General features: G+C 40.4%; 3 protein-coding genes and 1 long non-coding RNA gene across 7 annotated transcripts in view; 2 read left to right on the top strand and 2 right to left on the bottom strand.

Annotated features, from left to right (window-relative positions):
- Positions 1-3,706: 3,706 nt before the first annotated feature.
- LOC126995478 (transmembrane protein 62-like) lies at positions 3,707-22,096 on the bottom strand. Its single transcript, XM_050855058.1, has 7 exons — positions 21,948-22,096; positions 21,298-21,426; positions 15,953-16,071; positions 14,726-14,781; positions 6,164-6,251; positions 5,430-5,563; positions 3,707-4,206 (listed from the first exon to the last, which is right to left on the bottom strand). Exons 1-7 carry the CDS (start codon positions 22,006-22,008, stop codon positions 4,113-4,115), a joined length of 681 nt encoding a protein of 226 aa, XP_050711015.1. The 5' UTR covers positions 22,009-22,096; the 3' UTR covers positions 3,707-4,112.
- On the bottom strand, positions 21,948-34,594 carry LOC126995476 (transmembrane protein 62-like). Of its 2 annotated transcripts, XM_050855056.1 has the most exons (10): positions 34,547-34,592; positions 33,521-33,720; positions 32,520-32,631; positions 31,899-32,036; positions 30,928-31,107; positions 30,067-30,328; positions 27,851-28,006; positions 24,790-24,943; positions 23,717-23,839; positions 21,948-23,340 (listed from the first exon to the last, which is right to left on the bottom strand). In XM_050855056.1, exons 1-10 carry the CDS (start codon positions 34,548-34,550, stop codon positions 23,302-23,304), a joined length of 1,368 nt encoding a protein of 455 aa, XP_050711013.1. In that variant the 5' UTR covers positions 34,551-34,592; the 3' UTR covers positions 21,948-23,301. The 2 variants fall into 2 exon arrangements, with proteins under 2 accessions (XP_050711013.1, XP_050711014.1); XM_050855057.1 differs by lacking the exons at positions 21,948-23,340; positions 23,717-23,839; positions 24,790-24,943 and adding an exon at positions 25,915-26,056 and having other exon boundaries at positions 34,547-34,594.
- A 2,011-nt stretch (positions 34,595-36,605) lies between these two features.
- LOC126995479 (zinc finger protein 625-like) lies at positions 36,606-53,688 on the top strand. Its single transcript, XM_050855059.1, has 3 exons — positions 36,606-36,876; positions 38,320-38,505; positions 48,219-53,688. The coding sequence occupies exons 2-3, from the start codon at positions 38,331-38,333 to the stop codon at positions 49,535-49,537; spliced, it is 1,494 nt and encodes a 497-aa protein (XP_050711016.1). The 5' UTR covers positions 36,606-36,876; positions 38,320-38,330; the 3' UTR covers positions 49,538-53,688.
- Positions 53,689-64,699: 11,011 nt separating this feature from the next.
- Positions 64,700-72,089, top strand: part of LOC126995480 (uncharacterized) — an 8,852-nt gene continuing 1,462 nt past the window's right edge. Inside the window, exons 1-2 of one of the 3 annotated variants that reach the window (XR_007750338.1) lie at positions 64,700-64,714; positions 71,786-71,971. This is a non-coding gene — a long non-coding RNA (uncharacterized LOC126995480). Of the gene's footprint in view, positions 64,715-67,671; positions 67,687-71,524; positions 71,540-71,785; positions 71,972-72,089 lie in introns of those variants that run through there. The other 2 variants (XR_007750336.1, XR_007750337.1) reach the window with 2 other exon arrangements.

Here is a 72,089-nt window from a genome sequence, read left to right on the forward strand (position 1 = left end):
CAGGGGCTGAAGTGCAGGATGTTGGAAAAGGCACTGTCCTTCAGTGGACTATAATAGTAATGACTCAAGATGATGATGGAAGAGTACAAGCACATTAAGTAGACCTTCATCATAATATCTGGCTTAAGTCTGTGATGCCTATTCATATTTCAATGGAATGTAAGTGTCAGCTTAAAAAAAAAAAAAAAAAAATGAGTGCACACACACATGGACAAATTCAAATTGTTTATGATCAAGGACACATCTCAAACAAGAAATAATGGCACAAAACGTCAGTGTAAACAAATTAATTCAGACTGCACCAAATTTTTCTTCACCAATGTTGTAGCACAAGAATGGAATAAACTCCCACCTTCAGTGGTTCAGTGCAGTATGAGTGACTCACTTAGAAACTACCTTGACTGCCACTTCCTTCACCATAATATTCACAAAGGCAGAAAGGAAGTCTTGTTGGCCAATAGATGTAGTTTCAATTTGGCTTAAGTACAGACCACACAGTCTGGACCATAGGGTCTGTGTGGTTTGATCATATATGTACTGGATCTTTGTAAATCTCTCTAACCCATCCTCACTATCATGCCTACTCACACTCCCCCCACCAACCCACCCACCAAAAAATGGCTCAGGTGATACTCAAACAACAACCTCCTGTGCAAACTCCAGTCTAAAGCACATGGTATCATTCATATTTCAGCAATGCTTTATGTGTATCAGTTTTGAAGACTGAAATCTGAGCTTGTATTACAGCAATGAAATTTTAATGAGATCATATTTTTGGCAAACAATAAATCGTAAATCGCATACCATAACATTCAACTCGCAGACGCAGAAGCTTCAGTATATTAAGTGATTCATACATATATGATAACTGGACAAATCTCAAGCCATTGACCCTCAGCTTCAGATTCTTGACACCAGTTTCAGATTCTAGAGACCAGTTCTTGCAGGTTATTAAAAAACTAACTTTACAAAGACCCACCTGATGCAGCTTCTACTAAAATTATATAAACTTAATTTTACATTTCCTAACAGATATACATACTCAAACATTCAAGTTTTCCTACTTGCAGTAACAAAATAGTTTTCTAACATTCAGTATATCATGCATATTGTTTTGTGGAAATCATAGTCTTTTTCAACTTCCTGTAATGCCTACATAAACATATATTTAGGAAATCAATACAACTGTACATAATTAATAAGTTAATAATCACAAGTAACTGATGGAAATAACAAAAAGTATAAACTAACTGAGAAATATGAAGTGGTAAAAAAAAAAAGTATAAGCTACTATTGAAAAATCACATGTTACAGCTGCCTACTATGATGACTGCAGTTTTGTTTTTCACACTTGAGATGAGTGACAATAAGACTCATTAGAGGAGTTGTCATATATAAGTTTCTATTCATGCTTGGAATTCAGTAACAATCAAAGAAGTAGTTTGTAAACATGGCATAATAATGGCAGACTAGTCATGAAAGATTATATTGCACATAATGTATGGAGTTGTCTTTATGCAGTGATCATATACAAGTTTCTACTCATGCTTGGACTTCAGTTAGACAGTGAAGATCTGAAGAACATATGCGAGTTTGTGAGATGGGAGGACTTCCCTGTGCAGCTCTGGCTATGCAGAGAAACATATATAAAAAAAAAAAAAAAAAAGTAAACTAGGGAAGAAAATATACACAAAGGGTTACAAGATTTCAAACACAGAGCAACCATTAGGGTAGATAAGGATGCTGCTCTGGTTGCCTCACATTTCCATGACTTCATTTCAATCCTTTTTTCCATCTCACTGATCCATTACAGACATCTACTGGTGTGTGTGTGTGTGTGTGTGTAATTCGCCACAGCCTGATCGCGAGTTGGACTCATAACCAGCAGGTACCCTCCCGACAGAGCAAGTGCTCATTTAGTCGATCTCTGGGTACTGCCAGGACCTCACATGCCACACACCCCATCCCCCTTGCTCAAGGGGGACAGTAACCTCTCCTGTGTGTGTGTGTGTGTGTGTATATATATATATATATATATATATATATATATATATATATATATATATATATATATATATATATATATATATATATATATATATATATATATATATATATATATATATATATATATATATATATACACACACACACACACACACACACACACACACACACACACTTGAGCAAGGGGGATGGGGTGTGTAGCATGTGAGGTCCTGGCAGTACCCAGAGATCAACTAAATGAGCACTTGCTCTGTCGGGAGGGTACCTGCTGGTTACGAGTCCAACTCGCGATCAGGCTGTGGTGAGTTACACACACACACACACACACACACATACACACCAGTAGATGTCAGTACATATATACACAGTGGTACCTCGTGATTCGAACTTAATTGGTTCATTTGGGCTGTTCGTATTGGGAATGTTCAAATTAGGAAGCAATTTATCCCATTGAAATTAATGTAGAAAAAATAATCCGTTCCAGGCCCCAAAATCCTCATATTTTTTAACATTTTTATGGGTTTATGTTCTGCCCTGTGGCCAGATCACTCAAATAAATACATTTAAAACACTTAATATTTACTGGGACCTACCAGAATTGGTTTGTCTTATAGACTCGGCAGCACTGCTTCGAGATGTAAACAAACATGGCAGAGACATCAACATTCAGGAAGTGTGACATTTCAAACTTGAATGTGCTTCAGTGTTTGTTGAACTCGTATGTAAAGTAAGAATGTTAAAAGATCATTGCAAAATGGAAAAACAGGCACTTGTAAATATAGAATTATAGCCAATCTCTTCAATATCTCTTCAGTATTATCCATAAATTGTTTGTGTTTATCAATCAAACAAAGTTAAACAGTTTTATGAAGAAGGTCTGTCTTACCTCAATGATCCCTGTCTACTAAGGAAACATAGCATGTCTTGCACGTGTTGTCAGGTTTGATGTACAACCATCCACTAGTTTGTTTAGGTACAGGCATTAAGTCACTTAATTTTCTTCCTGACAAGTGTCATTTTACATGAAGTAGTGGTACGTACTACTGTTATACACATTGTTATCCCGCGCAATTGGGCAATTTTTCAACGAAGCATGCGGGAAAAAATGGCAGTTGCAGGTGGGCAGTTTTTGAGGCTGGAGACCGCGGTATCACATTCACCAACCTTCGTCTGCAGCCGTTAGTTTGTGTTCGAATTGTGACGCACATTCGAAATGGAGGACAAAATTTGTTCGATAAATGTGTTTGAATTGGGAATTGTTCGAACTGGAAGGCGTTTGAATCGCGAGGTACCACTGTATGTGTGTGTGTGTGTGTGTGTGTGTGTGTGTGTGTGTATATATATATATATATATATATATATATATATATATATATATATATATATATATATATATATATATATATATATATATATATATATATATATATATATATATATATATATATATATATATATATATATATATATATATATAATGTTCGATACACTTTCACCACTTTTCAGACAATTTTTTGAGGGGTTGTATTTCACTCTAAAATTAATTCCTTTCACTTTATAAACCTACCAGACTAAATTTTCTATCCATTTCACACAGTTCTGTATATAAATTTAGCATTAAAGCAAATTCCCTTCACTTATTCTGAGGTGGCATTCTTCAGTCATGCATTTTTCTTATCACTAAAATTCAAGATTCAGCTTTAAATAGTTCATAAGACTTTATTTATATTTTGACCCCAAAAAGAAGTCAAGGGTTTTCTTAGTATTAAGCAGCACATTTCTCACAATGAGTTTTGTGAATAGTAACTACTACTGTACAACCTGATAATCTCTTTGGCATAAAATGGTATAAATAAGAATAAAATGCTGGGCACTGGCCTAAGTAAGCAATAGTTTATAGTTTATACTCTCTTGACCTAGAGTATATATAGCTTTCATTAGCATCTTGATTATTAATATTAATATTGATATAAATATTAATATAGGAAAGGGAAGATATCTTAGCTTTATACATTTGTGCTTTCTTACCCAAGAGGTAAGACAAATAAATATGAAGTAATGGTATAATATATTTACCCCATACTATGTATGGAATACTGATAGCCTCACAGGGAGCTCTGAGACATGTGTGCCTGACTCTCATTTTTGTCTTCCTCCTCCCAGTCTAGAGCTTGAGGTGCCCACACCTGAGCAGCCTCCCTGTAAAGAAAATACAATCATGGCCTAACAATAAGTTAATGAATAAATTCTTACATTTATGGATGGCAAGTGTTAGTTAATGCATACTGCAGGCAATGATATGAAACTATTGAATAGAGGTCAGCAAAATACTTATATATATAAATCAATAAATAAGGGCTTTTGCCAGGAGCACATCGTCTTTCCCACCCTATGACTCCAGCACCGAGGGTCCCTCCCAGCAAGTCTGGCCCCCATCCCGTCCTAAGTACCCACTGACTTGCTCAAGCTACATGCTTTTTGGGCATTCTATTACCCTCCTCCCTTCAAGGCTGCCTCTTACAGAAACTATCCAGTGAGCAGGGTCAATTTCTGGGTAGAGTGCCACATGCACATGGCCAAAGTTGGCATTCACAGACTAAGCTAGTAAAAGCCCCCAATTCAGCCATACAGAGCAATCATTGATTTGACAAAGTCACTCCTGCGATATCTCACTATTCTGCGTAGATACTTATTACCAAAGGCACCACTTTGCCTCTACAAGTGACAATTTAGTGTCCATGTTTCAGAGCCATAGAATAAGACAAGTATCGACAATACCACATGCTCATGCTGAGCATTACATGGGCAAAGTCAATCCACCGTAAGACCTCTTGACCTGCCAATATTCTGTATTACAATACCAAGGTACATTTGAAAATCTTCAAGACCTCAATATCCTTGACACACACATGAACTAAGTGTACAGTTTCCTCTAGTAAGCCTCCAAACACCTAGACAAGGAAACCTTAGGCTTCCCCTCCTCATGCTTTGCTTTGAGACCCACCACCAGAACCTCCTGTGACTCAGCTAGAGAGTGTTACAGTGTGGTTTGGGTATTTCCCATCTTAAATATATTAATTACACATCATTTCAGTGTCTCAATATCCACAAGAAATTGATATAATCTGGAGAGTAGGAAATATATTTCTGATGCTGGGGACTGACCCCACAACCTGCCAGACAGAAAGCCACCTCTTTAGCCAGACGGCTAGAGAGGTACCCCATGACTAAGTAGGTTTTGAGAGGCTTTCCATGTCTGGCAGGTCACTACACTAGTCTATGATCTTAGAAACAGATCTTTTACTTAGTGCTTCTTTAACTTGATCTTTGTCTAACATACTATTAGTATGACATGCCTGGTAACTACACAAGAAAAAAAAGATATGTGTAATGACTAATTAAACTGCAAGCCAGATTCTTACCTTAATATATCTTTATGAGCTGTTGTGGCCTGATACCACAATATAACCCCCAATATTGCTGACCAAGTGCGCAATGGACCCAAAAAGAGAGCCATGGTTCCGTATGCTAGCCAGAAGAAGTAAGCAGTGATCATCTGGTGGTAGATGAACAATTCTATTATAATCATTATCATTATTATTATCAATATTTTTATTATTATTATTATTATTATTATTATTATTATTATTATTATTATTATTATTATTATTATTATTAATAATAAACACAGTGCAATGAGTAGAGAAGGAAGAGTACAATTACTTAAGTTGCAAAGTCTGTAACCCCAACACACCTAAGATAAAAAATATTAAGGATAGAGGGAATAAAGGAGAAGAAGCATTTTATAGATTTAAATCACTATGTGTGGGTGAGAGCAATATGGATTGAGAGTTCATTACTGTTGCAGTGAAAAAGGATTCACTTTCCATTAAAATATGTTCACCTCTACAGTGCATACTTCGAGAAGCAGAGAATTCATGACACAAACAGCTCTTGGTAAAAAAAAATACCTTTTGCTTTGCAATACAATAAGAATTACCTTAGAGCATATGTTGCAAAAAGACGACTTGAAAATTAATGTACATAAGCCAAAGAAATGAGAAAATACCTTATTTTCAAATATTATTGTCTCCAAATAACCAAAATAAAATAATACTGTTAATACCATTAAGGAGCCCGTGAGTTCACCACCTACCTGCATGGTAACAATGAGCAGTGGGCACACATGGCGGCAGAGGTAGCGAGGAAAACTGCACAGCGGGTCAACGTACAGCGACCAAAACCTAAAATCAGATGACTTATTAGTGACTCTAGTATTCACTCTTACCATTATTATATTCATATGCTGACAACATGTATTCTGAAGGTGAACACTTTCACACACAGTACTGTAGATTGTGTGTATGACATGAGGGATGACGGAAACACACAAGTCTCTTAAGTAGGTTCTATTCTAGTGAAAATGAGTACAGGCAGCTATGGGTACATGTAGAGCACCTTGACAGAGTGGAGGGACGCGCCTAACTGACTCAGTTGCGCGACGAACAAAGGGAACCCACGGTCGGATCTTCAACTTGTATAAACAGTCACCACTTGTAAACCAAGGCATATTTAGCGAATTAATTTTGCTTGTAAATCAAAACACTTGTAAAGTAAGACACTTGTAAACTGAGGTATTACTATATATATATATATATATATATATATATATATATATATATATATATACATACATACATACATACATACATACATATAAAAATATATATACAGTCAAGTCGAGTATGACGCGGATTCGTAAGGCGCGGTTTCCTATGACGCAATATGGTTTCAGAACCATATTTTCAGATCACGCGGGTAAAACCATCTATGACGCAGTTCATGGTCTCCCTTCCCCGGATCGCTCAGGGTCCTCTCAAATGCATGACGCCGCAGCCCGAGTTGCCAACTCGGACTGCCCGCTGCAGCTCGGTTTGGAGAGGTGGAGCGCCTCCATGCTGTGATGATGTCATCAGCAAATATGGTGGCCCAAACAAACACATATAAGTGCTTCCATTGCATTTCACCTCTCTGTGCCCCGATAACCACTGCAGCTTCCTTTTCATTCTCTGTTGCAAGGAGCTCGTTGCCCAGAACTGCTTGTGATGCATGTTTAAACGTCATCAGGAATATCAGTGGATGCCAATTTGCTGCCAGAACAGCTAGTAAACGTTGTCACTTACTAGAAGCAAAATGGCGTCCGCTGATCTTCCTAATGACGTTTACGGGAGGCCCTGTTCGCAGCTGACTCCGGACTTCAGGTTCAAGTTCAAGAGGGGGTTGAAGCAACGGAGCAATCACAGACGCGCTGGCTCACGGGCCAATCAGAGACCTTGGATGCAAAGTTGGGCTCAGCTGCGAGCAGGGCCTCCCAACATTTACTAGCTGCTCTGGCAGCAAAATGGCGTCCACTGATATTCCTGATGACGTTTAACCCCAAAAGGATTGAGGGTGGCTGTATTTTTGGTACCGCTAGGATCGGCCTCCCGCGCTAAGCCACCGAAAATTGCCCATATTCACACACTCTCTACGCTTAACCTGCATTGCACCAGTGAATAAGACAGATTTTGTCCTAACCATCAAGTCTTCCTCTTTCTAATGACGCCATCCAGAAGTCTCTACGTGCCGTGCCGTGGAGAAACAGCGAGATGAATTGGAAAGACTTTTGGGGTGAGCGTGCCGGTTATAACCGCCTCCAACCCTTCCCCGGCAAAGCAGCTATAGCCGCCTCCGGTCCTTTAATGGTTAAACATGCATAACAAGCTGTTCTGGGCGACGAGCTCCTTGCAACAGAGGATGAAAAGGAAGCTGAGGCGTCACGCGTTTGAGAGGGCCTGGGACAGTCCGGACGGCCCGAGTCGCTCCCTCAAACGCTAGCAGCTGCCCCCCATGCATGGCGCCTCATCTTGCCTCATCCCCACGGACTCATCTCGGACTAAACAACATCAAAAGGCAGATAATGCCTACCGGTGCACTTGGGCTAGAACGAACCAAAAAAAAAGAAAAAAAAAGGTGTGGGTTTGGAAAAATGGCAAGGGCCAGAACCAAATTGTATTTTCCCCATAGGTTTAGTTATTCCTATGACGCGGTTTCCTATGACACAGCCGTTGCTCAGAACCAATTAACTGCGCCATACATGACTTGACTGAATATATATATATATATATATATATATATATATATATATATATATATATATATATATATATATATATATATATACAGGTAACTCTCGATTTACGCGAGTATTGCGTTCTTGGAGAGGTCGCGTAAATCAAAACAATGTAAATCAAACAAGAGGTAGTTTTTTGTCGAAAAATAAAAACCGTATTTTTCAGCGTATAGCGCGCACCTTTTTCACATAAAAAATGCCTGAAAGTTTAGCCCTGCGCCTTGTACGCCGAATGTACAAATTTTTAATGATTTTTTTTCTTCTTTGGGGTGTTTTCAAGGGTCTGTTTTTTGTCTTATCCAATAACGACAAACTTTCCTTTATCATTGTATATAATCCTTCATAGTCAGTGGCTGTCTCATAATATGTTACCATAGAATACAGGGCGATCTAATAACTACTATACAAAATTGAAATCGATGGAGGATTGCCCATGCCTTGTTATCCCGTTTTTCCGTCGGGCGCCATTTGTATGATCTTGATCTTGATGTCACAAGTGGCTTGATTGTATGACTAAGGAGCAGTACAAGCTACATAAAAAATCATATTGGAAAAAAATATCCATTTGTTCATTATTAATTATTAATATTAGTGAGAATAATGGGGTAAATATGATATCAGAAAATGTACATCATGAGTCTTGTACGAGGAGATATTTCGAGCAATACCAGCCAGGCCGCCATTTGCATTGTTTACAAACCACACAACCACACCCATACAACAAACAGCTGCATGGCGTGTGTCACCAGAAACGTGTGAATTGTGTCTTGCCTAGTTCTCTGTCATAACCTACCAGTGATGGTGGGAATAATATGCTTATTCACTTCATTCAGTGGAGAGAGAGAGAGAGAGAGAGAGAGAGAGAGAGAGAGAGAGAGAGAGAGAGAGAGAGAATATTCATATCACCGAGATATCCACTCAGGCATTCAGTCTCAGCCTCACTCGTGTGAGGAAGAAATGAGGGACACCATGAGTGGCTAGCTAGTATTGGTACCGGTACCGAGCAGTCTGGTACCGGTACTGTACCATATAGCTAGTACCGTTAGTACCGGTACCTGCCCACCCCTATTGTTCAGTAGCGTGGCAGCGTGGGTACTGTATTGTTGTTCAAGTAGCGCGCGGGAAGAACTGAGCTCTGCTGTGTGGCCGCGGCGCTATGTGAGTCCAGTTGCGTGAGACATCTGGTGGCCACTCCATAAAATATCGCGTATAAGTGGAAAAAACGTGTAAATAATATTTTTTTTTTTTTTTGGACCCCGCGTTATTTAAAAAACGCGTAAACCAAACTCGCGTAAGTCGAGTTACCTGTATATATATATATATATATATATATATATATATATATATATATATATATATATATATATATATATATATATATATACAGTAATCCCTCGCCATATCGCGGTTCACTTATCGCGGTCTCGCGGATTTTTAAATTGTACCGTATCGCGGATTTTTCGCTATATCGCGGGATTTTGCGGTAAAATAAGCAATTTCTAGCCTAAAAAATGAAAACGATATATATCAACATAAGTAGGAACACACCTAAATAAGCACCTACGTCACCCACCTATTTTTATATTTTTCCATCGCGGCCTATTGCACTGTTAGTCTTTTCCCTGGTTCACTCCTCCCCCACTGCCTTTCTTTCTTCTCCCTCTCCGTCCCCATATTTTTCTCATTTTTTCTCATTTCTTTCTTCTTTTCCTTTCACCTCCCTCCCAGTTTTTCTCTTTTAAAATCTTTCCCTCCCACTCACACCCTTTCTCTCCCCCTCTTTCTTCACCTTTACCTGACCCTCCCTACCTCTTTCTTTTAATCTCTTTCCCTCCCACTCACACCTTTTCTCTCCCCCTCTTTCTTCACCTTTATCTGACCCTCCCTACCTCTTTCTTTTAATCTCTTTCCCTCCCACTCACACCTTTTCTCTCCCCCTCTTTCCTCACCTTTACCTGACCCTCACTACCTCTCTCTTTTAATCTCTTTCCCTCCTACTCCCACATTTTCTCTCCCCCTATTTCCTCACCTTTACCTGACCCTCCCTACCTCTCTCTCTTAATCTCTTTCCCTCCCACTCACACCCTTTCTCTCCCCCTCTTTCCTCACCTTTACCTGACCCTCCCTACCTCTCTCTTTTAATCTCTTTCCCTCACACTCACACCTTTTCTCTCCCCCTCTTTCCTCACCTTTACCTGACCCTCCCTACCTCTCTCTTCTTTTCCCATCCCATTTCCTCCACCCATTTCCCTTGTTTCCTCCTTTCTCACACCCTCTTATCTTTAGTCTTATCTCTCACTCTATCACTCTTCCTCCCTTTCTCCTTCCCCATTAGATTATATGAACACACACACACACACACACACACACTACATCAGATCAGATGACAAGGAGACTGTGTGTGCAAAAATGATTCATGAATTTAAAGCCAAACTGGATAATAAGCGTTATGGAGACGGGACAGCACGAGCCTAGTATGGCTCTTTTCCTGTATTTCACAACTAGGCAACTAGGTAAATACACACTCACTCACTCACTCACTCGTTCACACACACACACACACACACACACACACACACACACACAGAAGGGAAAATGGGACGGGTGTGTGGAGGGAGGGGCAGAAGTGAGTCAGGTCATGTCCTGACCAAAGCCCTGACCTGAGTCTTCCTTCTGCCACACCCTCCCCACACTCTTTTCATTTCCCCTTCTGTATGTGTGTGTGTGTGTGTTTACAACTAGGTAAACACACACACAGAAGGTGAAATGGAAAGGGTGTGGGGAGGGAGGGGCAAAAGTGAGAGTCAGATCATGTCCTGACTGAAGCCCTTACCTGACTTTCCCTCAGGACCTCACCTGACTCTACCTCAGGACCTGACATGACTCTCCCCACTGTCATTCCCTCCCCACACCCTTCTCCTTGTTTTCATCCTCTTTATCTCTCTCTGTTTCCTCCACTACTTTTCCTTGTTCTCCCTTCTTACATCCTCTATCGGTATTTTTTTCATTACTCACTCTGTCCTGCTCCTCCCTTTCCCCTTCCGTATTTACCTAATTGTGATATAAAAGAAGTGAGCTACACTCATATTGTCCTTTCTCTGAGTATTCTTCCGCCCCGCCAAACTAATTCCTGCGCGAATTTCGTATTTACGAAGCGAACGTCGAAAGTCGAAACAAGAATTATAGAATCATTTATTGGGACCGCGTCGTAACAACGAAACGTCGTAGGAAGTGTTTATAAGAGTGTGGGAAAGGTCAATAAGAGTGTGGGAAAGATTTGTAAGAGTGTGGGGAGGGTTTATAAAACCTTAAAATATATATAAATAATAAAAAAAATATAAGATCACTACTTCGCGGATTTTCGTCTATCGCGGGGGGTTCTGGAACCTAACCCCCGCAATAGACGAGGGATTACTGCACACACATATATATATATATATATATATATATATATATATATATATATATATATATATATATATATATATATATATATATATATATATATATATCATCATTTCATCGACGCCTGCTCCTAGGAGCTCCCACCAGGGGATGGCCACGGCAGAAGAGTTTCCAACTTTCTCTATCCAGACACTCCCTCCTTGCCTGCTCAAAGTTTCTCAAAGATCTTTCCCCCCTCTCCCTAACGTACTCTTGCACCCTATCCCTCCATTTCACTGGAGGTTGTCCTCTAGCATTCCCTCCCTCAATCTCACTAACATACACCCTTCTGGTCATCTTACTCTCCTCCAATCGTTCCATGTGGCCAAACCACTTTAAAGCCTGTCGCTTCACTTCTTCCACCACTCCACACTTCTTCCCTTCACCCCTGTGACACATTCCAAAATGCTCGAACATACTTTCATTACTCATTACATCCATTCTACTCACACCACAAGCACTCCTCAAATAACTCATTTCCACTGCCTGCACTCTAGACCTCTGACTTTAATTCCAGGCCCACGTTCCATTTGCGTATATGTGGGTTGGTACTATTATTGTATTTCTCAAATCCTTCTTTACCTCCATGCTCACACTTCTGCCATTCATGATTCGTCCCAAAGACCCTACCACCCTTCTTCCTTGCAATGCCCTTTCTCTTATCTCTCCCTCCGTACCACCATGCTTACACATAACTGATCCAAGGTACTTAAATTCATTGACCTCCTCCATTTCTTCACCATTCAAAATTATTTTGCATTCTTTTTCACATTCAATTCCCACTCTATATGGGTATACAAAATCTACACTCTCACTTCTATTTCGCTCACAAACCATCACTTTACTTTTGTTGACATTTACTTTCAGCTTTCTCCTGTTACAGACACTATCAAAACACTGACCAAATTTTGTAGGTAACTTTCATTTTCTGCAACGAGCACTGTGTCATCAGCAAACAGTATCAAATTCAGTACCCACTTCCATCCCTCATCGAACATTCTTACTCCAACTTCTCCAACTTTGCCCTTCACTTTTCTAATAACACCATCCATATAAATATTGAACAGCCAAGGTGACATGACACACCCTTGTCTTAAGCCCACTTTTATCTCAAAATGTTCACTTGTTTCTTCAGTAATTTTGACACATGCAGATGCATCCTCATAGAAAGACTTTATTGCACTAAGCAGTTTTCCTCCCACACCATAAATCTTAAAAACATCCCACAATGCAATCCAATCGACTCTGTTATAAGCTTTTTCCAAATCCATGAAGGCAGCATATAGTTTCTTTCCTTTTGCTATTATTTTTTCTACTACCATCCTGAAGGAAAATATCTGATCCACACATCCCCTTCCCTTCCTGAAGCCTCCTTGTTCTTCACTAATTTTCTCTTCTGTAAGTCTTTGCTCCCTCTCTATTATTACTTTTCCATATACCTTTCCGGGTATACTCAGAAGACTTATACCTCTATAGCTCCCACATTCCCCTCTCCTGCCCTTCCCCTTGTAAACTGGGACAATGATGGCTTTTGTCCAGTTTGCTGGCATGGGAGGGGGGGGGCCCTCCCATGCTACTTCACATATCTTGACCATCCATTTAACAACTACATCTCCTCCACACTTCAACATTTCTGCTGTGATTCCATCAATTCCTGCTGCCTTTCCATTTTTTAATCTTTTTATTGCCTAATTTACTTCTTCATATGTTGTACTTCTTTCTTTATATACTCCTCCTCTACCTCTACTCAAAACTGCTGCTGTTACAGCTGTTCTCTTTTACTATCCTCCTTATCTCTTCTGTCCACCATGAATTTCCTTTTCTTTTTCCATCTCTCACCACTTTCATCCCTAATACTTTTTTTGTTGTAGTTACCATTATTCCTTTAAATGTTCCAAAAATGTTTTCAATATTTGTATTATCTTTTACACTTTCCCAGTTTTCACTTAAGGACTCTGCCATTTCACTGTTATACTCATCTTTTATTTCTTTTTCCTGTACCTTTTCTATCTTCAGTATTTCCTTTTTTTACTTCACCTTTCTTTTTAGTATATATATATATATATATATATATATATATATATATATATATATATATATATATATATATATATATATATATATATATATATATATATATATATATATATATATATATATATATATATATATATATATATATATATATATATATATATATATATATATATATATATATATATATATATATATATATATATATATATATATATATATATATATATATATATATATATATATATATATATATATATATATATATATATATATATATATATATACCCCCATAGATTCATAGTCTCACCATCATGATTATATATATTCATGATTATATATATATATATATATATATATATATATATATATATATATATATATATATATATATATATATATATATATATATATATATATATATATATATATATATATATATATATATATATATATATATATATATATATATATATATATATATATATATATATATATATATATATATATATATATATATATATATATATATATATATATATATATATATATATACAAAACAGTAAATTTATTGGACATGTCACATAAAATTAATTTTTATTGGCCAACAATACTAAACGTGACCTAAAAGACAAAAAGTGTCTGAGCATCTGTGTCTAATTTTGACCATTAGATCTGACTCAAAGATTCACAACCATTTATATATATCTCCCATATTGTACACATACATCAAGTGTATGCGATAACATGAGTCATATTACTGTGTCTCCTAAAGACCTGCACAATGCATCATTCCACAGGAAGTCTCTGCAAGCTTGCACAATCATTGAACTCTCCCACTCACAAGAACGTCACAATTCAGGAACACACAGACAAACATACACTAATTACATCTACATGTTTTGGGATAAAGTACAGTACGGTACTGACAAAGGGATGAGTACTTATGAATTCTAAATGCAGTCTTCCTAGAGCACAAAAACTGTTCATCATTGCCAAAAGAAAGTATATTTAGTTGAATCTAAAATAAAATGACCAGCATCTAATTACAGAAAAGTTATGACTTACCTAAAATCAACACAGTGTGCAACGGCCAAGATAAGCGGGAACTGAAAGGTCAACATCTGTAGAAGAAATCAGCAATTTTATATTTGTACCACACTGTGTATAGTAGTTACCAGACTCAGCCTACAACTATAAAGCTAAGATTTGATTGCCTAGTCAAGTAGTCAGAGTATGAGTGGATCTCCTTGCACACTGTATGCAAAAAGAATAATATATCACTAATGAACAATGGTGAAACCTTTTCAAGTTCACAATTTGGGCAGATGCTTTGCTGACTTGAAAGAGCTGGCAACTTATGGGAGTGGCCTCTCCTCCTCAAAAGTACATGAAATTGAAAATACAAGCCCTTCTCATGTTTGTAAACAGGAATAAGGTGTGATTCAAGCACAGGGAGGGCCTTTATGTAAAATATAGAGGTATTAAGGGTATTTACAATTTGTCAGGTCAAGGCAGTTAAGGTAGTGCTCTGCTACTGGTAACATGTAACCCAGTACAACCAGCCGCATGGTTGGATAGTCGGCGACTAAACCGGCGACCCCACTGGTTTTGTCTTGGACCAGTGAGGAGGGTGTGCTGGACCCCCAGGTGGATTAAAAACAAGACCATTCTAAGGGCAGATGAACTCATGTTTATCAGAGTCAATGGCCATCCAGTCCCAGCTATGGGTGAAATAGTGGGTGGTAAACCTCATAGCCCCCTGCTGCCTTGTAGGGTTTGCCTTTTTCGTTCAGGCAAAGGAAAGGGCCACCACTTAAAATAGGTGGTTGGGTTAGCAAGGCCATGCACCTGGAAAATCTTGCACCAAAAACTGAAAATGGCTTGATTTTAGCATCCAACCGCTCAGGAAGTGAAAACGAACGTTAAACAAAATGATGATGATTAGGGGTATTTACACAAAATTTTTGCCCTCCTCAGTCATCAGGAGTGTGAACTACTCTGCCCAAGTCCATTGCCTGAATCCTTGGCCGAATTTATTCCAGAAAAATCAGAAGCAACTTTGTGATCTGAGACACTCTGGAGTGCATACATATAGCAACATAAGCCTTCCCAGCTGGAGGAGTGGTGAACATGCTGCTCCGGTGTCACCAGTGCTTGTAAACAAGAGACAGAGGGCACAGCTGCCTCCAGTAATATATCATGCAGTAAATTTTCAAGGAACACAACCAATGTGCTCCTAGAAAAATATGAAATAAAAAGATTTGTAGCTACTTTCTTTCATATTTTCCTTACCTGGAAAAAGCCATATGCATATGTTAATGAACCTGGTAGGTAACTTCTGTTGACAAAGATGCCCCAGGCAAACACAACTCCAATGTGATTCTCTATAACTTCCCCTACAAACCAAGGCCCTGAAAAGAAAAGAAGGTATTAAAAAATGTCAAACTCAATGGCCTAACCAAAATAATGAAATACATGTTACGAACTGAATTCTACTTTCCTACACATGGACAGAGAATTTTTTTCTGATGTACAACAGAGGAAGAACAAGAAGACATGAATTGAAGCTGAAAAAGTGTAGAAGTTAAACATTTTCAAGAAAGCCAGCTTCCCATATATAACTACTAAAAAGTGGAATGGTTTAAGCCCAAGGGTGGTTCAAGCAAGATTCATAAGTTAAAAAATAAAGTGGATATATATGGATATGAAGACATGAAAGTATTCATGCATAACTAGGGTTGCAAAGGGTGGGAAAGTTTCCAGAAAATAGAAACTTTCCAAGGAAAGTTTCCAGGAATTTTCAGGACCCGGGAATTTTGTGAATTTTCAGGAATTTTCTAATTTTTCACATAAGTGTATTTGTATTAATAAACAAACCAAATTTGGTCAATACAACTATTGATTAAAAGTTTTAAACAACAAAAATTGTATTTCCAATAGGTTAGGTTAAGTTTAAGGAACTTTCAAAAACATGATATCTATACACCTATAGTATATGTTACCAAATAAAGCGTTCACTGTGTTACATAGAAAGTCTCATTTAGTAAAGAAGAATAGATGACTTTTCTGAGTCAAGAAGTATGGTAGCTTTGTAATTTTGTTGGGTTAAGTTTGGGATATCTTCAAATATGTGATAGCCAGTAACTTATGGTATAAATCAACAAAGAATGACCTCACTTTGTTATATGCAAAGACTCATTAGTAAGGATGCATATATGAATTTTCTAAGTCAAGACCTATAGTAACTGTTTGGGATTTTGTTAGGTTAGGTTAGATTAAGTTTAGGGTATCTTCAAACACATGATTGCCAACAACTTATGGTATAAATCATCAAAGAATAACCTCACTTTGTTGTATAGAAAGTCTCATTAGTAAGGAAGCATATATGAATTTTCCGAGTTAAGACCAATATGGCAGTAACTGTTTGGGATTTTGTTAGGTTAAGTTTAGGGCAGGGTTGTTTTGATCTAAATCGAGTGATTTAAATTGATTTAAATCAGAGTAAAGAAATCATGATTTAAATCAAAATTAAATATACCATATTTAAAATGATTTAAGTGCTATATCAGAAGTAAAATATCTAATGATTTAAATTATATATATATATATATATATATATATATATATATATATATATATATATATATATATATATATATATACAGAGTCGTCCCTCAAATAGTACGGTTTCCAATAGTACGGTTTCAGTTTTATACGGATTGTCATAGAATATTTTTTAAGGATTTTTAAATTTTCCGTTCGTAGCACCAAGTAGCCATAGCATGAGTGGCAACACTGTTCTACTAGACTGACACCCATGCACATCTCCTCAGTCCATGCAAGTGCACAGCATCAAGAACACTGTTCTGCCAGATTGAAACCAATGCGCTTTCCCTAAGTCCGTGTGTGTGCACAACCTCAGCTACGCTTCTCCATTACCACATAACATGTACATGGGACCCAAGAGACAATCCAAAACACCTGCTGAAAGCACCCCAAAGTGTTCGAGAAAGGTATTCACCTTGCAGAATAATTCAGATATTGAAGTTACGTTTTGGGATGAGTTATGTTGCGGTAGGGAGAGCATACTACATGAATGAGAGCAGTGTTCGCTGTATCTATCATAGTGTAAAATAAATTCTTGCTGTGGTAACTGACAGTGCTCCAAGAGTGCTGCAAGAGTGGAGATAAAGGCCGTCCTTTTCTGTTTGTTCATAAATTAACCTATTATAAACACATAAATAGGCATTTTCTTACAACCCCTGGGTACCGGGAGGCTATATAGCCGCTTCCACGGAAGGGCCGGCCTTATAGCCGCTGCTTTGCTTTTTTTTTTTATTTTTATTTATTTGGTTTTCGATGACTTTTCGTTATTACATCACGTGCAGAATATGTTTGACTGTTGTTTATCGGAATTTCACCGCACGATGCTGGATGGTAACGGCATCTCGGTTTCCGATTCTCCCTGACGCTGCCAGACTCCGCAGACTGCCGAGCAGAGCAGCAGAGCAAATACGAGAATGAGAAGAGTAACCTACAACGACTCAAATCACATAATCACAAGACTGTGATAGATAGCTTATATATAAGAATATATATATGATATATAAGAATTAGAGCATGGGGCCGTCCACACATCATTACGGCACAAGCAGACGAACGGGCACGGTCGCAGCCTCGCGGCAAGAAAATCGCTCCTCCTTTTAAACAAGAAATTGGTGAGCAGGAGTGGGCACTCCTACAGAATTCGGGTCCCACCTGGCTCAACTTCTCGCCAGCCAGTTATGCATTTTCTGCTGTAGTGTTACCACTCTGGGCAAGTGAGCCATCCTGGCAGCGCTCCCTTCCACATTGTCAGAGAGCAAGCCATATCATACTCTCACACTCTCTCTTACTCTCTACCACAGTTTCTATAGTTCTCTAAATCATACTTGAAAAGATACGAAACGATAATTGTGGAGATTGACTCCGCGCCTCCAAAATACAACATTACACCTCCATATTATGAAGTTAAGGGACACATATGTAAACTATTCCAACCGAACTTTTAATAACCTGACCTCTAATGGGGTGCTTCGCCCCCCTCGACCTCCCAGAGTTGTAACACTGCACTGTGACTGCAGCAGAAAATGAATAACTGGCAACTTGGGCCCGTGGGTAACAGCAAAGCCAGGCGGGACCCAGATTCTGTAGGAGTGCCAAGGAGGGTTTCTAGGGGGGGGGGCATTAATTTCATACGGTTTTTCTAATAGTAAGGGGGTCCTGGGTCCCTAACCCCCATACTATTTGAGGGACGACTCTGTATATATATATATATATATATATATATATATATATATATATATATATATATATATATTATTAGTCCTACTTATGATTTTTATGTGAAAATTCGTCATGGGTAATGTGCATTAAACTATGGTTTCATTAAACATTGCCAATTTTAATGCAAGAAAATGGCCTCATAAGACTGAAAGAACTTATCAGTGTAAACAAACAAGGATTAATCCAAAAAAAATAATTTAAATAAAAATAATCATGATTTTTCTAACTCTGGATTAGGGTATCTTCATACACATAATGTAAGCAATTTAGGGTATAAATCAACAAAGAATGACCTCATTCTGTTGTAGAGAAAGTCTAGTAATGAATCATATATAAATTTTCTGTCATCAAACATATGTGATGCAGCACCTAATGAACATAAGAACATAAGAATGTAAGGAGTCTACAAGAGGCCAGTTGGCCTATACAAGGAAGCTCCTGTAAGCCTAACCCCACCTAACCTCACTATCCATGAATTTCTCCAACCTCCTCTTGAATGTATCTATGGTATTGGCACCCACGACATGACTGCCAAACCTGTTCCACTCATCCACCACGCTATTGGTAAACCAATTCTTGCCGATGTCTTTGTTGAATTAGAATTTATCTAGCTTAAAACCATTACTACGTGTCCTGCCTGGCTCTTTTACAACCAAAACACTATTAATATCCCCTTTATTTAAGCCTACACTTAACCTTACATAACCTAATAAAAACAAAAACACTATAGGTCTTGACTCAGAAAATTCATATATGCTTCCTTACTAATGAGACTTTCTATACAACAAAGTATATAAATCAACAAAGAATGACCTCCTTCTGTTGTTTAGAAAGTCTCATTAGTAAGGAAGCATATATGAATTTTCTGAGTCAAGACCTAAAGTAACTGTTTGGGTTTTGTAAGGTTAGATTAGGATAAGTTTAGGGTATCTTCAAACATATGACTGCCAGCACCTTATGGTATAAATCAACAAAGAATGACTTCACTCTGTTGTATAGAAAGACTCATTAGTAAGGAAGCATATATGAATTTTCTGAATTGAGACCTATAGTAATGTTTTGGGTTTTGTTAGGTTAAGTTGGGTTAAGTTTAGGGTATCTTCAAACACAGGATTGCAAGCACCTTAAGGTTTAAATCAACAAAGAATGAACTCACTTTGTTGTATAAATGTCTCATTACTAAGGAAGATTATATGAATTTTCTGAATCAAGACACATAGTAACTGTTTGAGGTTTTGGTTTGTTAGGATAGGTTAGCTTTACAGCATCTTCAAACACATGATTGCCAGCACCTTATGGTATAAATCAACAAAGAATTACCTCAATTTGTTATATAGAAAGTCTCATTAGTAAAGAAGCATATATGAATTTTCTGAGTCAAGACCTATAGTGACTGTTAAGGGTTTTGTTAGGTTAAGTTTAGGGTATCTTCAAACACATGATAGCCAGCTTCTTATGATATAAATCAACTAAGAATGACCTCAATTTGTTGTATAGAAAGTCTCATTAGTAAAGAAGTATATATGAATTTTCTGAGTCAAAACCTATAGTAACTGATTGGGGGTTATAGGTTAGGTTAGGTTTAGGGTATCTTCATTAGAGCCAGCACCTTGAGGTATAAATCAACAAGGAATGACCTCACTCTGTTGTATAGAAAGTCTCATTAGAAAGGCAGCTTATATGAATTTTCTGAGTCAAGACTTATAGTAACTGTTTGGGGCTTTGTTGGTTTAGGTTAGGTTAACCAGAGGGAGGCATGTGCCTCAATAGGAGTCATTTAAACAATCCTGCCTGTGCAACCACTGGGCTAAGGGACATTCACCAAAAGCCCCCCAAAACTGAAGTCAAAAGAGGCAATAACTCAGCCTAAAACAAATTAAAAAAAAATAAAGCCTAAAGGCTCCATTGGCAAATGTATATTTTTCTGAAAACTTCCAAAATTCCCATGGAAAGTTTCCCAGTTCAAAATTCCTGGTAATTTTACAACCCTAAGCATGACTCCAATCCTGTAAACTACAATCATGCAAATACAACCAGGTAAATACACACACACTATTGAACAACCTTCAGCTCCTTATCATTCAAGAACTCCACTCACTGCTTAAATAACAGGCTCGGCTAAACCATATGCATCTGTGACAAGCTATGGTTAAAAAAAGTAGAATGGAATTGTGATCCCCCAAAATCTTCCTCATACATCATGAACTATGCAACAATAAAGTCTCCAAATGAAGATGCTGCAATTACATTACTGCACATGCTAATACGTGAACACAGTGTCAGAGTACATGAAATTTCTGGATGATCCTTACCAACAGGCATGTAAACTGCAGTCACAACCAAAGGCCAAAAGAGGCGGTCCACTGACACCAGGACCCATAATTTGCGAAGCCACAAGTTGCAGATTTTCCATTTTAATCGTGGCCGCAACATTCGTTTTTCTGAAATTGAAAAGTATATTGATATTCAAACAAATCATGAGCAGATTCCCATTTTTCTTGCATGATGCACTCAGGCTGCTTTCAATCTGATAAGTCTTCATAATTTATTTTTTGTCTTTCAAAGTACATAATGACCTCTTCTGGATGCCTGTTCTGATTATCACAACTGGACTTCCTATAATCATTTTCATCATGTCTTCTCTACTCATACCTGAGTGCAAAATCATTAGCATTAATAAGCTTAAATCCCCTTAAAAGATATGCAGAATACAAATGCAGTGTATTTCCTCATGTAGAGGACATTCTCAAGAAGTATGACTATCATAGACTTAAAGTGGTAAGAGGAATATAAACATCTTTTACATGGAAACAAACTGCAGCTGATATGAGGAATAAGGCTCTTCACTACTTTCATTTGACAATATATTCTCTGGGATGATGTATAATATCTATATACCCTTCCAGTGTTATCACCCAAATAATAATCAATTGGGCAGCAAGTGGGTGAACTCCTGCCTTACCGAGAGCCAGGCGATGGACGTACCGCAGGACGCACAGCGGCAGCACACACACACAAACCATAATGCCAAACAGGAATTGAAACTGAAAAAATTAAAGGAAAGGAAAAGTAAGAAATTTAATTGGTAAACACAAATTAAAAGTAATGCCAGAAATGATAACAAAACTATTGATCAGGAATTTATGCTTCATTATTTAAACACTAAATATAGTTAAATAGCTGTACTGACTGCTAATTTCTCACACCCCGAATGTATAATTACAAGAGGGAGTGGTAAAAAAATAAAGTATTGTTCAGAAAGTGACTTCTGGCAGCCATTCCCCTTAACTAAATAAATATCCAAACAGTTTACTTGAGTGTGGTTCTTTTTGCCCAATAGGAAGTTCAGTAGTAAATCAATTTAAAGTTAAATCAGTTTAAAAAAATGTCAAGTTAATTCAGTTTTGTGCAAATGCAAGATGTTAGTTTACTTTTAACACCCTGCAGGGGGTATAATGTACACTGCATTGAAACATTCACTAGAGGCAAAAAGATGCAGAAGGTGTGACAATGACCACACACACATAACTGGCATGATGTTTACAAACACTAATACCCCAACCCCGGCATTACACCCCACAGGCCAACTCATCGGCTCGGTTGTGCTGTGCTATCATGGCACAACTTGTAACCTCAACTGAGAAATGTAATGTCTATTGCTGGTTACAAAGGAGGCACTAGCAAGGGAGAAAGCTTCTACAGTGTTTTGTGTGAGAGCTAATGAGAGACCAATGATCTGGATTGAGTGGTGCTACAACCCGAAAGAACAGTTAGATTTTTCTAAGACGCTCCTTTTGCTGGGCCTGGCAGGGGACAATGCATTCCATGAGAAATACTACATGTGTCTGTGTAATTCACCCACAGCCTAATCACGAGCTGGACTTGTCATCACCAGCAAGTACCCTCCCAATTAGAACAAGGCTTATTAGTCGATATATGGGTACTGCTGGGACCTTCACATGCCACACACCCTATTCCCCTTGCTAAGTTATGTATGTATAAAGAAAATAAATTATGAGAATGGATGAAAGTGTGTGTGTGTGTGCATGTGTGTGTGTGTGTGTGTGTGCATGTGTGTGTGTGTGTGTGTGCATGTGTGTGTGTGTGTGTGTGTGCATGTGTGTGTGTGTGTGGGTGGGTGTGTGGGTGGGTGTAATGACACTACACTTTCCCTTATGATGACAGGCTGGTAAGCACATGGCAGCAATTGGCAGTAGTAGTAGTAAGTGTCTTGGGTTGAGCCATGGCAGCCATGGTCCTTGTGGCCAAGTGTGCAGGGCAGAGAGTGGGAGTGTGAGGTAAAACCTTCCACTCAACTAGCTACCAGCAGTACTAGCTGGAGAGCAGTCAGATGCCTGTCGCACAGTTTGAAAATAAATATCTGGCATGCAATTTGAAAAGTTGTCAAATGAGCAGTGATTATATGTCAAAACAACCAAAAAGGGTAAATTTTTAGCTGTTGAAAGAGCAAGATGTCAAATAATTAATGGTTGAATAACAGTGGTTGCTTGTACCCAGCATTTCAAAATTTGGAAAAAAAATAAATGTTTTAGCTACCCAGTTTCCTGACATTTGGTTAATAGGAGTTTTAGTGGAATGAAAGCAGGGTAAATAATAATAAATCTACTAGAAATAAATGTAATAATGTAGAATGAAAAAAATATTATAGTGATGCCAAGGTTATTATGTTCAATATGTTGATGTTATTGGTATGATTATCAGAAAACTCACACACATAGAGATGTTAGACATCAAGAGAGCTCTTGGCCAAAACCTGAAGGAGGGCTGAGAGCCATCAAGGGAGAAAGGCTGCTCAACTCTCTGCTCCCTTCCACTTGAGTCTTTTGCATATACCTGTTGAGAGAGGAGGTCCATAAGGCGCAGTCTTCTGTTTAAGGCAGAGACACATCCACATAAAACTTTGCAACTCTTGGCTCTTTTCTAAGCATAATGATATATAATATGGAGCCTGTCACAGTTACAGATGAAATGTGCATAATGTTAGCCCATTCTTCATCAACTCACGACCAAATCATTGCATATCCAACTTTGGCAATAACACCAGCAAAGTAGACAGAACAGTACTTCATTTGGTATTTGATACATAACTCTTAAGCTAATTATTATTAAAGGAAATAAGGCAGTGAGATGACAAATCAATTTTTCCTCAAAACTCCTGTCCTGAGAGGGCTATTCTCACCAACTCTCTTGTAGGTTGGAGGTTAATAAATGTGCAGAGGCAGCAGAATTATCAGACCAATAACAAGCAATAAAGAGGAGCAATAGGAAAAATGTTGCTATGTGGATGACAAAAGCAATGTAACTGAAGTCCAAAAGAACTAACATTTCCCTTCTTTCTACCTTTAACAGCAGTATTAGTAAAGACCAATGACAACAATCAAGAAATTTCCACATTTCCCATTCCATTTTATTGGTGGCATGTTTAACAATGCATATCGTTATAATCTCTAACTATTTGACTTACCAAAGTTTCTTAGAGGTACCATTTTCACATTATTATTATTATCATTATTATTATTATTATTATCATTATTATCATTATTATTATTATTATTATCATTATTATTATTATTATTACTACTACTACTATTATTACTATTATTATTATCATTATTATTGTTATTATTATCATTATCTTATATTTCAATAATATCACTATAGAAATACTTGTATCCACTTGGAACTGAGAATGCATTCAGTCATACTGGATAATGGTAAACCAATGTAATAAGGAAGCTGATTAGAGATGATTTTTGGCATTTAAAAGGAGGAGATTTTAATACCATAATCGTGTGAAGTCCTGTCATGTACTTTTGTGGGTTCCATGACACCACAAAGAGAGGCCCCTCCTTAACCTGTGCCAGGGTGTGCCAAGGCCCTGACTCCCCGACCCTCACTTTGGCTTCCACGATGGGAGAGAAGGACCATATCAGCACTCTGAAGGGTGGGGTACAATAAAGTTTACTAATCTCTCATAAGTTAGTTTCACTTTAGGAATAAATACCATGAAAAAGCACCTTATTCCTTATGAAATATGTTAATTTCAGTTTTTCCTACTAGTTTTTGGTGTTGAGACAGTAAATTTAATGCAATGAGATTATTTGAAAACTGTATAAAAAAAAGTTTAGAGAATCAGTAGTGGGTAAAATGGAGTTAAACTGGAGTGGGAGAATGCACATGAGAGTAAGAAAGGTAGTAATGGGTCTATTTATGAATGGTAAAACAAATGGGGAAGTGAGACTATGTACAAATTCAAGGTTCCAATATGTAAAATATATATTATCTCATATATAGGGTGAGGTGGACACAACCCGTACTACTAATGGGAAAATATTAATTAAAAATCTGTATTTGCCCGAACAGGCAAAATAAAGAGTGCATAATACTCCTCAGGAAATGGGCTTCCTCTATGAGTATCTGTTGAGCTTCCCCAGAGAATATTTTTTCTCCATAGGAAGGTTTTATCTTTTTTTCAATTGCTGTACGGCTTGTGACCAGGGGGTCACGGCTCGTACACGAGGTGTTCACGGCCCGTACAATTTTATAAATAAATTTCTTAAAAATCTGGCTTTGCACCAAGACTCAAACCCAAATGCCTAAAGTAATCCTTAGGCTGTGGGCTTCCTTTGCGGTATCAGTTTATATTGTTTGGGCTTCCAACTCTGCAAGTGATGACAGTGTTTTAACACGTAATTTTTAGGCGGTTTTCTATGCTCGACAAATGTAACCAGGCTTTACAATAACATTTTGCATCCACTAGCTGTACAACTCGTGAAGTACCCACATGTTTGTTTACGGGATTCCCACGAACACATAAACGCAGCACAACAATATCTTTCCATGCTAATATATTTTCAATATGATCATATTCGCCATGGAAACCTTCACCAGCAAAGTCAAGACATATTCACAATCGCCATACACTACACCATGAGGCGAGAAAATTGCATCAGACAACTCAAAAAATAAAAAACTCGCCTAGCATTTTCAGGCGTGAGGCTTGCGGCAAAAGATGGCTGCGTCAGCTGTTGGTGTCCCATTTTCTTTCTTCTGTAGGAAGCAAGACTTTCCTCGATGTTTTGCTTCGACAAAACGGCCTTTGTATGTCTCGTGACTCTGTACGAGTTATGTCCACCTCACCCTACATAAAAATCTCAGGAGTGAAACCCAGTATTGGACTATGCAATGATAAAAGAGTAAAAGATAAAAATAAATTCTGAAAAGCTAGTGTACTATGTCAGAAGTAATTTTTAGGTGTGTGAATGCAAAGGCAGAGCATTATGGCAATGAAAAAAATAAAATAAATAAAAATAATAGAATCCTTTTATTAATAAAGTTAAATTATATGAATGCCATGACAGGTCAGAGGCAGATGTTCAGGTAAGGTGGAGAGAGTTGTGCTAAGGAGAAAAATTGCTTTAACTATGAATATCCTGATCTACTAAAGGAAAACTGATATGGATACGGTCTGGAATATCCATGAAGAAATGTAATTCCAGACCCTGTTATGTGAAATCAAAATGTTTCTCTGGGATGAGCTGGAAGGGTCACATGTGATAGTACTGGAAAATGCATGACAGGGAGTTTTGGGGGTGGGGCTAACAGGCTATGGAGAGTGGTGCCACAGAGATGAGGAACAGGAAATTTGTACTGAGGTGGTATGGTAACACCATGAGCGGATAATGTACAAAAGTGATGAAAATAATCTGTGGTTGTAAAATTGGCTCAGGAAGCAGAAGAGATTCAGTCTTAAAGATGCCTGGATGTGAAGAAGTAATGCATGTGCAACTGTGGAAAGGGAATGAGGAAAATATGAGAAGATATATCACACAGCAGATTGGAAGATATTTACGGAGAAGGATGAGTGGCTAAACAGTTTAATCAGTTTTACTTATTTTTTCAATCATGAAAATCAATTACGATCAGTACCAAATCCTGATAGGCTGTAAGATACAATTAGGTGCCAGTGATGATATTCCATTCACAGTTGCTGCTTTGATCTCGTCTAGACAGAAGTGAAATCAATTTAATTGTCACTCTCTGCTTGTGATCGAAACTTCACATTCAAGGAGCCATGCCCTCCTCATATCTTCCCAGGCTAAATACTTCATTAACCTCTTCTTGGACTTGATTATCACCCTCATTGACAATTGAATTATATCTCTAGCTACCAACAATTATTTCTTTTCCTTTCCATTCTTATGCCATAGGTTTTTCTTTCATTCCTGTGATATTCACACACTTCTTTTTATCAGCTACACCTCTGACCAGGGATTCACTTTTCAAAATCTTGGCCACTTACTGATCTTCTTCTGGCCTTGTTTTTTCTGCTGTGCTAATATATCCCTTTGCATTTCCTTTCTCTTGTGCATGTGTGTAATTAATGAAACATTCAATTTTAATGGGAGAAAAATTCTTAAAAATCACTAAACATAATGCTAACAAATTCACAAACCAATAAGGTAACTATGCTCAAGAAAAGAAAACTAGAAATCCACAATGGATATCAGATCTAGCTCTCACATTTTTTAGATAACTCTTCCACCACACACAGCATCCTGTCTGGTTGTTATGAAATGGATAAGTCCAAGAAAGCTCAACATAAATGTGATAACTCTTTTAACTCTTAAATAATTCTCTGTTCAGTATTATTGTACTACACTAGGAGACTTACATCTAAAGAGTCAAGGGAAACTTGGGCTTTTCCAATAATAATGATACATACTTGCTACCTTATAATGACTGAAATAATAATTGTGATTGTGAACTTTAATGGAGATTCAGTGACAAAACTAAAGGTAGGAAAAACAGTTTGGTGTGCATGCTCTTCCTGTGTAGACAGACCTGATGTGTGTTGACTTCTGGATAAGGTGCAGTGGCTCATGGTGCTTCATAGCAAACAGCGCATGCTTAGGGTTTGTGATGAGGATAACAGGCCAGGTAGCGTGCTTCACATCAGTAAAAGAAAATAGACCGTGGTCTATTGCAGCTACACGAAAACTGCAATAGAGAATGTAAGGTTATCCATTTCTTATTAATATCTGAATAGAGAATGTAAGGTTATCCATTTCTTATTAATATTTGAATAGAGAATGTAAGGTTATCCATTTCTTATTAATATTTGAAGAGGTCAGTGCTGAAATTCTCAAATCTTAATCTCCATAATGTGCTGGTGTATTTAGATTATTGTAATTGTATTTATTTCTTAAAGCAATGTGCTCATTTATCTTTTACCTGAAAATAGCAAACTCATTTAAAAGGGCATCATATTGTTGAACACCTGAAAGAAATCTGAATCTGATTATATAGCCAAAAGAAACAATAAGGATTGATATCATAATGACAACTGTTTATGTACCAAAATGACATCTGTTTTCATTCAGTAATATTTTTAACAAACAAACATCATTCAATGATATTTAATTTACAAATCTTAATTCACAAGGACCTATCGTTACATTCCAAAGTAATATTCTTAAAGGGGACCAACTGACGTGAATGCTGCTTTCCTAATCTTTGTTGTGTATGATCAAAACAAAACAAAATTAATATGTGAGTATACAATGACACTCTTAAATCAGTGCAATGTGTTTGGCACCCTTGAGAATCCTGTAGAACTGTGGGATACCTTCAAATGTGAAACCATTAGAACAGCAATGGAATGCATTACAAACACTATAGCATACTTTCATAAAATAAATCAGTAACCTCTCATCACGGTGGGGAAAGAGATAGCATCCAGAAGGCCTCATGGAGTACAAGGTGGGACAGAGCAGTTGCTTTCCTCTGAGGATTGATTCGTGCACACCCCAAAACCCTATGTATCAATCTATAATGAGAGCATCTACTATAGCTGCGTGTGGCTTCAGAGCTCTTTTCTGGCACAATAACCCTTGAGCCTGTGGTGTAAGATGTCATTACCCAGGGACACAGGGCTAGTGTGACATCTGGGTTACCACAGTAAAACAAAAATGAAACACAAATTGCTAGGATGTGGTAACTACTTGCTTTCTATAGAAGTGAAGAAAGGTAATCAAGGGGAAAGTATTGCTTTGTGAACAGTACTTGACAACATATAAAATGAACTGATTTCTCCAAAATAAGTCCCTGAAGATCTCCCTGCATCTTATATGCTTAAGGTAAGAGCCCAGGGTTGCCTGGAAGTGGTGTTTTAGCCCTGTAATATCATAGAAAATTATTTGCCATATTTATTGAAATTATCGCAGCCCTTAACCCTTTCATTGCTAAACACTCGCAGCGAGCATTAGGCGTATTTGCTGGTGCTGCTAAACGCTCACTGTGAGCTCTACCTGCACTCAAATCTCCCGCGTAGGAAAGTGTTCCAACACTAATTCTCACAACACAGGATTGCCAATTGAGTGGGTTCTTCACTAAATTTGGTGGAAAATCATATCAGCCCAGCGCGGCAAATCTATGGACGAGTAACTGGTGGATGTTCTTGCCCAATATAGCAGCATTTTTGCATAGCTTCACCTATCACCTGACTGATTCTTTGACCAAATAGTTGTAAATATTGCAATTGGCAATGCTCCCTTGCCAGGATCTAAAGGAGTGATGTCCGCAGTTCCGTCGATATGGCTGATCATCCTGCACGCACTGACGTAAGTGTTAACATTCAACACTCCCTGAACGTGCATGTACGTTTGCAAGAGAGGCATACATATCCGACTCCTATAGATCTGGACCTCCTCTTTCCAATGGTGTTTTTGGTTTTTAGCTGTGATGAATAGTTTTTGAGATACAGAGGTTAAAAGAGACCCCCCATTGGGCTCCCCGACTGTGCCTGAGGAGATAGTCGCATCCGCACCGCACGCAAGGAAAGGGTTAAGCATAGAAAATCCAAGAGTGTAGTCTGGAGGGATATTCAAGCCTGTTATAAAAATAAAAATAAAACATTCCTCCATTTTTCCTTTAGCATATGAGATGCCAAAGATACATTTCTAAAATTTATTTTTATATTTTGATTAATTTTTTATCTCAGTTTGTCCCCTTAAGGTATAAAGTAAATACTCTATACCATATCAAATAATTTAACTTACAGCCTACTGTCTTTCCAGTCTCCCAGCTCCAGCTCAAGGGAGCCAGTATGCTGGCGGGTGTACATGTTGGGCACAAGGCCCCCAAGGGTGTGTAGGTGTCCACAGAGGTAGGCCAGCCCACGCCCCATCACCCGGCGTATGCCTGGCTCAGGGGAGAGGATGCATGATGTGGGGTAATGACCGAACCAGATGGTGTGATTACTCTTGCGGCTCGCCCTCTCAAACTCCTCCAAAAGACGCATCTCAGAGGAAGTGACCATGCCTAGAATGTAAAACAGTACTACTAGTGTTATGTTGCAGGATCTTAAAATTTCATACTTACTCATTTATGGATATATTTTTTTCTCCTTTTTGTAATTTAGATGTCCTTGAGAAGTAAACTTGTGCCATAGTGACTTGAGTCTTCATTTTCTCAAAAGCATAGGGATGACTTAAGGAAATGTATACTAAATTTTGATTCACTTTGATTCATGGTTATAAGTAAAATATGTCAAGTGGCAGGTATTACAGTCCGACACATCTAAAGTGGCGCCTCTGACATAGGTAGCTCCCCTTACAGTGGTGTCACATCTCCAACTCACCTCCTGAAACACTCTCTCGCAGCCACCTTTGGACTTTCGACTGTTGTGTTTCTCGAAACTGTTTCACACACACACACACACACACACACATAGAGAGAGAGAGAGAGAGAGAGAGAGAGAGAGAGAGAGAGAGAGAGAGAGAGAGAGAGAGAGAGCAGGTATGAGAGGCACAATATGGAGTGTTATCTACGTCAGAGACGCCACTTTAGATGTGTCGAACTATAGAATGTATACGTAAAAATATTCAATACTGGACAACAATATCAAACAGATACATTACCAATGAAGTTAAAAGGCCTTCTTGGGCCTGGAAGAAGGCAAGCATCAACAGCTATGAAGGTAACTGACTGTCCCTCCAATTTGAGGGTGTAGCTGTAGGAGCGGGAGTGGTGGGGGCCCTGCACACTATACCGCTGATAGAAATTCTCATCACTAGCCAATGAAGGCACATTGAAGTTGTCTGGAAAATATTAATAACACTGTTTTGTGAACTTATAAGATTGAAACCACTGGCAAGAAACTGAATGAAATGAAAGTTATGATCATCATGACTTTTCTATACACATTGGGAAGAGGTGAATAAATAAATAATAGCAAATAAAGGTAAAGAGGAAAATGTGTAAAATGAGCTAGATTAAACAGTTGAATATTCTGCTACCCATACCCCAGCCATGGCTAGAATTGCATTATTGTTGACACAATGATATCTCACAACCAGCCATGGTGTAAGTCATCAATGCTTGTTTGCTTCACAAGCACCAATGATGAATGATTTTTCATTTTTTTTCATTCATATTTGATGCCTGCTCCTAGGAGCTCCCATCAGGGGATGGCCACGGCAGAAGTTTCCATCTCTCTCTATCGAGACACTCCCTCCTTGCCTGCTCAAAACTTCTCAAGGATGTTTCACCCCTCTCCCTGACATACTCCTGCACCCTATCTCTCCATTTCACTGGAGGTCGTCCTCTAACATTCCCTCCCTGATTTTTCAAGCTTTGAAATACATTCAGTATATATCATCTACAAGACAAAACACAAGTCACACTGGTACTATGAATGGGAATGAGTAAGAAACATGTTGATGTACTTCTTGATTAATACTGTACCAACAGTAGAAATACATTAACACTTACTGTTGAGGGTCATGGTTGAAATGATGATAACAAAGATGTTGATGATAATGAAGATTATAAAGTATTATGTAAATGAACAGGAAAATAAGTAAAAATGTGATGCATGAAAGCTTCATACCATGATTTCCTCGAATATCAAGCCAGACAGTCTTGTTAAGGACTCCACTGTGCTTGAGGATGTCGCTGTAAGTGGCCCACTCCTCAATATACTGCTGGGAGCCTAACATGTCTTCATTTTTGGCATCAGTCAAATCACCTGTAAAAAAGTCTATTTAAAGACATCTCATTAAAATATTTTTGGGTGTTAATACAACTCACAATCACAATGGCTGGTAACATCATCCACAGGCCCAAAAAAATGAGGACAATGACAAGTATTGAGCAAACACATGTAAAGGTCAAAGAAAAACCTGACCCCTCCTTTAAAGTTAAAAATAGCAAAATACTAACTTTTCACAGGAAAATGAGAAGTGAACAAAGAAAATGAGGTAAAATCTACTAACCCTCGACAAACAAACAAACAAACAGACAGACAGAGAGACACAGACAGCCAAATAGACAGACAAGCAACATACACGCAGACAGTCAAACATAATCAAAACATAAGATTCTATTCTTCATGAGGCAAAAATTGTGCTAGGAATGATCTATAGCCCAGGTGTGGATGATGTGTCACATATATAGCGGAAGACAATACCACCTTTTGCTAATATTTAGGGTGAGGCTCCTTTCAACCTACCTGAGGCAAGAACTACTCCTGGATTGATGGTGTTCACTGTTACAGTGGCAAACTCCTGAAGCTGAGTGGCTCTTGTGCCATCTTGAAAAAGACTGAGATGAAGGTCTGAGATCTGTTAAAGATGCCAAAAATTTAGAAAGGCTATTTTATCAAGAAGAAATATTCCTTTTTAGTATACTTCTTTCAACATGATTTGGTATTAAAGAGATGGTGACAGCCACCACTTTTATTTTATCTGTATAATGTAAACTAAAATCAAATTGTTTCAGATATTTTTAGCATGCTCCTGCTCTCCACCCTCAAAAAAAATGGCATAAAGTACTGTGATTAGGAAATTTTATAAGAGGAAATTGATGGAAGTGGCAGCTTTTGCAATGCAGTGTGTGTGCAGACAGTGTAACTTGGTGAGGTAAGCTTTGGGAAGAGGTAAGGTGAAGGAGGTGGAAGAATTTAATTTTCTGGGAATCATTTCAGGGAGAAAATTGGGGAAGAGGGCAGTGAAGGGAAGGCACATCACATATGGGGCAGAAAGTCAAGGCTGCCTAACTACAAAAACAAATGTATTGTGACCCAGATTTCTGTGGTAGTGCAACAGTGACAACTTAAATGGCTGAGGGCAAACTGTATTTCAAAATCGTACACTGAAGAGAAAAAAAAATTAAAAATACTTTAATGATTTAATTTTTTTTAATTTGAACAAAAAAAGAAAAACAAATATTTGTAATTTTGAATATTCATGAATAGAAAAAAATAGTGCAAAGCCTGTATTTTATGCATACCCTGTGGCTGATCGTGTATGGATAAACATTTCTCATGAACCCAAGTTATAATGTTCATTACGTATATTACTCTTTATATAAATGGTAGGATTTTTCAAGAATGCAACCCCATTGTATAACGAGGCTATCCTGTATTAATTGAGTTTTATACCTTTCTTCTATTTACATTTCCTGAGAGATGACAAATCCAGCATCTTTTTAAGGTTCCCATGTGATGCTCACCTGCAAGAACCATAAGAGTTGGTCATTTCCTGAACCAAGACCTTCTACATCTGATTCTCTTGTCTGGTTCCCTGCCGCAGTGGATTCTTCAGGCGGATCCTCTACATCAATGCTCAGAACTCTCACTACTTGGCCCACAAGAGAGGCGCCTCCCAAGACCAACAACGTCCACACGATGGCACCTGGACTGACCCGCATGACTGTAGGGTGTTGTGAAAAGGTATATAATCGTACACAGCAACACAGTGATACAAAGAAAAATCAGAACTCCTTATTATTAAAACACTTTGGAATTAGGGTGTTATGGGGACTGATATGCTAAATATGTATACTTGACCTGATTGTTTCCTTTTCCAAAGACAACATTGGAGGTGATCGTCTATCACAAATTACATGCTTTATCTTTAATAAATGCTATATATGTACTTAGAGAAAAATTATGATTTCGCACTGTTCCTCTTATCATGACAAAACTTCACATAAAAACTACAACTGATTGTAGCCCTTTTACTGAGCCCTTCTGTCACTGCTTTATCTGCATTCAACACCACACAATGAACTCCTTTGTTTGAAGTGTTGATAAGCAAAAGTTTTCTTGCTAAAACTCAAATAATGTGTTTGCTTCATGCCACTTTATATTTATTTGCCCTTCACATACCCCAGGGTCCTCTCACCATCCTCAATAAATAACTTTTGACATTAGCCAACGTTATTCACCAATGTTACTGTTTGATCATCAGAGAAGCACGGTAAGTTAGTAGGGGGGTGAAAACCTACTGAAGTCAGTCTCTTTATGCCCCCCCCCAAAACACACACACACACAAACACACACACACCAGCAGTGCCCGGCCTGGCCCTGCCCGAGGTGCCCTGCACGCCACACCTTGTGTCTTGACCGACAGTCGTGACAGCCGTGACCGGCGTCGTTAATCCGTGACCGCCGTGCCTGCCGATCACCTACGTCATCATATTCAAAGTCGAGACACTGACATACACCACAGGAACGCGCCTCCTGGCATTACACACCCATGGCATGAACCTTGACACTCCTCAGCGTCCCCGCCCCGCCACACTGCACCACACACACACACACACACAATAACCTTCAAGCTCGTGCCACAGCCCCCGGCCAGCGTCGCGGCTCACCTGACGGCCTCCAGCTGGCCCGCGGCGGCACCGTCAATATCGCGCACCGCGGCCACGGCTCCTCGCAGGGCCCAGCCGTGCCTCGCTTTGCCTCCTCCGCTGCCTCGATCAGCCTCAGCTATACCTCAAACAAGAATAGTCTTACATTTAACAAGCAGGAGCACCCAACTAAGTCTCAACAAAACACAACGTTGCTACATATGCACAATTTAGTTGCAGCATCTTTGAATTTCGCTAAAACCAATCCATCTTCGTTGAAATGTCAGAATGAATAATATGATACTTAACTTGAGAACGATTGATTTCAAAATAAAGTGTATATAAATAAAATACAAAATCACCATGACATCGTCAATATCATTATGAAACACATTAACTGGAATTTTATAGCCAATTATAACCAGGTTTAAATAACAAATTAAATCAAAACTAGGTTAGCATTAAAACGTTATCCGACTCTTTTTCGACACTTCTCCATCTATAGAATCATTTGCTGCACGTGGTTTCGATGCTCATCTCAATCCCATCATTATATTGTCTCAGAGCTTGCAGTATAGTGCTGATCGAGTGTCGATCAGTATTACCATTCTTTACCTTAATTTTCCCAAATTTCCCCAGACCCATATATTGACGAGCAAGCGCTGCTATAATCAATACAATATGATTTCTTAGCAAGCGATAACAGCACAAAATGGAAATTCAATACAATAACTGGAAATGAATACAATCCAGTGCAATATAACCATAAAAAAGCACAATACAGTCTATAAGCAAGCGTTACCGATAAATACATTAATAATTGCAATTTCTAAACAAGGATTAATTCATGATAACCATGGATTCGAAGCTTAATATATATTGCTGAGAAGAGCTGCATGGTGCCCTCTTGAGCACTGTTTTGTTTTGTTTTTATACATCAAAGGCTCTCTTAATTGCCTCTCGAGCTATCACTAGAGGTAAAATTGGGGTCATATGGTGTAGCTGCGCGTGGCCTCGGTGCTCATCTCCGTCTTATTTTGTTGTCCCTTAATTAATTGAGCCTGTAGGTACTATATAGTGTTGGGTAGGAAACCTTGCAATTACCTTGGAATACAGAGCCATGCTGCAGTGTGATATCCAGGTTAACACAGTAATTATCTTCCCCAGGTTTCTACAGCACCAATTTATCTACCAATCCTAAAGGGAGCTGGGTGCTGCGCGCACGCCAACTTTAAATTCATGGAGGCGCAAGCAAATCGAAATGCAGTAACCATGAATGCATTACAAAAAGTCAATAACCATAGGAAATACAATACAATGACCATGGAAATACAGTACAATCAAACAATGCAGTACAATATATTACTGTGTAAAACAACTACTAGCAAGCTTTAACAGTACTATTACACCTCGCCACAGTGCAGTAGCCATACATTATAGCCATGATTGATTGATTGATTGATTTTATTTAGTAAGTGGTTATATTTTGTGATAGATAAGACAATACAGCAACAACGTGACAACTCTTACAAGGATAACCCACTAAAAGTTTCCATGGATATATAAGCTAAAACAAGTTCTTAACAAGGTTAGCCACTGTAGCTACACCTCGACACTGTGCAGCACAGTAGTCATAGATATATAAAACAAGGTCTTAGCAAAGGTAGCCACTGTACACCTCGACACAGTGCAGTACAATAGCCATGGATATATGAAACAAGTTCTTAGCACTGTACGTAGGCCCTTAGACACCTCACAGTGCAGCACAGTATCCATGCATTTATAAAACATTAATTAAGTTCTTAGCATGGTTAGCCACTGTGCACCTCGATACAGTGCAGTAAAGTAGCCATGTATATATAAAATAAGTTCTTAGCAAGTTTAGCCACTGTACACCTAACACAGTGCATTACAGTAGCCATGGCTTTATAAAACAAGTTCTTAGCAAGGTTAGCCAGTACTGTGCACCTTGACAGTGCAGTACAGTAGCCATGGATATATAAAACAAGTTCTTAGCAAAGTTAGCCCTGTACACCTCACCACAGTGCAGTACAGTACCCATGGGTATCTAAAACAAGTTCCTAGCAAAATTAGCCCTAGTTCGCCTCGCCATGGCCGTGACCGTAGCGGCGGGGCCACCTGGCGGCCGCGCGGGGAAGTGCCGCAGGTAAACAAGCCAGAAATATCGACCGAGCAGCAGCACTGGTCCTCCTCGGAGTCTCCGGTGCCTCGTAAGTCAGCCAGGGGAGCTCGGAGCCGTGTTCGGATACCCATATATTGCTTTACGGACACAAGCACTACTCCCCTTGCCCTGCACTTTGCCATTCATTCGCGGGAAGCTGAGATTTTTAAGCTTAAATGTGGACGGTTGGAAGAGGTGCTGATCCAAGTTTTGGTTTTCCCTGTGGAGTGTTTTACTTTTCCTGTATGTTTTGTTTTCCCTTGTGGAGTATGTTTTGTTTTTCCCTGTGGAGTATGACAACCACACACATTATTCCCGTGTCCACGACTGTGTCAGCGGGGAGGACTGTGGGGATTGGAGGGTAGCTGCATCTCTAGTGGATTATATTCATGAATGATAAAATGCCAGGGTGTAGTTCTTGACCCATTGAACATAAAAAAGTCTTGTTGTTTGGGAAGGGAGGGTGCAATAGGCTGTCAACTGCATCAGAGCTACAGCTGCATCTAGATTATATATGCTTAGTTATATACTGTATTAATTAAAGGCATTAATGATTGTAAAAGTAGACCTGCTTTACAAGTGTGTATGTTGGTGTTATTGTTGCTTTTGAAGGACTGTGATGATCCAGAAGATCCTGTTTGTTCTGATGTTGTCCTGTGAAGTGATCACAGGCACGGTAATTGGCCTGTTTTCATAGGGGCACAGGCGTGGGTGATGGGTGGACGTTGTGCTGGAGGACGACTGCTGCTGCAGGAGGGTAGGCAAGCCATAGGTTGACACATTTAGGGCCAGGAGTTGGCTGCATAGGAGTACGCAATGGGAGGGGAAGTGTAGACACTGGAGAATAAAGAGCTCTGCCGTTTCCTTGACGTCGCTGCACCAAGGGCAGTGTTGGTTGAGTGTGAGGGCCAGGCGGTGCTGGTGTGCATTGAGTCTTAAGTCTCGGATGCAGGCGAGCAAGGGCCACGTGCAGGACTCAGGACGTTTGCCCTATCCATGGTTATGAGGAGGAGTGTGTGGCACTACCCCATGGAGGGGCCACAAAGGGCGGTGCTGAGTGAGGTATCCCAGCTAGAGTAGTAGGTTTGGGAGATGAAAGACCTTGTCGTGGAAGGAAACAGTAACTTATTTGAAAAATCATAAAATAAATTATCTTTATTCTTCCTGTGACATCAACATATTGATTCTAGTTTCAGATGTCTCATGCATTTCTTGTTCCAGTGCTGCATCTCATGTGAAGAGGAGCTGCTCTGCCAGTGTTTCCCTTCAACTGTATTTTATACCCTCGGAGACAACTTTTATTCTCAGTGTAATCCTGAGAAACATTACCTTGAATTTTAGACCACAAAGGAATGTTGTTTTATTTAACTGGACAAATTAGGGGTGTCTCAGGGTCATTTGCGCATTGTTGACACTGAGAAGTACAGTAGATAAATCTTAGAACATGAAGAGTGTAATATTTTGTCCATGTTCACACTTTTCCATGTTGCAGCTTCTTGCCAGATGGCCAAAGTGGGAGGTGAGCTGGTTGGGGGAGAGTTGGGGGTGGTCTTGGAGGAGGCAAGTGTTGGAGTTACCTTTGTGGACTCTCCCTCCCTGACCTCTGCTGGATTAACTGAAGACCCACTGAACAGCGACCTCACTGTGTGTCAGTACATTCTGCCCAATGATGTTGCAGGTAATTGTCCCATTTACAGATATATCTTAAGTATTGACTGTATTGTATATCATTATTTTAACATTATTCATTGCAAATTTTTGGTGTCATAATGAAAAATCTTTGAAAAGGAGGATGAATGTTGTGGTAGGTAATGTTGAGTGGGGGTAATTTGGACCTTGAAGTGGAATGGGTTGAGTCAGTCCACCTTTCTTATATGGTGTCCGATACCTAGATAAGTAAAATATGGTTACATTGTATTGAATACAGTGTAGTCGAGCAACTATTTTAACATTTCTAGTGTTATTGTGAATGTGAGATTCGATGTATGTATATGATATGTAATTAAGGAATCAAAATGGAAATATGATAAAGATGTCGCCTCTCAAAATTTGGGCCAATTTTGTTTACAAAATTATCTATTTTTGCAAATTTTGTTCCCACACAAAATGGAAAGGAACAGTCTCCTTTGAAATTATGTTATAAAGAGTGTTTCCCCTCTAATTAAATTTGGAACAATGAAAACAACTCTAGCTCATCCTTGTTTTGTTCAGTAAAATTTCAGTTCTGGGCTCTAGGCTATTCACCCCACTATTATGACTAGTTTTATTTTTGCTTATATACACATTTTTTACACTTGTTTCTTTTGTTTCAGGTTGGTACCTATTTTAGTTAAGTGTGACTATATGCTTAGAAAATAAGAAGTTTGTGCATAATAAGCCAAATAGCATTTTATTGATTTTGACTGGCTTTTGAGGGGTGACATCATTGTTTAGCCTAAACTATATTCTTTTGGTCCCTTGGTTGTAGGGGGTAGCTGCATTGCCTTTAAGATTTTTTTATGTTAAAGAACTTCAAGGTGTATACATGAGCTTCAAGTGCTATGCCAACATTAAAGCTGGTTAGTGAGCTAAATAACCAATTAGGCAGCCTTTATTGTATTACCTCATGGATAGTGGATATTCATTTCTGCTTTTTGCCTTTCATCTCCTTTGGGAAACCCATGAATGAAATTAGCTATATTGAATTTTTGTTCACATAGTTTATTGAATTGGGTAACTAAATCAGTTTATCAATGCCTGGTCCACATTACCCTGGTCAATGCTACATATCAGAAATGTCCTCATTTACTGATTTAGATCATTTAAGGAACTGAACTCAAATCATTAGTAGATGTTTACTCACTATCATAGGACTGACTCTCAGTAGACATTGCTCTGTGTATGTTTGGGTGGGTGGGTGTGTGGGTGTGTTTTTTATGCATCAGTTGACTGTGGTTTTGTATGTGGTTATGTGGTGTAAAAATTTAGGTTATATTTTTTTGTAAACTATGGCTGTAAACAGTCTGAAGATGTAAGTTATCCATTTCTTTGGTGTCTTTTCTGTTGCGTAAGACATTTTTGCTGAAAAGTTGTTACAAAACACACCTTGCATCCTACCAGCTTAAGGTTGGTGGTAATAAGGACATGTTTGGGATGAGGATGAGCTTCAGTATGTAACTTGTGTTTTTGTTATTAGTATGTGGAATTTTGATTACAAGTTAACTGTGGGTAAGAGTATCTCTTCACCTAATGTGTTTGGTTGTATTTGTAAAAGTACAGTGGAACCTAAGTTAGCACAGTGGTTGCGAGGCCTTACAACTGAATTGCCAACTTGTGGGATTGGCCTCCCTCTAAAAAGGTTTGCAAACAAGAATAGGATATAATCCAAGAATAGGAAGGTCTTTTGGTAGGATATCGAGGTGTTAGGGGCTCATGATTAATTATGTACAGGTATGAGCCTGGACAACAGTGAGCAGTGTTTCCACTTTTGTTTTCAAGTCTCCTGGCACTCAAATGCATCACACTACTGTGAACTACTTTCTGATGTATGGCTTTTTCCACAAAAGCCAACTAATATACATTTATTGACTTTTAAAAAAAACATGGTAAGGCCCAAGCAAAGGCCATTCATGGACAAGAAAACATGGGAATGATGAAGCAGGGATTATCTGTGGAAGAGCTGTTGCTGCTGCATAGTTCTTGGTTGGCAGAGTTACCAGGTCTCTACAAGAGGCTTTTATGGAAACTGGAAACCCATGGTGAAGGGCTGCTATACTCTGGCTCAGCTAAACGTGTGGTTCAAAGGTGCCATGTGAGGAATAATTCACGAGTACACGTTTTTAACCCCACGTTGGTTGCCCCCCCCCCTCTCTCTCTCTCTCTCTCTCTCTCTCTCTCTCTCTCTCTCTCTCTCTCTCTCTCTCTCTCTCTCTCTCTCTCTCTCTCTCTCTCTCTCTCACACACACACACACACACACACACACAAAGAAAGGCTTTCAACCCTTAACATGTTCTCTCTTGAGAAGCGTCGCCTCCGAGGAAAACTGATCGAATGTTTTAAAATACTTAATGGTTTCATGAATGTAGACAGATCAACATTGTTTATGATCGATGACACTTTGCGCACGAGGAACAATGGCATAAAACTCAGATGTTGACAAGTAAATTCAGACTGCACCAAATTTTTCTTCACCAACGTTGTAGTGTGTGAATGGAATAAGCTCCCACCATCAGTGGTCCAGTGTAACACGATTGACTCCTTCAAAAAAAAGCTCGACCGTCACTTCCTTCAACTTAATATCAACTAGCGTAGAAATGCAACGTTTTGGAGCCTTCTGATTAATGTAAAATCACTTAGGTTTAAGGACAGACGGCCTAGTCTGGACCATGGGGTCTGTGTGGTCTGATTTTCTATGTAAATCTATGTAATTCTCTCTCTCTCTCTCTCTCTCTCTCTCTCTCTCTCTCTCTCTCTTTTTTATTTACACTATTACACAATATAGGAATGCTACATAATCAATTAAGTACAAATAGCACTATAGGCCAAAGGCAGCTTCATTACAGCCGCCTATCTTAAGGCCTGCCTTGTGTCTTTTCACTCATGTCAACCTGCCATTAGCCACTGGTGCGCACACTCCTTGAAGCCTTGCAGAGTCACGCCCTCAAGGTTCTGCTGCGAGGCAAGGAGAGTGTTCCACAAGCCGACATAAGTGTACAGGAACTGCCGCTGGTAGTGCCATGTCCTGCTGTGGGGCTGGAGCAGTTGTTCGGGGGCAGACGCTACTGCCCTAGTGGTGACCAGGTTCCGGACCCCTGGGAAGGGGGGTGATAACAGCCAATACACAGAACACTGTTTGAGTTTTTGTCAGTTATTTTCAACACTAATATTTCTATTACCCTGGACATGGGCTGGGGTGGCTCTACTGCCTGCACGTTCAGTGTGTCCTTGTAGCAGAAGGCCACGCCCCCTCCCTGGGTGGAGTGGTCTTTCCTCACCCAGGGGGAATACCCATTCACCTGAGCGTAATTGGCCGGCACACTATTGTCTAGAAAGGTCTCACACGAACACCACATCCACTCGCTGCTTTAAAACACTGTGGGTTAGTTCCCCGATGTTGGTGTGGAACCCCCTGAGGTTGGCCGACACAATTTTAAGCTCACTAAGCACTGTACTGTAGACCCGGCGGCGAGTACCGGTAGGCGGTGCCATGGTGAGCTGGGTGCGTGGGTGGCAAGACTTGCAGGTAGGGTGGGTACACAGGTAGCTGTGGAGGCCCAATCAGCTGTCGCTGAACACTGGAGTGGAGTGGCTGTGGGTTCCAGGCAACACTCCTGAGGGCAAACAGTGTTTCCTGGCTGCTCTGCCGGACTGCCTGAATAAGTTCCTGCTGCCTCCGGTCAGCAAGTCTCACGCTGCAGGTAGAGGCGGTGTGCGAGCGCCCCTGGCAGTAATCACACCTGCCTGGACGCCGAGGTTCCTGGCGTGTTGCCGCGTGTGGCTGACTCCCCTCAAATCGCGGCGGAAGTCTGTACGCGGCAGAAGATCTGGGTGATCCTGAGTCCCTCTTCCTCCCCTTGTTTTGGCGCCTGGGGGGTTGCCGTCTCATCCCTTCTGGTGCAGGTGCTTGAAGTTGAGATGAGGAGCTGGATGAATTGCAGGGTGGGAGAGGAGTGGGTTGCTGTGGGAGGGTGAGTTCAGGTTCAGAGGTAGGGATAGGGCTGTGGGTTGAGGGTGGTATGAAAAGATCTGGGTGGTAGGAGGGTGATGTGGGAGGATCTGGGCATTGGGAGGCTGGTGGGGGAGGAACAGGGTGGGTGGAGGTTGATGGGGCTGGAGCTGGGTGGTTGGAGGCTGGTGGGGGAGGGTCTGGGTGGCAGGAGGGTGGTTGTGGAGGGTCCGGGTGGTGGGAGGGTGGTGTGGGAGTAGCTGGATGGTGGGAGGCTGGTGAGGGAGGAGCTGGGTGATGAGAAGCTGGTGCAGGAGCTTCTGAATTGGGGAGACGGGAGGGAGATTGAGTACTTGGAGGAGTAACATGGGGGGGAGAGAGAGTGGTAGGGGGAGGAGGATGAAGAGCACTTAGATTTGCTCCATTTTCCTTTTCTTGGGTTGGGAGTGGTGTGGATGTAGGTGGAGGCGGGGAGGTACTTTCACCTGTCGCGGAATTTTTTACCTCACTGGTGAGCGTATCTCCGTTATCCTCAAAGATGGCGGCTCCAACCTCAGCCTCGATCTTGTGGGGTTTGGCTGAACACGCCACTGTCCTCTGCACGATGTCTTCACTTGCATGTGTTACCAGGAGAGTGTCAGTTATAGACAGCGCCTCTACCAGTACACACCTCTTTTCAGCGGGCCCAGCCGTAACTGACCTGTAGTTAGTCAGGTGGTTCTTCATAGAAGCCAGTTCCCGCCCTTCTTGCCACCTGCAGGAGGTCGCCCTTCTCCAAGGTGTCCAGGTTGTCCTCGTACAGTTCCTCAGCTGGGTCCGTGGGTGGGCGGTGTGCAGGGGATGTGGGTGTGTCTTGAGAGTAGGGCGTCACAGGGCTGTTAATCCCCGTGTGGGCTCGAAGTTGTCCAGTGTTGATACACCTGTACTCTGCCACCCCGCCTAGGCAGCGCACGTGGCAGATGTTTACACAGTTCTCCGTTGTGCAGTTTTTGTCTGTTTGTTGAGAGGCTTTACGGCCACAAACTGCACACCAACAGGCTGGTCTGTGCCCGCCGAGCCCTTTGGGTCTTTCAATAAGGCGCCCAAAACATTGAGGGATCATGTCTCTCTCTCTCTCTCTCTCTCTCTCTCTCTCTCTCTCTCTCTCTCTCTCTCTCTCTCTCTCTCTCTCTCTCTCTCTCTCTCTCTCTCTCTCTCTCTCCCCCCCCCCCCCTTCAAGTTGGAACAAGAAATAAGAAGTTCGAATACGAAATGCGTGGCGTCAAACTCACAAGCGTTCAATGCGTTAAGGACCTAGGGGTCAAAATCGCGTCAAACCTCAAATTCTCACATCAGTGCATCGATGCAGCAAATAAAGCGAACAGAATGTTGGGCTTCATTAAAAGAAACTTTTTATTCAAGAATAAAGATGTAATACTTCCGCTCTACAATAGTTTATTCAGAACCCACTTTGAATATGCGGTACAGTTTTGGTCTCCACACCATGCAAAGGACATTGCTAAATTAGAAGGTGTTCAGCGTCGGGCAACAAAAATGATCCCTTCCTTGTGCAACAAATCCCTCTGAAAAGGCTTTCCACCCTTAACATGTTCTCTCTTGAGAAACGTCGCCTCCGAGGAAAACTGATCGAATGTTTTAAAATACTTAATGGTTTCACGAATGTAGACAGATTAACATTGTTTATGATCAATGACACTTTGCGAACGAGGAACAATGGCATAAAACTCAAATGTAGACAAGTAAATTCAGACTGCACCAAATTTTTCTTCACCAACGTTATAGTGCGAGAATGGAATAAGCTCGCACCGTCAGTGGTCCAGTGTAACACGATTGACTCCTTTAAAAACAAGCTTGACCATCACTTCCTTGAACTTAATGTTAACTAGAGTAGAAAAGCAACGTTTTGGAGCCATCTGATTAGTGTAGATTCACTTAGGTTTAAGGACAGACCACCTAGTCTGGACCATGGGGTCTGTGTGGTCTGATTTTCTATGTAATTCTCTCTCTCTCTCTCTCTCTCTCTCTCTCTCTCTCTCTCTCTCTCTCTCTCTCTCTCTCTCTCTCTCTCTCGTGGCGTTGCCGCCACGAGGATTTGAATGTATTTTTTCTTACATATGTCAGGTTATTTTAATGTACATTCCTGCACGATACAATCTAAACATAATTATGAAACTACTTACACATCCCAAAACAAAAGGGAAACTCAATAATAAGTATAGCATTTTTTTAGCACCACTGTAAAATATGTATGCCACGTTTCTTTATATGCTTAAAAAATATCTTATCTTTAATAAGTTAACTTCTTTCATACATTATAATACTAAGATTAAATGCGTATGCATATTTGCTGATAATATTTACCATGGTTTTACTTATATTAGAACATTTCTACATCGCGGGCTGGGAGACACCCGGCAACGCTGTACAAGGGGAACCTTTAGGCTGACCCCACCCACAACTGCACGTTTAGATGAGCCAGAGTATAGGAGAACACATTGATGTGACTGATGACCAAAAAGAAAAACAAACAAACATTTAAGATACTAATTGAAAACCAAGAGGAAAAAACATCAGTGTAAGGGAAGTGAAATAAAAGAAAGCATAGGAATTATTCAGAACGAGGGTCATATGCTTTATTTTTTCAGTTGTGAGGGTTTTAATCAAGTTCCTCACTTACTAATGAGAACAAGAAATTATTCTATTGGTTAATTCATGAACAATACTTTAAAGAGGGGCAACGAAGAAGGTTGCAGGAAGAGTGTTGCTGAGCAATACATCTCGGTAACAAAGGTTAGATCAGAATGAAATGATAGTTAAGAAGGGAAAGGAAAATATATTTTTTGTAAGAATAACATGAAAAAAAAAATGTAATATTTTGATGTCAATTATTACCAGAATTGGATGTCAGGTAAAAAAGTGAAAGGTTTGTACATTCTATCAGGCAGTCTGAGTGTACATGCATTTACTAGTGCTCAAGGCCATTTTCTCTTGTATTTTTGCCTTCCTGCTGAACACCACAGTTTCTCGTAAGTAGAATATCAATATATCATTATTATTTTTATTATTATTATTATTATTATTATTATTATTATTATTATTATTATTATCGTTATTGGCATTCTGTAAATCCTGTTCTATAAACTTCCGTGTAACCACAATTTTTTGTGGGAATTTTTTCCACAGTGATATACACCTCAACTTCTTCATCTAGCAGTAGTCCTGTACCATAGTTGGATGCCTGTGCTTCACTCCTCATAACATTAACTTTTTAATGAGTCTTTCTCAAAGGTGCTATGTAATCCCCTGCCACTCAAGCTCTTTATGGTCATGTTATATGAACATTATATTCCATAATAAAGATTCTTCTGGGATTACTTCACACCAGTTCTTAGAATGTCAGTGCATTATATAAAGATGATAACAAAGCAGTCAGTAGCAGTTCCATGAATTATTTTCCTTTTTTCCAAATGACTTACAGGCATTAAAGTCTTTCAACTTTGATTTATTTTGCCAGTCTTGGGCAGTAAGTTAATCTTCCACTATGTGGAGATTATTCTTATTATTCCTAGGTAGTATCTTTTAAACCTCACAACTTAAGATTTCAGTCACATCATCCCCAAACGTACCAACTATAGCCGTGGCCTGTTGTCACAAGGTTTGTTCAATCTCATGGGTAATGAATAATAGCCTACGTGTTGGAAATAGCTGTCGGTATCAATAACATTAAGACAGCAGAGACAAATGCTGTCAATTATAGTTCATTTTGAGTTTCAAGTTATGAATATATCAGACAACTGTTTTGTTCATTTATAATATCGCTCATTATAATTATTAACCCTTAAAGCGTGGGCTTGTTTTGCCGTGCCTGTCCCCCCACGAGGGCATATTCAGGCAAAAACATACCTCACTTCAACCTTTCATACCTTCACTCCTACTTAACTCATGTAACTGAATGAAGTATCTGTGTAAAGTACATACCCTTAACTGTCCTTTGACATTAATTTGAAGACTATATGACCATTGGTAGAACAAGTACAGAATATTGAATAGGATCACTGAAAACACATTATTATAGAAAGTTTTCCACTCCTAGTGGGCTGCCCTTCTATGATTTAGTAATAAAAATCATAACTTTTGTACAGTTTATGTGAAACCCCCCCCAAAAAAATTAACTTCTGAGCCTTCCTTATGCCCTTGATGGGTGTTGCAGTCCAAAGGCCCCTATCTTGTGGATGAAATTCACTGGAAGGGTGAGAAGAGGTGGGATGTCTAGCGGACATTTCAAAGCTAGCGCAAGGTGTACACTGACCAATAATTAGTCAAGTGAGTATGGTTGGGTATTGTTTGAAAGAAAACGACATGCTTACTCTATATCAGCACAAACAAATTAAATTTGTTGGCGCGCTAATTCAAAAAATGCCTTGTCGACTATTGTTGACATCCGCAGTTTGAGCCCAGGCACCAGCTGTCAACTATTGTTGACACCTGCACTAAGAGTTAAATAGCCCTGGTTCTGCCATCTGCAAAGAAAAGCATGACAAAACAGCTGTCTGCAACATCATTAATAATTTGAAACTCAAAATCAACTATACTTGATGGTATTTATCATTGCTGCCTGCATATAATTGATACTGACCAGCTATTTCCTATGCATAGGCTAGCATATATTATCCATGAAATTGGAATTGCAGTGTGACAGCAGGTAGCCGGGGCACGGTAATGCAGACCTCAGCCTATAGTGCTCCCCTTCGTGATGGAGCGAGCAGTTCATGAATTTTATATTTCTACAGGAATTCTTGTGTTTACGTCAGTTCCAAAGCTTGTACACCTGTCAGTCAGTCTCACTCTTTCCTTATTGATTATTGTAGGCAAATATGTCTTTTCTTTTGCTAATTTCCTATGCTTTGAAACATTTTCATATCCAGCATTACAAACTTCACAGAAGAAAATACTTTCTATTTAAAATTTGCGTTTATTCAACATGCAGTGTGATATCAGATATACTTGTTTCACTGAAAATTATTAAAAGAATGGGAAAGTATTAAAAGAAATTGGAACACACACACACACACACACACACACACACACACACACACACACACACTGTTTCTTGGAATGTATCATGCAATATATATCCTGCATGGTAAAACATCACAGTCCTCTGGCCAATGTGCCACACTAACATGTTTATCTTAAAGTTTCCTATAGCTCATAAATGCATTTATAATGGAACTTTTTTTTTAAGCTTTTATACATAGCTTATTTAACAACAAGGGCTTTACTTTGCATTACTGAATGTAGGCGAAGGTGATACTGGCCATATATTTGCTCTGTTACATTTATTGTTGTGGACCATTGAAGTTGAGGTGTATCTTCCAATGACATAACCACTTACTGAGTCACATGTTGCATTTTTCTTCTATGTGAAAACAATCAAATGTAAGACAATCTTTATATACTTAGAAAACTTTTTTCAAGAGGGAAATGTTTGATATGAAATTTATTTATAAATAAGTTGCAACTTATTGTTTCCTGTCCAGGTGTGTGGTGGAGCTTGTTATATATTTTTGTAGGTATTAATGTTTCAATTATGTGATCATGTGAATGCATGCAAGAACCATGCCTCTAATATTTTTACCAAAGTAGCTATATTTTATTGTATTAACCATTGTTGCTTTCTCATATGATGCAAAGGGATATGATGTGCTGGTTGAATAAGTTCAAAAGTGTAAAATAAGTTTTACAGTTGCAGGTTTTGAAGAAGTGGCAGAGGAAGTTGAATTAGGCTCACCATCATGGGACAACCTCAACAAGTCCTCCTCCTCCTCTTCCTCCTCCCTGAGCCAGGACTCTGGGATTAGTGCTGACCCCAGCCCTGATGTGTTTTTTACTCTCATAGAAGAGACTGTTGCACCCTCTGGTCTCCTTACATCTTCCCCCAGTCAGGAGGGAGGTGAGGTGATTGTTGAGAGGATTTATGAGATGAAAGATGACTTATGCTTTACTGAGAGTACTTCTGACATTAAAGATGAACCCCTGGACACTGTGGAAGAGGCTGTGGAGTTAGGGAAGGATGAACTAGTGACTGAACGGGAAGAATCATGGCCCAAAAGAATTAAAGGGGAAATCGTGAGTGAATACAACATGAATGGAGCAGAGCCAAGAAAAAGCACCAGGGTGCGTGTGGTAGCTTATCATTGTACAGATTGCAACACTAATTTCACTGATGAGGCAGAATTCCGTGCCCACATGGAGGCTCATTTGATAAAGCTCCAAAACTCGTGTGCTCTGTGTAGTACTGAATTCTCATCAAAATCAGAACTTCAAGATCACATCAAAGAACATTTCACTAAGAATTCTTCGTATATCTGCAGTATTTGTGATCAGAAATTTGTGTCCAAAAGTGGATTGAAAAGACATAAGAAACAGCTGCACAACTTGGACAGTGTTGTAGTGGTGAATCCAACCTCCATAAAGTGTGGGGTTTGTCAGGCTGTTTTTTCTGATAAGGCAGCTCTGAGGCAACATGCTGTCACACACGCTGCCAAGAAGCCCTTCACTTGTGAGGAGTGTGGTGCCACCTTCACCCAGAATGGTTCACTACAGGTACACCTTCGGCGCCACAGGGGTGAGAAGCCCTTCACTTGCCAATTGTGCGGCAACAGCTTTACTCGAGCTCACAGTCTTAAAGTTCACATGAAGACTCACACTGGGGAAAAACCATATGCCTGTGAGTACTGCGGGGCTTGTTTTGTCACTTCCTCACACCTCACCGTACATCGCCGAACCCACACCGGTGAGCGGCCGTACTCATGTGGTGACTGTGGGGCGACCTTTATCACTACCTCACACCTAAACGTCCACCGTAGGGTCCACACTGGGGGAGGTACTGTTGCTTCCACTCCGGTTAGCTGTTCCCAGTGCCAGGCCACCTTTAATGATGCAGCACAGCTCCGCCACCACCGCCGCACTCAGCATGCACCACAGGTCACTTGTAAGGTTTGCTGTAAGGAATTTCCTAATGCTCGTCAGTTGAGTAATCACATGGTGCATGAGTGTGGCTGAGTTTGGCTTAATTTAGGGAAAATAATAGTAGCAGTGGTGGTGATGGCATTCTGTCTAATAAGTCATGCCAAAAGCTACCAAATAAACCAAAAGGATCAAAACTCTGATATTGTAAGGAATGATGCCTGATGTAAGAAAACCTCTTTTCATGGTGTAACTCAGAAACCTATTTCTGTTGGGAACAAAAGTGAGGGGATTGCCATGAAGTAATGGCTTGCCACAAGCCACTCAAATGCCTTTGTAAGTATATTGTAAGTGGCAGTAAAATTGCCCAGTAGTCTGTTGCAGCCAAGCTGTAGCAGTAGTAACGGAACTAGTCGTTGAGTAGTCTCAGGTGGGGTAGACATTTTATGTATTTTTACATTTTATTGCTTTCAGTGCCAGTAGAAACCAAAGATTATGAACTGTGCCATGCATTTATCTTATGAACTATTTATTTGCATATGTCATTAATTTTTGTGATTTTTATGAATTGTTGATTATTTATTGTTCAGTTTTTTTGGACAAATATTTGTGTATTATAAGTGGAGGATCTAATGTTTTGTTGAGTTTTGTCTGTTTTATGTTGTGTGAATGCTTCACTTTTTGTGTGTGATATGTTTCATTGCAGGAATTTCATCAGTATCAGACTGCTTTGTGCTTACCAAGTTTAAATGTGATCATGCCCGGTGAACAGCCTTGCTCTTTATTTTGCTATCTTTACCCAGTGAAGTTTCCTCTGAAATCAATTATAGGGAAGTATCTACTATTTTCATCAATCAATGTCTTCAGGCCACAAAAGACATATCAAATGCTTACCTGAAGTTTGTAATTGTGGTACACAAGTTATTAAGCCAGCAACAAATTACCAAGGCTTCTTTGGAATGAATGCAAAATTCTCAGTTAGGTCCAGTGTAATGTAAAGCTGATATGGCAGTAATGATTTTTAACACCATATCCCTAAATGATACAGTTTCACAAATTTTGTCCTATTTGTCTTTGATGCATAACATACATTTCTTAATGGTCCCACTTCTCAAAATTATTTTAAGATGTGCCAAATCTGCAATTATTCTGAGCACTAAGTGAGGGGAGGGGTGTTGTGCCATGTGTTGGGACACTGGCTGCTTTCTTTTTTTGGTTTGACCAACTTACAGAATATTGGATATAATGGAATGATCTAAAGTAAGATGTGGGGGCAGGGGGGTAAATTCCTATGCTAGATTAATAAATTTTTAGCATAGAAAGTTAGTTGAATATCAGAACACATTTTTGTTCCATCATTATGCTGCAAAAGTGTGGATAAAACATACTTATTTGGTCTTGCATAGGATTAGTTGTAAGTAGTTTTCCTTTGTTTTTTTCATATTTATTCAGTTGCAGTAAAAGCTGTTGTTTCTTTTTCATTAGCCTGTTGCAGGTATTCATATACAAATAGTACAAGCTTAACAGTTTCCAAATATTTGAAGCTTGATCATTTCTTATTTATTACATGAAGATTACAACTCATTGGTAAAAATAACGTAGAGTATAATTTATTCACCTGATTTTTCTAATATTTATTAATGTTCTGTATAGTATTTTTTATTACAACACCATCAGGGACGGCTGCCCCATACAGATCTGTGAACTAGGCAATGGAAAAAGTAATTTTCTGTCACTTTTATAGGTTTCAGTGTTTCTTGGACTCCTATACTGAGTGACTGTATGCTTGAACAGTGATGTCCTTTAATCTAAACACACAATATTTCAGTTTCTGATAAATCATACATTTTCACTAATGTGGAATTATGTGGCAATGCATTGGTTTTGGCATCAGCAGTAGTGGCTTCTGTTTCTATTAGTAGTGAGTATTTTCACCTACCTAATATATATATGTGTATATATATATATATATATATATATATATATATATATATATATATATATATATATATATATATATATATATATATATATATACACACACACACACACAAAACAATGCCCTTAGCAGTAAAGAAAATCTTGACATTGAAGAAATAAATGAAAGCCACTAAAATTGTGAAAGAAGTTGCCGTCATAAGTAAAAGGAGCATACACTATAGCTGTGCATGGCTGCTGTGGTCATCTTTGTCTCATTGGCTCTTTGAGCTTGTGTCAAGAGAACCCATTAACATGACGCAGGGCTTGTATAATGTCTGAGTTACCACAGTTTACCTTCCCCAGGTTTCCCCAGGCACCCATTTATTGACCATTCTGGAAGGAAGGATGAACAGCTGGGTGGGCTGCAAGTCGACTGCCCAGGCCGGGATTCAAACCCAGACCGGCAGATTCATAGTTAGGGATGTTAACCACTGCACCATGGAGGCTCAATCAGGAGTGAGATAATAATGACCTTTATAAACACTATCTAAAGATCACATGTAAATATTGATGTGCCCCCAGATGATAATTCTTGAGTCCATGTTATGTAAACTGCTAAGTGCCACCCACCAGGGTAAGTCTCCTATATAAATGCACAAAAAGTATTAAAAAATTAAAAAATGTATATATTTCTGGAGTTCTTCCTTATTAAGCCAACAAATTTGTTTATAAGCCTAGTACCTGTACAATTACCATATCCTGTATGAATTGCTCACAATAATGCAGCACAACATGTAATTCAGGAATGATTTGCAGATATGGAAATTAAGGATAGTCATACTTTGAAATGAAGTATAATTTAGACAAAAGGGCATTCACTGTACTAGATTGCATTGGCATAGAAAGGAATGTGATAAATGAGATATCATACGTAATATCAAGTTCACAGTGATCTATTTTGAATTATTATTATTTGATGTTAATGAAAATATAAAAGCAGTTTTAATTTGCTCACTATTAATAAGATATGACTCTTCAGTCCAGTGATGTATACAAGTTCTTGGTGTGGGATCTGTAAGGTGTGGCAGCTTACAAAGGTCTCCGTGTGCCTGTGCTCTTAAGTTGTTCCTGTTCTGTGTCTGTCGGTGATGGCTAATATCAGGCTCACACTCTGTCATGAATTCCTCAAATTTCATTCTAACAATGAAATTAAGAATTAAGTGGTTAAAATTCTTTGATGATAATATTTGTAAGATAGGTATATTTATATAATTCTCTTATATATGGGAGAACAGAATATTATTGTCAATTTGATATTCATGTATATTTAGGAATAATCTGATTGGCATCTTATTGGAATATGAATGAACATCAATAGACCTACTATAGGAAATCAGTAGAAATTCTCATATAAGCTGCCTTTAATTTATTATATGGAAGATTTATTTATTTATTTATGATTATTATTATCATATATATTTTAGAATTTTCCTCTGATAGTATGTTAGTAAAGGAAACCATCCAAGTTTAAGGGTTGTAGACCTTGATTCATTGAAAGTAACAGTAGTGAATAAAATATTGTACATAAAATAGGGGCCAGCAGTTTTTTGTGTGAGGAAGGTACCTAAAAGCAGCATGTGTACTCCCAGTAGTGACAGAGCCTTATATTACACCCAGTCTTTCATGATTTTCACAAAGGATAGGAAAATATTTGACACTTTTAAACTATGGCTTCTCTGCATTGTTTCGATTAGATAGAACACCTAAAACTCATTTCAGGTGTACCCCGGAAACCTGTATTTGATATAGATATATTTTTGTCTGAAAATTTCATTCAGTTGATCCAAAGGTGTAAATAGCTTTTTTGAGAATATATTGTTGTCACAAAATGTATATGAAATATGGTAAACTTGTATGCCTCTTATGAGCATTTGTAGGGCATTGTGCATCATAATTACATTGCTGAAAGTTCATACCTGAAAATATACTTTATCTGAGTAACAATGTTGCTGTAGATTCAATATATGGAGATCAGATTTATTATATTTAACTTGGAGAAGCTTCTGCAAAGTTACTTTGTATGTATATTGTATAGATAGTGCATAGTACATTGAAAGATCTTTAAGACTAGGCTTTTTTCTAGTCAGTTCTATGGAAATTTACTCAACTCGTCTGCCTTGGCACGCTTCTGTGTAAATATTGTAGTCTCTCAGTACCTCTTCCAGAAGACTTACCAACTGTTTTGTTGAATCTAATGATGGGAGGTCTATAGCTGTGTGCAATAGGATAACGTCAGTTTTTGATGTTAGAATATACAAATACTCGGATCTCATTCTTTTATTTACATTATGCACTCATATTGAAATTGGTGTATCCAACAATTCAACTTCCGTCTCAGTTGGTACAGTTTGGGGTCACACAAATGGAAAATGCAGTCTCCAAGAAAGCATATTCATCAACACACACATACTGAAAAAGAAGTCTTTTCCATGTGCCATATATTAGATAAGAGAGATTTTGAAAGTAAATAACATATGAATAATGGTAAGATATAGTAGGATGTGTTTCCTAGCGGTGATATTTATTTCGCGTATAAAATCACTAATCATTTTGTATTCTCTTTCTCATAACTTTATTGATTATGTTTCCAGTAAATGGAAATCCATCCCATCCATAAAATCATTCATGTACAAGTTTTTGCTGAGTTTCTCACATTATAATTTTTTTTTTAAATTATAGTTTACCTTACCCTCCAAAACGTTTTCTTTTGTGCAATACTATGTCCACTCAGTTTTAGGAATATTCTATCTATATCATAAAATCTTGACAAAAAACGGTACTAACACTTAAGGGCTTCCCAATTTCTTAGTTTTAAATAGTTATATACAAAACAAAATTCCAATACATGAATACAAATTAACACAACAAAGGTGAAGTGCAAATCAGTATTAACACACTAAAACACACATTGTCCATCTGCAGCGGTGCTCAGTGTTTGATGGGTGCCACCGGTGTCATATAGGCACATTTTTACTATCATATACAATGACTTCTATAATGACTTCAATAACTTCCTTATGAACATATTTCATGTTTACTCCCTGTGTTTCACTTATACCGTTTATCGTTGATGAGGATTCAGGCCCTGCTCCGCCATATCTCCATAAATTATATTACTGCTAATGAAGTTTATATAATTTAATATTAGGTACATGTAGTGTGTTATATAATAGATTATACATCAGAAAACATGAAAAGGATTCACAAACATTGTATGCTGTAATATGAGCATAATGCAGACTGTACGTCAAGGAGGGAATTGTTGGAAATGCTTATTATTCCGTATCCATGATATATTTAAACAGAGGTGGTAGACAGTAATCAAGTTTTTGAAGAAATAGACCAATATGTTGTAATTCCTATAGTTTTTATTTATTGATAGATCATTACCTCTCAAGTGCTGATCACCAAAAGTAGTTAAGGATCAAAATCATCCAGGAGCTGGCTATGATAGAAAAATATTCATAGATGTTCTCAATGATATTCCTAGAATTTTTTTTTTCAGATTTATTTGCATAAATTTTTATAGCAGGGCTCATGTCCTTATCATGTTCAGTATATCACTATTATTAGTGTTAGTACCCCATTTAACAGTAATCAACAGTAATATCATGCTGAACAATTGACAGAGTCTAGCACAAATCTGCTTTCTAATCTTCCCTCCAACAGATCCTATCCTTCTCTGTAAAGTACCCTCTCGAGTTTCGCTATCCTCGAGTTTCGCGGTTAGTCCTAAATTCTTACCATCCCGACTTTCGCGAATTATCACCGAGTTTCGCGCCGCTTTGACATGTACGGGTTACGTCTACTTACCATCGGCGTCACGCACGCTACTGAAAAGGTAGTATCACACTGGACGTTTTCCTCTAAACATTGTGGCTATGGCAAGAGAGAGAGAGAGAGACTTGTTAACACGTTAACCGCGTTTGAACTTCCCGCCGCCTCCTCGCTGTACCGTTTGGTTCAACCATGGAGGTATTATTATACCTCCATGGGTTCAACTCGGCCTCGGCGTGGCCTCAATACCACGCGAGCCCCCGACTCGAAAGCAGGTGTGTAGCTTCACTCTGGTTATGAGCCCCTCTCGTGAAAGGTGAAATAGAGAGGATGAAAACAAGAAGAAAGAAGGGTGTGGGGAGGTAGGGTCAGAAAGGAATCAGGTCAGGGCTTTGGTCAGGTCATGTCTATACCTGTCACACACACACACAGAAGGTGAAATGAGAAGGATGTGGGGCAGAAAGGAGGGTCAGATCAAGGCTTTGGTCAAAACATGACCTGACTCAAGGTCATGTCCTGACTTGTCACACACACACACACACACACACACACAGAAGGGGAATGAGAATGGTGTGGGGAGGGAGGGACAGAAAGGAGAGTCAGATCTGCAGGTCTCGGCGTTGTCCCAGCCCCGCCGCGACGCCCGCAACACGCCGCTCCCATGTTGTTTGTGTTGCCTCCAGGGCGGGGATGCTCAAAGGGGTGGTAACTTAGCCCCGGAGACGGTTGTAAGTCACGGGTCGCGTGGCAAGTTAGCTCCCCGCTAGTACCGTCCTCCGCAGCGATGCACAGCGCGGTCGCAGCGGGGTGCTAAGGGTTAGCCCTAAGGTTCATGAGTGAGGCGGTAGAGGGCCGGCAGCTCACCAGCTGATGTGATTGCAACCAATGGAAATCACTGAAACAAAGAAGACAGCCAATCAGGATCGAGGAAGGTGTTTGTAAACAAACGATGGAAACTTGGGCATTTGGTGCGGGGCCGTCTAGCCAGACCACTTGCTACGCTTCCCTACTTCCTTCCATTCTTCCACCGACTGTTTCAGTGGCAACACCTGACCTCGCAGAGCCCGACCACTCCTCACACCAGTCATCCGCGCCTCACTTGGCCCATCCTCAAGAAGACGCAAACAGTAAGTATTTCCCCTAGTTCGTACAGACTAGCCATAATGTAGAAAACTAATGAAATATTGGTCGGAGTCAGATGCCACCCGGCCCTTCCAAGCCCCAACACCCTGCCACACCCTGCCCTTCCAAGCCCCAACACCCTGCCACACCCTGCCCTTCCAAGCCCCAACACCCTGCCACACCCTGCCCTTCCAAGCCCCAACACCCTGCCACACCCTGCCCTTCCAAGCCCCAACACCCTGCCACACCCTGCCCTTCCAAGCCCCAACACCCTGCCACACCTGCCCTTCCCAACCCCAACACCCTGCCACACCCTGCCCTTCCAAGCCCCAACACCCTGCCACACCCTGCCCTTCCAAGCCCCAACATCCTGCCACACCCTGCCCTTCCAAGCCCCAACACCCTGCCAGACCCTGCCCTTCCAAGCCCCAACATAAAAAGAACATAAGAACATAGGGAAACTGCAAGAGGCCGGGTGGCCTACACTGGACCCTCTTATCCCATGAGCCCTGACTTTATTTAACAGTCTCTGGTGAGGTACCTTATCGAAGGCCTTACTAAAATCAAGATAAACCACATCATAGCTCTCATCATTGTCAGCTGCCCGTATACTCTATTGTAAAAGGATATAAGATTAGTAAGGCACGACTTTCCTTCAGTAAACCCATGCTGTGAGTCATGAATTAAAATATGTCTGTCTATATGGTCCCTAATACTATCAGCTATTATTGACTCAATCATTTTACCTATAACTGACGTCAAACTAATCGGCCTATAGTTCTCCATAGAAGATTTGTCTCCCTTCTTAAATATTGGAATAAAGTGTGCCTGCCTCCATGAAACAGGCACCACCCCTGTCTTACCTAGACGGGTTCCACGAGAAGGGAACCCCACAAGTTATGATATTTAGTATCTAGGCACTAGGAGGCATAGATTCCTCAAGGCTCCCGGGAGGGTGTAGGAACTTAGCAATGGTTTAATAATACCGCTGTATAGCATTTATATGTTGTGATTTCCTTACAGAATACCAGGATGCTGCAACACCTGCAGAGGAGGAGGAGGAGGAAGAGGAGTGGAGGCAGGTGCAGCCCACCTCCGAGGTTATGCCTGCGGCCCTTAATGACCATTTATATGGGGCATTTATGGGCACCCAAATACAGGCATCAAGGCCCAGGCCCTCAACGGCCCACCACCCCTATGCCCGCCCAGCCAGCCACACTCCCACCCGCCCAGCCAGCCACACTCCCACCCGCCCAGCCAGCCACACTCCCACCTGCCCAGCCAGCCACACTCCCACCCGCCCAGCCAGCCACACTCCCACCTGCCCAGCCAGCCACACTCCCACCTGCCCAGCCAGCCACACTCCCACCCGCCCAGCCAGCCACCGGAGAACTGCACAACATCCTGCACAGGACATTAACCTGCTGGAGCAGATGTTTGAAGTGCAGAAGACACTCAACACTTCGGTGGAGAGGATGACTGACAGGCTGGAGCAAGCAATTGCTCGCGCTGGTTCAGAGATTGCAGCTGCTATACGGTGTGCTGCAGGTAAACTGCCACAGTAATGTGCATGTTTATCTGCAGCACCAGAGACCTCATGTTTGACAACTTGAGGTCTCTGCAATGATTGGCTATCGAGACAAGTACTGTTTTGACTTAACTCAGTTCCTTTTTCTATTTCAGAAAAAATAATACTGGCTGTCGTTTGGAGCCAAATGTGGTACCTGCTGGTAGAAAAAAGGATTTACCCTTTGCTGGTCAGATTTTCAAATGGACAAAACACAGCTTGGGAGGTTTCTTTTTTGCCCAGGGCTTTATTTTGCTCTCCAGTAGCTTAAAAATGATTTAACTTGCTGTCAAATAATTGTTCGTAGCTATTTTGACCTCTGGTCTTAAGAAAAGTGTTTACCGAAGACCTCTCGCTGGATAGCATGTATGTAAATCTCGTATCTTAAGGCCAGAGGTCAAAATAGCTACAGTTACTTCAACTAGCAATTATTCAACAGCAAGTACAATCATTTTTGCTGAACCTCCCAAGCTTGGGCCGCTCAGGAGACTGTACATTCGCCCTCAGTGGTCACACACACCACACACAGACGCAAACCTTAAAACCTTACCAGCAAAGCATAAATGCATTTTTTCTCTCAGCAGGTACTACGTTTGGACATAAGGCTCCAAACGACAGCCATTATTATTTTTTTCCAAAATAGAAAAGAGGAACCGAGTTAAGTCAAAACAGTACCTGTCTCCGAGTCACCGCCGGATAGCCAATACGGTCCATTGAGCCAGGGATTTATCCCCGACTAGCCAAAGACCCAACTGTGCGGTGGACTTTCCCGATGCCTTCACATTAGGCAGCCCACCGTCAGTGACGGGTGAGCAAAGCCTACAGAACTCCTACACCTTGAAGGAGGAACAGTTATATTTTTATAATGTGGATAAGTAAGAGAACGGTTATATTTTTATAATGTGAAGTCAAAAGCTTTGGAATAATCACTGTGATATCCATGTGTGTCGTTCATGTCACAAACACAAATAGCCATTGAATATATTTATGCATTATGTATGTGTGATATTGGGAATCACTGTGATATACATGTGTCATTCATGTCACCTAGTCAATATATTGTGTTATGGAGTACAGAACTTTGGTGCTGATGTTAATTGCTCGCAAGTAAAGGTACAAATATGTATTTACTTATGTTTCACAGGTAGGATAAGTGAGAGAACAGTTATATTTTTATAATGTGGATAAGTAAGAGAACTGTTATATTTTTATAATGTGAAGTCAAAAGCTTTGGAATAATCACTGATATCCATGTGTGTCGTTCATGTCACAAACACAAATAGCCATTGAATATATTTATGCATTATGTATGTGTGATATTGGGAATCATTGTGATATACATGTGTCATTCATGTCACCTAGTCAATATATTGTGTTACATTTGCATGTGATATCTGCAACTCCTGTGATAGGCTGTGGTAGTCTTTTTATCATGCACACTATTGTCAGAACTATGCATGGCACAGTTACTTGTAAGTTGTGCCACTGCTACTGGACACTGTTCAAACAGGACAAGCTATTTAATGTGCAATATTGATGTAGGTTTTGTATACATTGTATGCAAACCCTGTTTTGGGTCTATTCGTTCATCTCAACTGTGATATTTAGTAAAGACCTTTGGTACTGATGTTATTTGCTCCCGTTTCATCTCATACCAGACTCATATGTGCAACTAAAGGTACAAATATGTATTTAATTTGGTTTCATGGGTGGGATAAGGCAATTGAGGTAGAGAATGATTATTTTATGTGAAAATAAATGCAAAATAATTTTGAATGATGAGTGTAAATACCTTGGATTAGTTATGTGCAAGCATTGGGGTATGGAGGGAGAGACAAGAGAAAGGGCATTGCAAGGAAGAAGGGTGGTAGAGTCTTTGGGACGTATCATGAATGGCAGAAGTGTGAGCATGGAGGTAAAGACGGATTTGAGAAATACAGTAATAGTACCAACCCTCACATATGCTAGTGAAACATGAAAGTCAATAGGTCTAGAATGCAGGCAGTGGAAAGGAGTTTTTTGAGAAGTGCTTGTGGTGTGACTAGAATGGCTGCAATGAGTAATGCAAGTGTGTATGAGCGTTTTGGAATAGGTCATGGGGATGAGGGGAAGAAGTGAAGGGCAGACTTTAAAGTGGTTTGGTCACATGGAGCGAAGTGAGGAGGGTAAGAGTCTATGATATGTGAGTGAGAGGGAGGGAATGTTAGAGAAAATCTCCAGTGAAATGGAGATAGGGTGCAAGAGTACGTTAGGGAGAGGGGTGAAAGGTCCTTGAAACTTTGAGAAAGCAAGGGAGTGTCTGGAGAGATGGAAACTCGTCTGCCGTGGCCATGCCGTGGTGGGAGATCATCCCTTTATTGTCGAAATAAATCCCTTATGCAATAGTTAACCAGTAGCATTTTCACTCTTTCAACCCTTACACTGGTAAACTCTGGAGCAATCTTCCTTCATCTGTTTTTCCTCCTGCCTACAACACACTATTTCAAGAGGAGAATATTGATCAGGACACCCACAAATTGTCCTCTCCTCTTAACTCTTTATTGGAGCAGTGATTTGTATTTGGTTTTATTTTTTTGTGCCCTTGCCCTCGAGCTGCTTCCTTTGCTTAACCGTGTGTGTGTGTATATATATATATATATATATATATATATATTTATATATATATATATATATATATATATATATATATATATATATATATATATATATATATATATACGTACCTCTTAGGGAAGTGTTTAGTACGTATATATACGCTTGCTCTTTTGAGCAATTTTACACCCTTTATTTTTGTTTGTGTATGTAACATTGTTCATTGACAGTAAAAATGAATATTTTTAAAAGTTTTTTGTGTTTCTAAAGAGATTCAAAATGGCCTTTCTGGACAAGTGTACGCATTCCAGCAAGCCATTATACAAGAAGGTATGTTACTTTCTTGTAGGTAAAAAGAAATCATAATTATAGAAAAAAGTAATCACACATTACGCAGTGATCCATATGCTTTTAATTTGATTAACCTGTGGTATGAACAGTACAGCTTCAGTTAGCACAACAGTCATTACAGTACATAGGATAAATAATTACAGTCATAAACACAGGAAGATAATCACACAGGTCAGTCATATGCTTTTAATATGATTAAGGGTTGTTGTGCCTTTGCCGGTAAATTGACTACCTCACTGCTGGGGTTCATCAGAATGTTATTTCATTGAAATGGGTTTTAGTTTTACCAGCAATGAGCACCTTCCCATTCCTCCATAAACATTCCTCGCCAACCTGGTTCATCACTAATCAATATCCGCACTCCCTGGGCAAGAGTGCAGAATGCTGAGATACATGGGGTATGTGAGATGGACAAGTAGGGTACCAAACTAGGTGATGAGACTGTGTGGTGTGGAGGTGGTGAACCTCTTGACCGAAGACGCTGAAGTTAGGGTTGACCGAAGATCTGCTGGGCAGCATGTTGGTAACCCTCCACCACATGTCCATGGCTGAAACTCTCAGCGTCTTGCGGTGGGAAACGAGTCCTATGGATCACCACGTACACACATTCTGAAACACATGGTTAAGGAACAAGTTAAATGGCTACTGTGCATATGTGAGGTTAGTTATGTTATATGAAGCAGAGAAATGGCCAACAATTAAAGAGTTGAAGAGGATGATAAGCAAGTCAAGAGTACAGAGTGCTGAAATGTATAAGGTATGTGAGAGGGACAATTAGGGTATCAAACTAGGTGATGAGAAGGTGTGGTGTGGTTGTGTTAGCGCCTGGAGCCTCTCTTGATCAAAGATGCAGAAGTTTAGGTTGACTGAAGATCTGGGCAGCATGTTGGTAACCCTCCACCAAGTGTCCATGGCTGAATTCTCTCAGCGTCTTGCAATGGGTGTACAGTCCTCTGGATCGTACACATGACCACTCGCCACCGGTGCACCATACGCAATCTGCAGGTGTAAGCTGATATTAATTAGATATTAATAATTAACAAATTCAGATCAAGAAAGATGAGCATGTGGTCATTATGGTTTCTTGTTTTATTCTTATGCTCCAACTGTGAGTTCTGCACATTTACATATGAAAGCAATCTATTAATAACTGCAAGGTCTACATATATGCCTACCTATACTCAGGAAAAGAAGTTTCTAATAATTTCCTGCCTGACAACTTGACCAGGAACCTGTCTGTTGTCTCTCACAGGCTGAACTGGTACTTCTTCTTCTTGCACAAGATCACCAACATAGGGAATGCGACGATCCACACAGTAGTTGTGCAGGAGCATGCAAGAAGTCGCAATCTTCATTGTCTTCTCGGTCGTACTGCAAACTTCCTCCTGACTCGTGAAGGCACCTGAACCTTGACTTGAGGATCCCAAACGTCCGCTCAACAATGCATCTTGTCCTTCGATGGCTCTGGTTGTAGCGTTCCTCCCAGGTGTTGTCGGTAGTACAACTGGGTTCATCAGGAATTGCTCCAGATGATACCCACTGTCTCCTGTGAAATGGAAAATTAATTAATTCATTATTCATTTACGTAGGAACAATTTGAGTATGGGTAGCTGTGCATTGGTGTTGTCAATAATGCTAAAAATTGCAGTGATATTTTCTTACTTTTGTACTGATGGTAACCCAACTGTGGCTGGCTGCTTGTAATCACTAAGAAAGTTGTTGAACTGCCAGACCCTCATAATAATACCATTTACTGTTGACATCATGTATAGACGAGCTTGATGAGTAACATGATGTGGCATTGACAATGTAGTGTTATGTGAGACAGTCTTTCCACTACGAAATGCATGAAAACTATGTTAAAATTTTGAATGTCATATGCAGTTCTACTAAGAGTTTTGTTATCATAACAATATGACATGTCTAGAAGGTTAACATTCATTAACATGTAATCACAAGATATGATATACAATTATGAGGTTTCTTCTATGCAGGCAAAAATCTGAACATGTAGGCATGTGGTACGAAAGCACAGGTAATTTGATAGAATTACATGGAATATATAAGGAAACATACCTATTAAAAGAGCATCTCCAAAATGACCAGCAAGGAACCGCTGCTTAAGGGCACAGTGTCTCCATATGAAGGAATCATGTGTGCTCCTGGGTAACTGGTGTCGTAGCTGATGATCTTGTTGTTGGTGTCACCCACAGCCTGTATATTTAGGGAGTGGAATTGTTTCCGGTTGACATAAATCTCTTCATTTTCCTCTGGGGCCTTGATGCGAATGTGGGTTCCATCAATGGCACCTATCACTCTTGGAAAGTTACCAGTGCGTCTGAAGTCCTGCATAGCTCTGTTGATATCTATTGCTGTGGTTGGCATCTTTATCTCTTGACTGGCCTTTACACAAAGTACTTGAGTTACTTTGTCAATGGCCCTACTAACACTTGATTGGTCCATTCCAACAGTGTCTCCAATAACAGTTTGGAAGCTGCCACTTGCAAAAAACCTTAGTGCAGCCAGAACCTGGGTGTGAGTTGGAGTGCATGTGCCCTCCTGGTTCTCCTTTCCAGGTGGGGACGCAGCTCATCACAGAGCCTGATGATTTCTTGACGAAATCTATACACCCGCAACAGATGTTCATCACTAACGTGTAGTGGGTCAAGTGGGTCCTGATATCTCCTTTCTCTGCGCAGTCTGCGATTGAAAACGTATACAACATACTCCATCTGTGAAACACAGAAATAACCACATTACTAGAATTAAGTAGAACAACACCCTGCCCTTCCCAGCCCCAGTGACTCTTGCTACGCTCAAACAACGCTATTCATATGCATGGAAGCTTTAAGAACTCCATGGGATTAAGAAATTATTGATGAAAACAACCCACATCACTGCCTCATGAGCCCAACCTTATTTCTCCATAACCAGCCCACGTATCATCGTAATTGTCCTTCATGTGACTCTTGCTACGCTCAAACAACAATATTCATATGCATGGAAGCTTTAAGAACTCCATGGGATTAAGAAATATTGATAAAAACAACCCACATCACTGCCTCATGAGCCCAACCTTATTTCTCCATAACCAGCCCACATATCATCGTAATTGTCCTTCATGTGACTCTTGCCACCTTAATGTAAAGCTATACAAAGGTAGGAGCTCAAACACGTACCTTATATTGTGTATAGAGGTGGAGATGTGGATGAGGCGGAAACACTTCTTCAATGGCGACGGGTTAGGACGGAAACTGGTCGGATCTAGCCCCGCTCCCGAGCAGTCAGGCTGAGGGGCACAAGATGGCGTCTAGTACGTTTTTTGAACATCGCACGGGGCAGCACTTGCGACCACAATGGCGGATTTAGTACCAAATGTTGAGATACAACCGTTTGAGCATCCGCCGCCAGGGCGTGTCGATCCGCCGCTGAGACTCGTGTTTATTTGTCTTCGGGATCGGTGTGTGTGGGGATTGGGGAGTGTGTGTGTTGTGGGGATAGGGGAGCGTGTGTATGGGTGGGGGGAATGTGTGTTTTGGTGTGTTCCAATAATACAAAATAATTCACGAGTGCGACTGAACGAATGTGTATTTCTCCATAACCCCTCCCTCCCACCCCCACCCACTCACGGTCAATACTTGTCATCGGTCTCAAGACCCCCCCCCCATATTGTTACCTCACACCCCGATACCAGAATCCCACATCAACACAAGCTTACTTCTCTTTACCTTCCCACAAACAACACAATACAGCAAGTAACTAAACCCTCCTCGCCCCGTGTCCCCAGCAGGCTTGTAGCAGGTTCAGGCGTGACGATTTGTTGACCCCGCGCTGCCGCTGAGCCCTGTTGTGGGTGAAGCCTGTGTTGGGGGCGGACTCGGGAGGTAACAGCAGGCAAGTTTTCCGTGCTTTTTATTTTAGCTATCCCAGTGTTGTGTTGTTTGTGGGTGGCTGGGTTAAGGGAGGGTCAGCTTGTATTGGTGGGGGACTCGGAAAAGTTATGGAAAGTTTCGTTTAGTCGGCGAAACATCTGTCGTCATAAGCCGGAGAGAGACAGAAAGGGAAGGAATTATAAGAGAAGGGAACAGATCCCAGGAGACGTGACAACCCCCGATTAATACCTGGTACCCATTCACTGCTGGGTGGACAGGGGCATAGGGTATCGGAAAAGCCGCCAAAATTTTTCCACTCCGCCCGGAAATCGAACCCAGGCTCTCTCGGTTGTGAGCCGAGTGTGCTAACCACTGCACCACAAAGTCCCCGCCTCTATTGTAGAATGCATATAGACTCCCTCGAATCAGTACACGAATTAATTATTAAAATGCTCCAAGGATTTAGATTTTACAGCCAGAGAACAATTAAAAAACTTAACTTACACTCTTTTTAAAGGCGTAGACTTCGAGGAGATGCAAATGAGGTTTCTGAATAGGTTAAAGGGATTGGCAAGGGAGTTCCTGATGAAACACGTATATAAAAAAATACAGAGAAAAGAATAAACAACAACGGATACAGATTAGATGCATCGGGTTCACTTTACTTGGGTGCCGTATCTCATGTGGGCATCCCTTTTAATGAAAAAGCGGATGCTTTGGCTCGGCGTGCCCTTAATAGGACTCTAGAAGGCACTCCTGCAGTATATACTGATAATTATATCAAGGGCAGACTTAAACTCTACACACAAAACTAACTTGACTTTGCTATTGCCAGCTGCTATGAGAGGGGTAGTCCAAGCTCTATCCACTATGTCCATGTTTCGCAAGACACCAATGTCACCTACGGTAGAAAGAGTGCCTTATATGAGCTGGTTGTAATGCTAGGGTAGGGGAGAGCGGTGATGATTCGGACAGTGGGATGGTCCGGCCATAGCACTTATTGTAAAGTGTATGGGAGTGAGTGCCGCGAGATTTTGTGTGAATGTGCAAAACTTTGTTGCCTTGGCCCTCAAAGGGACAACCACGCCCTCAGAGCTGTTATTTTCGATGCAAGTCCTATTTTATGTTTTTTTGCATCTCGTATGTAATATTTTCAGGGTGTATCGTAAGCTCTCACTTCAGAAACGTGCCAATTAGCGAGATGTAAATTATTTCGGTGACGCAGCGATGCACGGCGAAGGTATTGCCGTATAACACGATCACCCACCTCTCGTGCTGGAAAAGGAGTGTGACCACACATTTGCTTTTATAGAGTCGTGATGATTCGGACGGTTGATTTTTTCATGATTTTTATTAAATTTATATCAATTTAAACATTATAGGTGTTGCAACGGTTATAAAAAGGTTACTTTGGTTGATTTATATTCAGATATTATGCTTGTGAGAAGAGAAGGAAGCCATAATACCAAAATTTTTGAGATATTTCTTGTAGTTCTCCTTTTATTTTTCTCCCCTCTAAATATTAAGAGGATACTTTTGTCCTTATACAAATGTTTTGTAGAAGATATAATCTTGTTTATTAGCCAATGAAACTTAAGTTATATAAATATTAAGCCGAGTATTATGAGTGTCCGTACCATCCCACCTCCCTGGCCGAACCATCACCACGGGTGGGGATGGTTCGGACGATTTAGAAACTTGTCTTTCATCACCTACTTCTGAAAACTGGAAATAGCTACGAGTGTCATATTAGCAGCCTTAAGAGCCAAATGATGGAGGAACATTTTGAAATCAACAAAATTACACTACTTCTTAAACTTCTTTTTCTAAAAATATTTTTCTAAAAAGTGTCCGAATCATACCGGCTCTCCTCCTATATATACTACTGGGAGGTGACTCAGGTGAGTGGTGCCCCACCCGAGTCACGTACTGCTGTATGCGCCAGGCCAGGAGGTCACACTCTACAGCATTATGTCCTTGAGTGTCCTGCCATAGCCTGTTACCGTCCACAGGGTATAAGTGATGTGCCTTCCCTTGTCGCCTGGTTCATTAATCATAACATTGTACCTGCCATTAGTAAAGAGTACCCAAAGTTCGCTGCCAGGTGGTAATTTAGGTAATTGCATGTGTACCTACTCAGGAATATGATCAGTATTTACATTCTAATTCCTTTTTCTGTTAATTAACCTCAACATGTATTTTTATTTTTGTACAATGGAATTTTTATTTTTTTGTAACTAGCCTAGTCAGGGGATTGGCTGCAATTAAAGTGTGTCAGATGTGTGACAGGGGGATGAAACTGTCGCGCATGTGATACTGGTGTGTGGGAGGTACCGGAGAGAAAGGACGGAGATGATGAGGGTACGTGGCACTGAGTGAGATGGGCTGGGATGTGAATGGGAGGACTGCAAGAACAGAGAGGGAATGGATGCTGCTGCTGTTGGGACTGAGTGCTGAAGCAAATGAGAGAATTATAGGAGCCATGAAGAGTTTTCTGGAAAAGATGTGGTGTGTAAGAAATAGGGAATAGGATGAACTTAAAACGACTTAAATTAAACTCCTGATGCCAACATTGAAATACAGACGCTGTAGAGGGGACATGATAGAACTGTGGAAACACTTCAATCAATACAAAAAGGAGTTACTCCCAGCATCCTTCAAACCCCTGGGCAGACCCAGTCGTCGTCATGCAAGACAACTCTACCTGCATCGCCCTGTGGACGGTGTTTATGGAGTGCAGCGGAACAGTTTTTATTACCGAACAATACCCATATGGAATGATCTCCCAGCTGAGGTTACCGAGGCCGTATCAATGAATTCTTTAAAAAATCGCTTAGATAATCACTGGAATAAGCAAGCATTTAAATGACCCCTCCAAGCCGCCGCCACAGCCAACCCACAGTCAACATATCGAGTATCACCAAGTGAGCGCAGCATAGAGTCTCCTAGACTGGACTGCGTTATGTACTTAAGTGTACTTAAGTGTAAGTGTAATGGATACTGCTTGTTTTGTTTTTATTTTTGCAGTTGTGCCGATTAATAAGAAGGCCTGACTCTCCAACGGGTCACCTGTACAGCAAGAGCAAGAGCAAGAGTATTTCATTTGTTGAGCAAAGTAGCCTATATCTAGAGACAGGTTGGGTGAAGAGTGAAAGAGGAGTGAGACAAGGCTGTATATTGTTGTGCCGGAAGCTTCTCTGGCGACAGGCCTCTAGGAGGAGGGGAGAAAGGAGCAAAGGGGCAGAGGGAGGAGGCGATTCCGCCCCCGCGCGGGCGCGCCAGGCAGCGGGCAGGACTCATAGCCAACTCATATATTTTTTGCATCTTGTATTGTTACAATCTTGTATATAATGAATATATCTGATATATATATTGTTCTGGATATATGAGAGAAGATATATAGTGGTCAGTCTAGTCTTAGTGTAAGTGTGTGGTAAGGGTTAAAGTCAAAGTGAAGAACTACTAAGGAGAATGAAGAACTACAGACTACCAACAAAGAAGTTACAACTCTCCCAACACCCTCCTGACTCCCGTTAACGGAGTGTCAACTGATCGGCGCCTTACTGGTGTGTCAGAGATTAGTTTGCCCACTGTTGTTCATTGAGACTCGTGCCCAAGATCGCCATGGAGACTGTTGACTGAACTTTGTTGAGCTTGACTGAACTTTTGGAAGAAACACAACAAGAGCACAGGACACAAGAAGAACAGAACAAGAAAAGAACAACAGACACAACAGAGGAGAACTCAAGAACAAAAACAACAAAGAACAAAGAGAAAGAAAAGAAGAACAACAAGAAAGAGCAACAGGCAAAGAACAGGAGAACAACAGCAATAAGCTAAAGCACAACAAGAATTGCAGCTACAGCATTACAGCCAACAGAAAAAGAAGGAAGTACAGCATGAAGAGAAGATAAGCAGAAAGGAGACGCCTGATAGAAGTGAATGACTGACACAACGCTTCACATAAGAACATGGAGAAATAGAAGAGAAAACACACACAAACAAAAAATTAGAAGAAAGGTGAAGGAGACGACACACAAAGAAAGGCAGTTTGTGGTGTAAAGGTGAACCGTAAGGAACAGGCAGTTTGTGACGGGGCTGAAGGGCTGACAGAAGCAGAGCAGCTTGAACCGGACAAACAGTGTACTGAGGGGCCGGGTTGGGTAGAAGCGTTTCCTACACCTTACCCCTGTGAGGGGTCCGCCAGCCCCCCTTGCCTGCTGGAGCGAAAGTTCCGATGAGAAGTTCCAGCAGTTTGATAGGGTGGTCAGCCTGTTAGAAAGGCGCTCAGGAGCTTGATGGAGCAAGAGCTTGGCAGCTATTGCCAAGGTGCGTTGGCGCTCTGGCGGACTAGCCTGAAAGGGCGGCGCTGGCGGTCCTTGGCCAGCTCAGCTGAAAAACAAAGGGCAGCTCGCTGGCTGGCACTCCAGCTCGACAATGCGACACGAGCTGGCTACAGCGGGCTGGCTCTTCAGGGAGCTGGAGCATGAACCAAAGCAAAGAGCGCGCTCTTCAGGGCGGGGCGGTTCTCAGGCGGACCAGGAGCGGGCGAGCAAGGGACCTGAGAGCCCACCCTAGGATCATGACGGAGGTGCCACCCAATGACCACCTGCCGGCCCCACCGGTTTGACAGCTCAATGATGCCTTGACAGCCACAGCCCCTGGATGAGTGAACCGAAAGCTGGTTGATCAATGGAGTTTAAGGGGACATTTGTTGGAAGAGGATTGCATTGAGTCAAGGACATGCCTCGCACAAGCTTGGGGCCCTCACGACTTCTGGACGGGGCACGAAGACACAGACAAGGCGACACACAGCTGCAGGAGGAGCGGAAGGGAAGGAGAAGGTAAGACGGGGCACAAGGAGAACGAATGCCTAAAGAGGAAGAAGGAAGGAAGAAGCTGGGAGCTAGACTAATCCGGAGCCCTGAACTGGGACGAGACTGTCACGACGACGCCTAACGGAAGGAACCAAACGAAGACCAAAGGACAAGCCCGTCCACCCCTGTATGGTCCAACAGGACCGGACAACTGGACCGGAACAACAGACGAGAACCAGCAGCCGACGAAAACGCAAAGACGTCTTAAGGACCGACGACGTCGGGACGACGACCACCCCTCGACTGGACACAGACAGGACGAAACAGAAACGCGGCAGAGAGAAGACATGTTCAGGAAGACGTCCCAGGCGATACGACAACGGCGGTTTGACGATAAGGCGCACGAGGAGACAGACAGAAGAAGGCATGACAACGCAGCGTAAGACAGAAGAGGACGATTATGTTATGATTAATTCTCTTTTTTGATTAATTAGGTTAAACCTGTGCTCCGGGACTAGAGGAGCATAGAAGGGGGGAGAAAACGGGGATGTCCAAGGCCGCCATAAGCCCTAGCGACCAAAGCCAGAGCCTCAGGCCACTCATAGGTTATAGCATTCTCTTATGATTGCTTGATGAAGCTGTCCCATTCTAGGGCCGGTGTACTGTTCTGCATATATATAGGAACATGTTCTTAGAGAGAGTCAGTCCCAGCTGTGTAAGCTAGTGGTAAGTGAAGAGTCAGAGTGAAGTGTACTGCTAAAGAAGAATATTAAACTACAGAAACTGGTAAGCTAGTTTATATTAAGATGTCCAGGAACGTCTACTGGAAGAGGAAGAACAAAAAGAAGAAACTGTGCCAATATTATCACCAACCTTATTTAGTCTTTTCACAGAGGAATTAGCAGTTAGAATGAGGAGAACAAATGCAGGAGTGAGAATTGGAGAGGATAAATTTTAAGTATGTGTGTTGTTGTATGCGGATGATGTGGTGGTTATGAGTGAGTCTGCTGAAGAACTACAGAGTCTCCTAGATGTGGTAGGGGGTTATGGAAGGGATTTTGGGGTTAGGTTCAGTAGTGAGAAGAGCAAAGTAATGATAGTAAATAGATCAGAGGATGAGAGAAACAATAGGTACTTGGAGACTGGAATGGGATGAGTTGGAACAGACGGAAGAATACAAGTATCTAGGGGTGTGGATGGAGAAAAATGGATGCGGCAGGGCCAAGAATGTAAAGATAAGTATGACAAACCAGTGGGTAGGCCGTTTAGGGAGTGCAGCGAGGATGAGAGCGAGCAAGTATATATGATGTCATCCGTAAGGTTTGGAAGAGTGTGGCTGTCCCGAGCATTATGTATGGAATGGATGTGATGACATGGAATGACAGTGAGATAGAAAAATTGGAAGTGGGGCAGAATAGGGTAGCAAGAATGGCACTGAATGCACCAAGGTTTGCAGCAGTAGAGGCTCTTAGGGGTGACATGGGATGGAGCACGTTTAGGGAAAGACTAGTAAAGGCAACCTTGAGATATAAAGTGAGACTGGAACAAATGGAGGATGCAAGATTAGCAAGGAAAGTATACTTGTGGAGTATAAGAGATGGCAAATGGGCGAATAAATGTGGGCGAATGATAGACAGGAATGTTATGCTAAGTAGGTGGGTGTACCGACCCTTTGAAGATAGACAATGTGTTTGAATGGAGAATAACAAACAGAAATGGAGAGGGGTTTGAGTGGGATGTAAGAAAGTGGAAGAATGTGATAGATATGGCAGTTAAAGATGAGGGATTGAGCAAGTGGAAGAATGAGATGGAAAGAAAGGAAACTCTCGACTGGTACTGGGAGAAAGAGGCCCCAAAGTGTGAGGTGTGGTATATGAGGGAAGCCTGGGAGGTGATCTTTTCCGTGCTAGAGCGCAGTGGATGTGAATGCAAGGAACTATAGATGGTCTGAGTCCCACAGCAAAGTGTGCCAGGTGTGACAGGGGTGTGGACGAGACTGTGCAGCATGTAGTGCTGGAATGTGAGAAGTATGACAGGGAGAGAACGAAGATGATGCATGTGTTTCTGAGTGAGATGGGACGTGGAGTGAATGGGAGGACTGGAAGGGAGTGGATGGTGCTGCTGCTGGGGCTCAGTGGAGAGACGAGTGGACGAGTGATTAAGGCAGTGAAAGAGTTCTTGGAAGGCATGTGGCGTGCAAGATGTAAGGAATGAGATCTTGCCCCGAAAACATTGACTTCCCGCATGTTTTGTTTTCTTTTCACAGGAGCTGCCGATACAAAGGCCTGGCTGGGGAGAATTCCCGAGCCACCTGTGACATCAAGATCAAGATCAAGATCACCTTCGTCATTCCTCACGGTCTCAGAGGAGGCCGTTTTTTTTTAGCCTCTGGACGCCGGAATTTTGGTGTCCTTGCCTCCTACGCCATGGTGAAGGTGACGGTGGAGTACTGGTAAGCTCACGAGCACAGCAAACCTTTCCTGTAGAGTCTTAGCAGCACTAATTTTAATCTTTAACAGTAACTTGGTCCACCAGAATAAAGAATTACTCCACCAAAAGACAATATTGCC

This window comes from Eriocheir sinensis, chromosome 8, assembly GCF_024679095.1.
Source record: "Eriocheir sinensis breed Jianghai 21 chromosome 8, ASM2467909v1, whole genome shotgun sequence".
Classification (NCBI taxonomy): domain Eukaryota; kingdom Metazoa; phylum Arthropoda; class Malacostraca; order Decapoda; family Varunidae; genus Eriocheir; species Eriocheir sinensis.

What these genes read in the sequence shown, in the direction of transcription:
- LOC126995478 (XM_050855058.1), bottom strand. Translation starts at nt 22,008, where the DNA reads ATGGTTTGTGTGTGTGTGCTGCCGCTGTGCGTCCTGCGGTACGTCCAT. An exon ending in TGCAGTTTACATGCCTGTTG is followed by an intron (nt 16,072 to 21,297) that starts GTAAGGATCATC and finishes TTTTCTTTTCAG; the next exon opens with GGCCTTGGTTTGTAGGGGAA. An exon ending in ATGCATATGGCTTTTTCCAG is followed by an intron (nt 14,782 to 15,952) that starts GTAAGGAAAATA and finishes TTTCTTCTACAG; the next exon opens with ATGTTGACCTTTCAGTTCCC.
- LOC126995476 (XM_050855056.1), bottom strand. An exon ending in GACTGGAAAGACAGTAGGCT is followed by an intron (nt 28,007 to 30,066) that starts GTAAGTTAAATT and finishes TCTCTATTGCAG; the next exon opens with TTTTCGTGTAGCTGCAATAG. An exon ending in CAGAAGTCAACACACATCAG is followed by an intron (nt 24,944 to 27,850) that starts GTCTGTCTACAC and finishes CCCACCCTTCAG; the next exon opens with AGTGCTGATATGGTCCTTCT.
- LOC126995479 (XM_050855059.1), top strand. Translation starts at nt 38,331, where the DNA reads ATGGCCAAAGTGGGAGGTGAGCTGGTTGGGGGAGAGTTGGGGGTGGTC. An exon ending in TCTGCCCAATGATGTTGCAG is followed by an intron (nt 38,506 to 48,218) that starts GTAATTGTCCCA and finishes TAAGTTTTACAG; the next exon opens with TTGCAGGTTTTGAAGAAGTG.